Below are 51,164 nucleotides of genomic sequence, written 5' to 3' on the forward strand. Positions count from 1 at the left end.
TGTGTGTTGTAAATGCCTTTCACTCTCTTTTGTATTTTTGGTTGAACAAAATATTTCAGTTTTACTATTGCTAAACTAATTAGTCTCTTCATTGTAAGTTTGTACTTTTGATATCTTGTTTAAGGAATTCTTCCTGACCTTGTGGTAGTGTCTATTGCAATTTCTGTATATATCGGATTTCCATATTTGCTATTTTACTTTGTCATTGCTCTATTGGACTGTCTCTGTGCCAAAACCATCTTAACCACGGCAACTTTATAATATTGTCACGAGGGCAAATTCCTTCTGCTTACTTGTCACCGTTGTCGTTGTTACTGTTGTCTGCTTCTCCTTCTCCTCCTCTTTCTTGTATTATCTCTTCCTCTGGAATATCTTAGGTATTTTTGCCTAATGTTCCCTATACATTTTATAAACATCTTGTTAATTCCCAGGGAAACCCTGTTCAGATTTTGATTTAAATTATATCTATTAAATATGTTGGAAAGATTTCACATCTTTATGACACAGAATCTTTCAGGATTGAATATGGTATGTCTCTCTCATTTATTTAGAACTTCTTTGATATCTTTCTATGAAATTTTATCATTTTCCACATAAAGGTCTTGCACATCTTTTGTTAGATTTATCTGTTGGTTTCTGTTTTTCTGAAAATAGTATCTATTTTGGAAATTATCCTTTATAATTCCAGACCCCTCTGATGTAACACCCAGTATAGCACAAGGTCTCAGGACTTGTCCACTGGAAAGGCCAGTAACTGATCTGATGTTTTAATTCCCATGCCTGTGAATTGTTAAATATTTTGAACATTACCTTTTAGGATCATATGTTGGTGCTAATATAAACAAACACTAAAGGTGAAATATTAGTCTGAGTGGTTTCTCAACCAGAGGTGCAGACAGCTCAGAAAGAGCTAATCAGCTTTGGGCTTCAAGGAGGGAGTCGGGAGATCTGAGCTGCAATTGCAGAGATTCTGTTCAGCACCTGACTCTGATGGCCACTGAAATCCCCACAGCCTCACCACACTTCCCCAGTGGAAGTTCCTGCAGGCACTTCAAATGCAACATGTTTCAGTCTGAACACATCATCTCTATCTGCAAAATCTATTGTCTTCTTGTCTTCCCTAATTAGTGGAAAAGCATCTTCAACCGTCTTGCCCCTGCAATAGAAAATTCAGAATCATCCTAGACTCTGTCTCACCCTTATTTCCTCTCTTTTATTGCTTACCGAGATTTGTCAATTCTGTGCCATTAAAAAAAAAAAAAACTTGAATATAACCTCTTCTCCACACCCAGTGCTGCTGTCTCCTAAATTTGTGTGTGTGTGTGGGTTTCTGTTGCCCTGGGTAGAATGCTGTGGCATCATAGCTCACAGCAACATCAAACTCCTGGGCTCAAGCAATCCTCTTGACTCAGCCTCCTGAGTTGCTAGGAATACAGGCACCCACCACCATGCCCAGCTAGTTTTCTCATTTTTAGTAGAGATAAGGGTTTTTTGTTCAGGCTGGTCTGAAATTCCTGAGTTCAAGCAATCAGGCTGGGCATGGTGGCTCACGCCTGTATGCTAGCACTTTGGGAGCCCAAGGCTGATGTCTCCTAACTTTTTGAACCATTTCCTTACCTGGCCTCCAACCTCTTTGGTTCCTCCAGTCCCTCCCCCATACCACTCCTGGCACCCAGTTCCCATGTACTTCAGCCTACTGTGTTCCTTATCTGTGAAAGGGAGGACAGTGGGAGCTTCCGGCCTTGGCAGGGAAGAGTGTTTTATCACTACACTGGTTAGAATGATGCTAATACGAATCATGTCAACTTTAAGCTGGTTTATTATTGGGTTTAAATTCTCTACAATGCACTCCTTTTGCCTACACATGCTGGAGATGATATGATCTGCTTCGCAGAGGTTCTATGACAGTTACAAGAAACACTGCTTGCTGAGAACTCAGCCCAAGCCCCTGCACATGGTGAGCCCTGTGTTAATGTAACAATCATCAGTAACATCATTATTATTTGTCCACTGGCCCTGAAAAGCCTTTCAGGCCTGGCCTGGGTTACTCCCTTCCTGAATCCTATTCTTCAGCTATGCTAAACTGTGTACTCTGCCCTAGACATGCCAAGTTCTGCCATGTTCCCTTTGCAAATGCCCTTTACCATGCCCAGAATGGTTTTCCTTCTCCTCTGTTAATTCATCATTTAAGATCCAGCTCACAGTCATGCTTTCTGTGACGTCTTCCTCAAATTATCCACACTTAAAAGGAGTACCTCCTCCCCTGTGCTCTCATATTCATCTATTCGTATCTTCTCTGTAAGGCCTGCTTTGACTGGGGCTCCCGGAAGGAAGAGCTTGTATAATGCTCATCTTTGTATCCACAGTCACCAAAATTGTCTCTGCCCCCGAATAATGGCTCACTACTTGCTGGGATTTTGCTTGTTGCTTGTTTTGTTGGAATGAATAAATGAATAATTGGGAATGGTTTTGATTTCACCCTTAGTCTAGCAAAAAGTTTGGGTGGTTACTTCACGTAACCTGATACTGGATTCTTCTTTCCTTGGCTCCAAGAAGAATATTCCCCAATATTAGGATACCTGTTTTCCTAGGGAATTGACTTCAACAACTAAAGGAGAGACAATTTCAAAGCAGGGAGAGAGATGAGTAGGTCAACTCTGTCTTCGCGGCCGTCCCTGAGAGGGCGCTGTTCCCAAATCAAGCCCCAGGGGCGATAACCCAGCTTTCCCTCTGGGCGCAAAGCCGCATCCCTTTGCTGGCAGCCGCCGTAGGTCCCTAGCGGAGCGCCTGCCCCAAAATATGGCGGCGCCCTGCGCGGCTTCTCGTCACCGGAATCGTGGGGCCCGCCCGGCCTTGCCAGTACTACGGGACTTCCCCCAAGCGCCGCTGTCTGCCCAGCTTGCATTTAAATCAGAGCCCGAGGCTGCAGGATGCTGCTGCGGATGCGGAGCTGTCCGCGGGCTGGGCAACGCCGCCGCCTGGACTGAGCCGCCTCGGCCCGACAGGAGCGGAGCTTGAAGCATCCCTTAGCTGCACGCTGAGCAGAGCAAGCGAGGACAGCTTGCGGGGAGATCAGGACCCCGGCATCTGGTAGTTTCATTGCAGGTTCGACTTTAATTTCCAAGATCGCCCCCCCCCCCCCCCCCCAGCGCAGATCATTTTTTCCTCTCTCCGGCCTGGGCTGCTGATGCGGCAGGGGCTGGACTTGGGTCCCAGGGGCAGGGAGAGAGTGCGCGCCCAGCTCCCGAGCCGCGCGCCCAGGCCATGGTGCGGCTGAGCCCCGCGCTCCGGTGAGGCGGCGGTGCGGCTCGGAGCCCGGTGGGCCGGACCTTCCCGAGGCGCCTTCCTCGCGGCTGAGCGCAGGCGGCAAGCGGCGGCCACGATGTTCAGCTGGCTGAGTAACGATGACCGCCGGAGGAAGGACCCCGAGGTCTTCCAGACGGTGAGCGAGGGTCTCAAGAAACTCTACAAGACCAAGCTGTTGCCTCTGGAAGAGCATTACCGCTTCCACGAGTTTCACTCGCCCGCCCTGGAGGATGCCGATTTTGACAACAAGCCCATGGTCCTGCTGGTGGGCCAGTACTCCACTGGGAAGACCACCTTCATCAGGTGAGTGGGCCCAGGGTCCTGGCCGCCCACCCCGCCGTCCAGCGCCCCAAACCCCGGGCCACTCCCGCTGCTACACTCCTGCCTGGGGACAAATGGGAAGAAATCTGTGTGTGCCGGCATTAAAAGCTACCCCACGATTTTTTCTGGCCCCACTCCCCATCCAGTCCGGTGCTTCTCCACTCTACTTAGCACTGGGCTCAAGTGGTCAATATGAAGTGTTCACGTTCAAAGCGATCCCTGGTCTCCCCATTTTATGGATGATGAAACCGAGGCCCAGGAGGGCTTGTGGGAGGGCTCAAGGGAGGTGCTCTCCGGAGCACCTGATTTATGCTGTGGGGTTGTTTCATATCCTCACTTTTCAGGAACATGTCTTAACTACTTCCCTTGTTTTTAAGGGGTTTAAGGTATTCAAATGGGGGCCTTCCATTTGCAGCTGAGTTCTGAAGGGAGCAGGCCTGAGAAGGGAGGTTGTGTGTGGGGTGGGGCTGGGCGGCTGTGGCTGTGGCCTCCTGCCTTGTGGTGCCACCTGTCCCTCTCATCATTTTGCTTCGCTGAAGTAGATCTCCTATGTGTTGTGTCTTGGAGACTTGACAAAAATGGAATGCTTTTTCTCTTTTCTCTTACTTGATCTTAATGGCTCAATAATAATATTACAGACTTTTAGAGGTGGAAGGGATATTGGATAGTCTCATCCAGCCACTTGACTTTGTAGGCGAGAGATGGGGAAGTTAAATAAATTGTCCAAAGCCATGTAATGGCTGGGCACACACCTGAAATGCACGTCCTAGATGCGTGTGAGGAGATGGTTGGCAACATGCCTGTAATTTTGAGGGTGATTCATCCATTCCCTTGAATTACAGAATCCTTGGGCTGCAGCTTGTCCGCCTGCATTCATAGAGGGCCTCATACTGTCCGCCAGAGTGATGAGAATCCTTCCTATCTTTAGAGGACAGGCTCCTCTCCATTCCTCAGTCCACCCAAACTTCAAGGCCAGGCTATTTTCACTGGCACCATTATGACCATTCCAAACTGTTAAGGGTACTATGACCCCTCTGAGTTAAGAGTTAGGCTCCTACAGCATGAGAATGGGGTTTGGTGGCCCTCCTAAGTCAAGGGTGCGCATCTCCTGCAGCGGGTTTGAGAGGAGGGCTCCTCTTGTTTCCTTTCATTGGCTATTTGAACATTTGGGACATGCAAAGCCCTGTGCTTTGATGAGGATAGCAGAAAAGTCAATAGTCTGTTTACTGATTTGCTAGGTACTAATTTTCTCTAACTCTAAGCTTATAATACAGACCTTCTGGGAGTAGGAGGCGTACCATGCTCACATGTCATGTCTGAACAGAAACCCAGGTTGAGTTTATCCCTTGTGGAGTGGACAGCCTTGGGCTCAGCAGCTTTGAGAGGTCAAGTGATTTCTGAAGAAGTTCAGGACCTAAGGGTGATAGGTCTGTTGGCTCTTGCCTTTTTGGTAGAATGGCAAGGGCCCTTGGAAATTAATCTAATCCATAGCTTCTTAACATTTCGAAAAGTCAGCACCTCCTTTGAAAATCTGACAAAAACTGTGGACTTAAAATTAGAAAAATGTACATACATCCCAACTTTGCATACGTGGGTATGATGTTGAAAGTCCAAGAGGTATCCTTGGACCTTAGGGTAAGAACCCCTGATCTAATTCATGCCCATTGTATTAAACACCCATTTCTACCAAAGGCACTTCAGAGCTACCTGGGTTCTGTACAAGATTTCCTTTGTGATTTCTGTCCTTCACCAATTTACATTTCACAGGAAGCTCAGGCCATTTGCAGATGGCTTCTACCCTGGTACATCCTTCCTCTCTGGATAGATCTTGGTTGTAACTCTTGCTATATTATTTGGAGCTTCTCCTTCCTGGAGATGAGCACTTTTATAAGGCAGCATCCATGCCTTAGCATCTCTGGGGCCTTGCCAAGGGTCTTAGCTATGGGAGGTCCCCAGCAGACATTTTGCAGAATGGGAGGGAAGATGGGAAGAGACAGGAGTCTCCCGGGGCAGGGTCCCCAAGCAGCAGAAAGGTTTAAGTGCCTTTTGTCTGAAAGTCTTCTGGGTTTGCCTGAGTCATTGCTGGCTGTTAACTGGGTCTAAGAAAGTGGCAGAATTCAGTTGCCACAGATGATTCCTTATCTGTGAGAGACAGGAAGGCTGGGAGAAGCAGATCTCTCCTCTTTTATCCTCCAAGTGCAAGAGGTCCTCCTCCCCACTCATGTCTGTATCTGAATTTAGCTCAAGCACCAAAAACTGTGTCCCTTCGTAGGAGTCTTAACCAGTGGGGTAGGAGGAACTGTAATGCAAGGAACCCTTCAGAACAAATCACATATTTTCCAGTTAATTTTTATTAGAAAGTGCAAAAAAGAATAAATTTGAGTAAGAAAAAAAAAATCACACGTTACCCATAATCCCATGCCCTAGGGGAAACCACTTTAAATTTTTATATATATAGTGTGTATATGTGTATAAACATATACAGGGTGGATATAACGTTCATGTGCAATTTAAATTAGTTTATTATTTAAATTGCACATGAACTCTATGTCCATCCTGTGTATATATGTATATCTATATTTCCAATATTTATATAAAACACACATATATATATTTCCACTATTTGTATATATATTTTCAACTATTTTATAACATAGTTGAAATCATGCTACAAATAATTTTTAGTTTTTTACAAATAATTTTATATGCTGGCTTGTTCTTTTTTTTACTAACATCATGAGTATTTTCCATATAATTAAAAAAATCTCTGTAAGCATTGTTTATTTATTTTTTTTTTGTAGAGACAGAGTCTCACTTTATGGCCCTGGGTAGAGTGCCATGGCCTCACACAGCTCACAGCAACCTCCAACTCCTGGGCTTAAGCGATTCTCTTGCCTCAGCCTCCCAAGTAGCTGGGACTACAGGCACCCACCACAACGCCCGGCTATTTTTTTTTTTTGGTTTTCAGTTTGGCCTGGGCTGGGCTTGAACCTGCCACCCTCGGTATATGGGGCCGGCGCCCTACCAACTGAGTAAGCATTATTTTTAACAGCTGCATAAACATAAACATTTCACCGTATGTGTATGCAATTATTCATTTAACTAATCTACTTCTTTTGGAAGTTTTAGATTATTTTCTAATTTCTTGCTATTGCAAAATCGCTCTGAATATCTGTCTGCTATTTTTCCATATATTGGAATCCCAGAGATTCTTAGAAATGGAATGACTAGGTCAAAGGTTGGGCAGAGTTTTATGTTTAAAAAAAAAAATTATACTTTAATTTTTATATTAAGAGTCATATTTCACAGTTGCTTTCCAAGAGGATAAGTTGGTACCACCTCCCTTTCCCAAATCAAGTAAGGCCCCCCCCGGAGTAGAATCTCAGCGGAGTGAAGTGCCTGCATCTCAGATTCTCCTCTCCTCTCTGCCTTTCCGCATCCCTGCCTCTCCTCTTGATTCTTGTCTCTGTCCCAGGCCTGAACATGTGAGGGGCCTTTCCCATGGAAACAAAGACTTGCCTCTTCTTTCCCCTGGTTCTTGGCCTATTGCCTTCCGAGTGTCCATCCACTTTCAGTTATATGTGCTTGCTACGGGGTCTATTTCTTGTCTCAGGAAGAACACACAGAAAAGGACATTCTTCTAATAACTAATTAATGTGCTATGATCTCTGCCTGAAATAACTTCCCTGGCCTACGGCCTGGCAACCCAGAGTAATAAAATAAACAATAAATTGGCTTGGCAGCCACTCTCTCCAACACAGACTGCCTCTTTGGAGTACAGTAGCTCTGTGTCCCTCTGGCCCTGGCAGCCATTCCTCCTGCCTCTGCTATTTTTCGCCCTTTGCTATTTCTCTTGCTGGCCTGCAGCCTCAAGTCTGTCCTCCCTTGGACCCTTTGGCCCCTGGTCACTCCTTGTTTTGCCCACTTTCTGTGATGGCTCTATCCTGTGGTTAGTGGAGGTGATCATCTAAGTGGGCTGGGGTAGGCCTCACTGGACAGGGCAGTGCTAAAAAAGAGCCCCAAGTGCTTGGCAGTGCTGAGCTGCCTGAGTCTCTCTGTAGGGAGGGCTGGGCTGGCCTTGAGGGCTATGTGGACCTTCTGTAGTGTGACATGGACCCTTGAGGCTTGAGCACATGATAGGCTGCTGGGGTGAGGAGCACTGCACCGTGAGGGGTACCCAGCTGGCCTTTTGCCTCTTCTACTTCATCAGGAGACTCTGCATCCCCTCCCCCCCCCCAAAGAGCCATCTTAGCTTTCTTCCCCACCCTGGCGTCCCTACCCCAGGCATTACAATGTCTCCACCCTGGAAAGACGGCTCTCTAGAGAGTCAAAGGGTTAGAGAAACAATCAGGGAGCCACCATCCTGAGTAGACCCACTGACCCCTGGAAAGGCCATCCTGCTGACCACAACCCCTGCAACACCCTAGTCCTTGTCCACTCTCTGAGGTCAGTGGGTATCCTTTGTCTATCAGGGCTCTGATATACTTGGTCTGTAAATGGGACTAAGAATTTACCCACTTCTTACAAGGGCTGAATGTTACCCAGCGGAGCGGAAGGCCCAAGGCCAGATGGTCTGCCTGCCTCGTGTCCAGCTTGGGCTATGACTTGAAAGTCAGGTGTCTGGAAGTCATCAGGAAAAACATTTACTGGGAAGAGAACGACCTTGGGGGAAAGGTCTGCATCCTATTCCCATTGACAGTGGGACCAAGGCCACGGAGCACAGTCTGAGTCAGCAGAATGCAGGCTCCACCACTTCCTAGCCAAGTGTTCTGGTCAGGAGGGTCTGGGTGAGGTCAGGCACCTGACCTTTCCAACTTCACTTCCCTTATCTAAGAGATGTGAATAATAATAACTTCCTCACAGCACCAGCTATGTTCCAGACCCCCAGTTTTGGGCTTTATCATTCTCTTTCCTCTTTCCTGCTTGATTCTCTAACATGCGACCTAGAGGCTGACCCTCAGGAGGGTAGGGGGAGCCCTTCTCCAGCACGAAGGGGAAAGGAATGCTGCCTTTCCATCCTTCTGAGGGCTGGAGAAGGAGCAGGCCACTAGTTCTGCGGACAGTGCCAGGTGGTGTCTTGGGCACTGTCCTGTCTCAGGGTAGGCTCAGGTAAGGGAGGTTAGCAAGAGGCTGGACAGTCTGACCACCAGATTCTCCTTCATGCTGGAATGTCTTCATCCCATGGGGAAGGGTACTATGCTCCAGGGACAATAGAGTTGACTCATACTTCAACTTGGCCATCAGAGCCTCCCAGCCATTTCCCCACCTGTGTCTGTGGGGTGCATTACAGTCTCCCTAGAGCCCAGTGAGGCCGACCAGGTAAGCTTTGCTATCTTGTGTTCAGCCAGTCCCTATCCCTCCTTAGGCTTGTGTGTTCCCATCTCAGCTGTTGCCACCTAGGCTTGAATTAACTTTTCTTTTTTTACATTGCTGTGGGAATGGTTTTGCCTGGCAACAGAGGCGATCGGTGTCGCTTCCCATAAAAGATCAGTGTATGAGATTCCTCAATAGATTTTCCTTTCTGGACACAGTGGTGGCTTTGTTACAGGGGCACCCAGTACTGCAAGTCGTGCCCACGTGTCCCTGAGAATCTACCCGGCCCTGGGTTCTCTGCTTGGCCCCACTGTGCTCCCTGGCCTTGCTGGTGGCCTCGTTCAACTCATTGTTTCCCCATGCACGTGTGTGGTCAGCAAGTTGAGTAATTTGGGCTTAGCAGGACAGCAGGCCCAGCCCAAAGCCCTGGATCAGACACCTCAGGCTGCAGCACCTTAACTTCCTGGGAAGCTGCCCTGTTAGGCCCAGAAGCCTTCGTTTCATCTGCTGAGTATGCCTCATCTCTCTCAGGTGTGGAATCTGAGACATCATTGTGAAGAGGATACCTCATCCCTGCTGTTTGGCCCCGTTCATTCTGGGCGTACTGAGGCTGCCTCAGAGTGGCTCTTCCTGCCCCTCTCTGTTTCCCCTGTCCCTAGAGCCTTTAATGGTTTCCTTCCCCTCCCCCTACTCCCTGTCCACACTTGGTGCCCTTTGCAGGGCCCTGCTTAGCACTTCTCATCCAAGCCCTCACTTGGTCAGGTGCTCAGGCAAGCAAGAAAGGACGGCATTTCCCAGTCCTGGAAACCTTGCTTCCCAGGGGAATCTGTCCCTACTGTTTTGAAAGCCCCAAAATGCTCCTTTAGAGCCCATGGTCCTGGGGGCTGCCCTGGTCACCTGATAGCAATAGCTTTTGCATGCCACACCCCAGTCCAGAGGCCACGCTGGGAACCCAAGGGCCCTGTTTATGGAGATGAGTACATTCCTGGGTTTTTGGTTGCTGAAACCTAACCCCATCCCCAACACCTTGTTCTGGCCAGCCTCCTGCCCAAACTGTATTCCTCTGTGACCTTCTGGTCCCATTCCTCATTCTAGTTTCATGTGAGGCTTTTGTCCTGTTCCCAGAGACAACTGCATTACCTGGACAAGGGGGAGGCCTCAGGCAGGAAATATAGGGATCAGGAGCCTGAATCTTCAAATCCAAGTGCCAAGTTCAAATCCTAGCCCTGCTATCTGTGGATTGCATAAAATGGGGCAAAGTGTTTTATTTTTATCTCCTCCTTAAAATGGAATGATAATCTAGGTGTCAGGTACTTGTTGAACATCTGTAATTAATTGAATCCTCAGAATACCCTATAAGAGGGGTTTCTTATCAGGCCCTTTTGATGATGAGAATCCTAGTGCTCACATCAGAGTACAAGTGAAGATGAAATTGGATAACCCACGGAAAGTTTCCAATAATGCCTGGCACACCACAGGTGCTCAGTAATTCGGAACTGTTATCCTCTGTGTTATGGAGAGAGGTACTGAGGTTTGCTGAGTTAAGTACCCTCGCAGTGGAGAAGCCAGGTTGGCTGGTCCCAGGCTACTAGAGGCTCAGCCTCTTCCAGGAGGCCCTGAAGGAGCAGGTGCTCTGAAAAAGCAGGATGTGCTATCCACATGTGCAGCTGTTGTGGTTTATTTCATCACAACCCCAGTGCCAGCTTTCACAATGATCCTCTGACTGAAATCCTGCCCTCACACCCTATTTGTTGGGCTGCAATCAGAGGACGGGGGCTTCCCAGGGCAACCTGAAACCTGCCCAAGGCCTGTGTGGTGGGTTGCCTACCGGGCAGCATGCTCCAAGCTCTCAGCAGGACAGCAGCTTCCTTCCTCTGCAGCTCCGTGCCGTGCCGTGCCGTGCCGTGCTGTGGCTCTCCACCCCCAAATCCATCATATGCTATTACATTTGTTAACAAAATTGTCTAGTAACCCAAGGGCAAAGGGAGAGGACTAATTAGTTGGATATATCTGGGTAGGTGCTATCCAAGGCTTTTTGAATATAGTCTCTTCTTTGAACATTTAAATTAAACGGATAATGACCAGAGAGGGAGTAAACAAAAGGTGCACAGCCAGCTTCTATGCTCCCCAAATTAGATGTATGTGTAAATATGTGTGAGCACATGATAACAGCGCTTGTATGCGTGGAACATTTCTGGAAAGATGAGGATATAAAATATAGATACTGGAGAGTGGGATCCAAGGTCTGGGATGGGACGGAGATTGACTTTTCCTACTGCACCTTTACACTGTTTGTATTTGCTCACATGTATTTGCATGTGAGCTATTTTTATATTAAATAACTAACTGGATAAATGGACAGCCTGTACAAAGCCAGCAGAGTCGATGGATGGTCTAATTCTAACTATGCTTCAGTAGTTACCTTCAGTTACAAAGGACTCTGCGTAGGAACCAGTTTCAATCTGTGCTTTATTTCTGAGCCCAAACCTTGCTCTTTTTTTCTTACTGACTTAAAAAGAGAAGGCAACAAGGACCAAGAAGAACAGGTGGAGATTTTGAGTTCAGCCGAAATGCCCTCACATATCGTACGCCTTCTAGTAGCCTGCCTTAAGACTGCGTTCCTTCCCACCAGGTACCTGCTGGAGCAGGATTTCCCAGGCATGAGGATTGGGCCCGAGCCTACCACAGACTCCTTTATCGCAGTGATGCAAGGAGACACCGAGGGGATCATCCCGGGGAATGCCCTGGTGGTGGATCCTAAGAAACCTTTCAGGAAACTCAATGTCTTTGGCAATGCCTTCCTGAACAGGTGAGTGTGGAGGTGAACACAAGGCCTTGGAGTGTTCTCCTTTTTCTTAGTTGTGGGAAGTAAAAGGACAGGAGGCAGGTCTTGGGAGGCCTGGAGCTTTATCCATACTTAAAGTCTCTTCATTGTCCCTTATTCCCTGGGAATGTAACTGGACACAGGAGCTGCCAAAGCTAGGCTGATTCCTCCTGATTAAAGAGCAGGGAAGGTACAGCAATGACTTAGATCACATTCTCCTACCTTGGATCTCTCCCCACCCAGTAAAAGGGGAGAGGACACCCTATATGGTTCCCAGCATTTGCCTAAACATACAGAGATTTGCATCCAACTGTCTGTGTTCCTGACATTGTTTTTACTTAGTGGAAAGAACCCTGGACTTAAAAGGGAAGCTTAACATTCTGGTTGAGGCTTATCCCCTGCTCACGCTTGTTATACTTATGAATCCAGTTTTATACATGCATTGCCCTTAATAATCTTAAAGCTACTTTTTCTAGTTGGAAGTATTTAGCATAAAGGTAAAGAATATAGGTTTTGGCTTCAGATAGACCTGGGTTAAAAAGCTGCCTAGAACTGTGAATCTTGATCAAGTAACAAAACTTCATTGTATCTAAATTTTCCCATCTGTAAAATAGCTTAATAATAATATTTCTTTCAAGGAATTGAAGGAGAAATAAGGGATAATGAACAGGAAACACTTCATGTCTGGCACACAGTAACCATAGGTTGTGATAGTATTTTATGCATTTCTTCACTGAGTCCGTCCCTAGTCATTCAGGGAAGGAAATAGGCCCTGTGGCCACTTTTCATTTGTAGGTATCAAGGATCTTTGCCCAAAGGATTCTCACCATCTCTGATCCTGAGTAATGTCCTTTATAAACCTGTGAGCTTTGCCTCTCACCTTTCCTATAGTGACATGGAGTCAGTAACTTCTGAGACAGGACCAGGGAGGGACTACAGTGAGCAGAGGAAGGGTCATGCTGAGAAACCTTGTGACCTTGGCCTGGCAAGCATGAAGCCCAGGAATTTGGCTTGGTTTATGTAGGGAACAAAACTGCAAACTCAGTGTACATGGAAGATGAAGGTGGTAGTGGTGACAAGGTGCAATGGGACAGGTGTCTGGAGTTCAGTAGTGTCTGTAGTACCTGGAGCTGAGGAAGGAGATCTGGATGCCCCAGGTGCTGAAGTGCAGAAATGAATGGGGGCAGGAACAAGCATGATCCAGTAGAATGAGTCAGCAGGGCTGGATGGAGGCAGGGCCATCTGAGGGAAGGGGCCCAGAATTTGATTTTGGACATGTTGAGTTTGCAGTGCCTGTGAGTTTGCCAAGGAGCATTGCCCTGAGATGGAGAGGAGGAGCTGGATCCCAGGTGGGAGAAGAGAAAAGCCTGGGGTAGATAAGAGATAACCGGGCTCATCAGAAGAGAGACACACAAGCTTAGTGGTCAATGCCATTTGGGGTTAATTGTACTTCTAGTGATGGTAGTACAGTGTACAGTATATAATAGCATGTCATCTGTTACTATAACAGATTGTATGTAATTGCCATCACACACTGGGTGCATTCCTGAAAGCTGAGAGCCTTTATGTCATAAATCAAACCCAGCAAGTCTGCTGACCATTGTTAAACATACCATGTGTGGTGGGGTGGGGGTAGTTTACACTGACTAAAGACACTCAACCTCTTACAGTGTTACTGTGTTCATCTAGAAGATGATAAGATGTAAATTTTCCTAATCTCTTCCTGAAAATAATCAGAGAAAGAAAAAATATACACAGGGTGGCCATAAAGTTTGTGTGCAATTTATTTTAAATGTTATGGCCACCCTGTGATTGTTTATAGGAGTTACATTTAGGAAGAGGAACTGAGAAGGGAAGACGGGTAGAGGGCCATCCCTTCTATTTCATCTTATGTCTTGCTGAATCATTTATTTTTTTAACCATCTGCATTTCTTCTACAAACAACAATTTATAAAGAAGAAAATGTCATTGTAGAAGGGACTGTTTCCTGTCTCCCTCCTGGGTGCCTTGCTGAGGATAGAATTCATGTTTTATTTCAACAGACATTAGTCCCCCAGCAGCCTTGGGCTTGACTCTGTATGGAAATATGAGGGTGAATCCAGGTCAGGGGGCACAGGCATGTGGAGAGAGCCCTGGATACCAGGCAAGAGGAATAACAGGGCTGATGAGGCCTTTGTGGAAAAGCTGGCATTTGATATGGGCATTAAATGACGAACAAAATGACACCAAAAGAGTAAAAAAAAGACATTCCAGACAGAAAACTGAAGAGAGAGGGAAATACTGCAAGCAGGGAAGAATGGACAAATGAGACTTAATGTAGGTACCCTATGAGCAGAGGACAGATGGCAGCATGAGGTTCTGTGATTTTCTCTAGGAGTGCTCACCAACTGGATGTTTAGGTGGGCTGGGGGTCTGCCAGGCATGAAAGATTTCTGGGTTCCCGTTTACATGCTGCAGAGTGATCCTATTTCATGGCCCTCATCAGCTTTTCCTCCCTTGCTCCTCTGGAATAAGGCTTGACTGCTATCCTAACAGTGATGTTTGGCCTTTAGCTGCCCAAATAAACATTCCTGGGTGATGGGACCCATCCTTCAAGACCAGTTCCAGTGCCAACTCCTCCAGGAAGCCCTCCCAGGAAGCCATCTCTCTGCCTTGGATCTTCTAAACTCTTCATCTCACTTCCCGGGGGTGCTGGTCCCATTGCACTTTGTATTACAGTTGCCTAGCTATAGGCTTCCTCTATACTGGGCTCCTTGGGGACAGGGATTGAGACATCTTGGTGTCCCTAACAGCAGAGGTTTATGATTATGAACAATGGCCACTTTGGGATCACTCAAGGAGCTTGCTCAAAGTACAGATCCTGAGGCCCATTGCTGGGGCTCTGAGTCTGGTCTGGTGCCTGGCAGTCTGCACTTTAAGCCAGAGAAACTGGCTCAAAATGCAAATTCCCACATACTATTATCTTGCACAGAATAAGGTTTCTATAACTACTCAGTGACACCCCGTTTACAAATGGGGACACATACAGAGAAGCACAATGACTTTGCCCAGAGGATTGGGTCAGAAGGGTCCTCAGTTCCTGACTTTGTATGCAGTGATGGTTTGGGACAGACCCTCACAGTTCCTCCTGCCCCCAGTCCTTAAAGGTCTTTATAAAGAGGAGGTAAAGGGATCTTTTCATGGACTGTCTGCAGAAGCAGAGTGTCCAAGAGAGAGGCCAGCTAAATGCAGTCACTCAAGGCAGGGAGGTAGCTGACCAAAGCCAGCAAAGAACTTGAGGCCATAAGAATCAGACCGAAGATTTGGTTACACATAGGGACAGGGTGTCACTATGGAGTAGCCCTACTGGTCAGGCAGCATTTTAGCAAACACGCCTGGGTGCCTGGCACTCTAAGACAGATCTTGGGGACAGACAAGAGGACTGGAGTTCAGCCTCAGGTTGGGTATCAACCACAGCCAGGACTCAGCAGGCCCACAGTGAGCTGAACCCTTCAGCATACATCTGTGGCTCACCAGGGAGAGAGACAGGCTGTTGGAGTCAAGGGGCTGAGTGCGGGAAGGTGGGCCAGCACTACCTGGGTTTCCTCTGTGCAGGTTCGTGTGTGCCCAGCTACCTAACCCCGTGTTGGAAAGCATTAGCGTCATCGACACTCCAGGGATCCTCTCCGGGGAGAAGCAGAGGATCAGCCGAGGTAAGCCCGACACCTGGGTCTGGTGTGTTCACTTTCTTCACTACCAGAAGAGAAGCACCCAGGGCCTTGCTGTCCCTTGGTGAGCCAGCATACCTCCTGTGCTATGTGGGGCCACAGTACTGGGGCAGTCCTAGGTAGAGGCCAACAGAGGAATTCAGGTCCACTTTAGCTCAGGAGCTAGCTGGATTCAGTCTTCTCATCTGTAAAATGGAGACATCAGTATCTGCCTTACCTCATTGGGTTTATTTATTCTCCAAGAGGCACCTTCCACGGGTCAACCCAGGCTTACTTTTGTAGTTCATGGGGACCTGGTGGCTCTGCAGGGCACCAAATACATACAGAGAGTTTCAGCTGAATGGAGTGAGTGCTCTGGGTCGTAAGAGGAGGAAATTGGGTATGTGAATACACTTTGGGGTAAACAAATATGGGGTAAGTGCTCATTAAAGGAGGCTTTCTGGCCTGGTGGCTGGGAGACAGAGCTCTAGAACCAGACTAGCAGGGTGCTGCACGTGGCCTCTGCCACTTCCTAGCAGGGTGCCCTGGGTGGGCTTCATTATTTCAGCTGCTTTTTAGCAAAACTGGGGGAGGGGAAAATTACATTATCTAGCTTATAGAGTTGAGGATTAAAAGAAATAATGTAGCAAGTGCCCAGCACATAGCAAGTGGCCAGTAAACATGAGGTATTGTATATCATTGTCATTACTGCCACAGTATTGGTTTTTTTCTAGCTCTGAATGGCTAGACTAGTGCTATAAAGAGCTAATATCAATTGCCCTGAGCTTCTCACGTGCAGCCTCTCCTACCACAATTTGCTGTGCCCAGGTGCCCCCCCCTTTCTTTGCCGGGTGTTGTATCTCTGATAAGAAAATCAGATGATACCACCTCTGCCCCTCCCCTGCAATATGGGAGCTGGTTGCTGGCGCTGGAGCCAAATCAGCACTCAGAAGTCAGCAACCGGGAAGGGAGGCTTTGGGCTGGTAGGGTTCTCTGGGAAGCAGCTAGGACTCTTGCCTTAGGTGTCTGCTCAGCAGCATTTGCCTGAGTCGTCTGTGATCTGTGGCTCCGGCCTTCTTATGGTCAGTCCTAGAACCCATGGTTCCAGTTTAAACCTCCATGCGTGAGTCTGTTTTGCCCATGTCTGTGCCACCACAGTGGGGGCCCAGGGATCCCTTCCCACAAGGGCATGTCCTGCCCAGGCTAGCACCTGCTCACCACCAAGTCCCTGAGAGGAGAGGCCACAGCCTCACAGGGTGACAGGCTAGTACCCTTATGGCTGCGTACTGACGGGATCTGAGGGGTGCAGGCCACTAGTGCTTTTGCTCAGCACTCCTGTGAGCTGCCCGGGTGTCCTCTCTGGAAAGAGCAGCTCTCTCCTGGTGAGGGCAAGTGTGGTGCAGGGCCAGCCTTGGCCGTGGGGGGCATGTCCTGCCCAGGCTAGCACCTGCTCACCACCAAGTCCCTAAGAGGAGAGGCCACAGCCTCACAGGGTGACAGGCTAGTACCCTTATGGCTGCGTACTGACAGGTTCTGAGGAGTGCAGGCCACTAGTGCTTTTGCTCAGCACTCCTGTGAGCTGCCCGGGTGTCCTCTCTGGAAAGAGCAGCTCTCTCCTGGCGAGGGCAAGTGTGTGGTGCAGGGCCAGCCTTGGCCGTGGGGGCCATGCCCTGCTTAAGTGTGAGCTGCCAGTACACAGAGGGCGAGCTTAACCCCAGGCAGCACTAAGGGAAGACACATCATGGAGTTGTCATCCTGGAGTGACAAGAGGGAGTGGAGGCTGGGTGTCCTGAGCAGGGACCCTGGAGGAGGGAGGGGGACGGGACCCGTCAGGTGGGAGGGACATGTGAAACCATATTGTCAGCTTCTGTAATTGGTGGCCTGTGAGCCCTGGGATGTCATAGTGTCCCCTGGCTCCCTACCTCTGTGCTGTATGTTGGAGGTGAGGGGGAGCTGATCTGGAAAGACAAGGTATCTTATCCTCCTTCCTCCTGGCCTGCGTGTCCCCTGCAAGAGCCTGTCTCCCTGTTCAGGGCCCTGTGCAGGGGCGGCTTAGGTGATTCTCTTGTCTTGTTTGTGTTTGTTCCCCTGAACACCCCCTCCCTCCTAAACCCAACCTCCCAGGGGATTTGAGACCTAAAGGGGATTTACTGTGTCACTGAGGCAGCTCAGGTCTCCTTGAGAAAGTGGGGGAAAGCCAACACTTCTCAAGCTGAACTACCTGGGGGTATGGGAGTCGGAGTTCATGTGTGTACCTGCAAGGCCAGTGCAGCTTCTGGGATTTCCAAGGGCACTGGACAAGGAGTTCAGAGTTCCGGGCATTAGGACCTTTGTGTGTCTCAACAGGCCACATTTTCAGTGTCCCCATGTGTGACAAGGGGAAATGATAGGCATCACCTAGCCTTCTTGTGAGGTCCATAGACTACAATGGAAACACAACCACAGCTCTGGATCTAGCTCATGGCAAACTCCTTTATCTTCCAGACAGGGCTGCCCACTATACAACCCGAGGGTGATCTGTTTGAATGGCCTCCCTTGAAGTTGTGCAGTGCACAGACTGTGCAGCTGCACATTGCTGGCTTGCTCCCAGGGCCTCCTGCCTTCCTCAGTTTCTATTCCATTCCACTCTTTTCCTATGCCTCTACCTCTCTACTGCCTATACAGATTGGGTGCTTGGCATTCTTACCTGTGCTTCCTATCCCCACACTGAGCACCAGGTTCTACCCACCTCTGGGAGAACTGATGGCCCCATGATTTTTTCTCTGCCCTCTTGAGTGCAGACTCTAAATGCAGCTGCTGGCAAAAGCAGCCTGTGATAAAAGCAAGAGCTAGGAGCTGGGCCACCAGCGCTGTACTGCTATCTTGGCTCAGTGCTGACCTCAGCACAAGGAGAAGAGCAGGAAAGTTGGAGAGAGGGCATCAGACGCCCCCAGTTATCAGTGGACTCAAAATGAAGAATGTTTCCAGTGTGCAGAGGCCCTCCCCATCCTTCTTACGGTCAGTCCTTGAACCCATGGTTCCAGTTTAAACCTCCACAAATAGACCCTCCCTACCACACCCCTCCCTCCATGTACACACACACACACGCCTGCAACACACACACATCCTGTGGCTTCCTGCCTGGAGCTCACAGACCTCTGGGTTTGGCCACAGAGCAGACTGGTCACTTCTTCCCTTCATCAGGCTCCTCCCCAACCCTAGATAGCCTGCAGACTGTACCAGCACAAGGGTGTGTAGAGCCTGAATTTCCACTCACCAAGCCACATGCTGGCACAGGGTTGCAGTCTCTCCAGAAAATAAATAAATAAATAATAAAGACTTCATTAGCAAGTCAGCGTGGAGGCACCGACAGGCCACAGTAGACTGCCCATTCTGGGGAGTGAGCTCACAAGGCCTCAGGCTTTGCAGAAGGACCAGTCAGGCCCCAGAAAGTGTGGTCCTTGTTCAAGGTATAGCCCCTTTGCCAGGGTTGGGGTATATGTGTTTGTCTTGTGGGGGCAAACTGAGGCCAGAGGGTCCCAGACCAGCACTGCCTCTGGATGAGGATAGTGAGCAGGAGAGGCAGGCAGGGAGGTAGTTCCTGGAAGGGGCAGGATGTGCCCGGCCCAGGCTCATTACTGGGAAGAAGCGAGGATGCAGCAGAAGTGGGAGGCTCCGGAAGGCTGAGTATCCTCAGCTCGGGAACCACATTTCCTGGCTGCTTCCCAGCTAGAAATCCCCATAGGCCCCTCCCTAGAAAAGCCAGCCCAGGGGCTTTGTGCTCACATCACAGACTGCACAGCTGGAAGCTCCTCCCAGCAGACCTTTTCGTATATACAGGTGAGCTCAGCAGGCCAGAGCAGGTGACAACTTGGCCGGGTCACACATCTGGAGTGGGAAGGCTGGTCTCCCAGTTCCCAGTCCAGTGGCTTTTTAGCACATTGTCAACACTTGCCCAGGAAGACGCAGAGGGTAAGGAGGTCAAATCTCATGTCCCAGTTGCCTGTGGGGTTCTCAGGGCTCAGCCCTGGTGGGCCTGGGCTGATCCTCACAGCCTCACTTCTCCAGCCCATCCCAGGCACCCAGCCTGGAGCTGGGTCCAAACCTAGGGCTCTCTGGGACTCCCCAGACTATGCTGGCACACACGTGCTGGTATGGGCACTTGCTTGCCTGGGCAGAAGGGCAGAAGGGTCCTGACACCCTTCAAAAGTCCTTGCTAACAGCTCTGTGGTTGTCCGGAGGCCTGTGACAAGTCTGCTTCGGCCACTTCGCAGTTACTTCAGAGAGGCATCTAATGTAGCATTTGTTCCCAATTGCCAGCCAAACTCTTTCCACATTTTGGAAATTGATGGTTTTTTATTTCTTTTTGGCTAAGTCTTTAAGTCTTGACAGAGAGTCTGGGGGGAAGGATAAGATTTTTTGTGTACCCACTGCAAGTAAGTGCCAGGTTAAGAGGCAAGGACTACAGGCAGGGCTGTAACCTGAGCTTGGGCAAGCCCCTCTGTCCCCACTCCCTCCCTGGTAAGGTGGGCGTGTCCTATTTACCTTATGCAATCTGAGGTTACAAGGATCAGATGAGGTCATCAGGCTGCAAATGCAAAGAAATGCCCTGCCTATCCCCGACCCACCGGGGAAAGTGGGGCTGACAAAGGAGTGGCCTTGCTTATTGCGTTTGTGTGATTGATTTCCTCCTGCCTGGCGTCACTTAGAAATGTGCTCTTTCCAGTCTTCTGGTACCCACACCTGGGGGGAGGGAGCCTGCCCACCAGTTCTCTCAGAGCCTTCAGGCTTGCTCTGAGGAGTCCAGGAGGCCTCATTCTCTGCTTTGTCTGCTGAGGTTCAAAGTTCCTCCACTTTCTAGTCCACAGTTCGTGAACCCTGGGGCTGCTGTGGGTCTCAGAGCCAGGGAGGGGAGCAGGCCCGTCTCTGGGCATGCCGTCCACTTCAGACCTTGGGGCCAGGTCTGCAGACTGAGGCCAGTCCCTCCCTCTGCTGTCAGATGTTGTTGCCATGGCTCTACCACAGACCCCTCATTCAGTCCATTGTTATGCCCATTTTAAAGCTGAGAAAATTGAGGTTCAGACTTGCCCAAGTTCATATAGAAAGTAAATGGAAGAGCTAATCCTATGTCCTTTTCCTTGTTGGGTCTGGTCTGTACCTTTGAGATGTCCCTGTTCCTAGCTATGCACATAAGTCCAAACCAAAGAAGCTGTAGCCACCCTACAGGTTACTCAGACTCTGTGGTAGCCAGGAGCAGGGAGGCTGAGCTTTGGAGGCCCGTAGAGTTCTTGCAGGGGAGTGATGGCCTACACAGCCATATCTGGAGAGAAAGCTCCGGGAATCATTCAGTTCATAATTTGATAGTGGCTTCCCTGGGCATGCAGAATTTGCAAATACGAGAGGATGAGTAGGTGGCCTCTTTGCTTATAGAATCATAGAAAGGGTTCCTGGAAGTCATCAGCCTTCCCATAGGCATCCCTGGGATGGGGAGAGAGTGCTCCAGCCTTCTTTTCTTGTGCCTATTCTCCATCCCTCCTGCTGTACTCCCCACACGCACATCTCCTGACTCAGAAGAAGCAAATTGTGAACTGAGAAAGGAAGCTCAGAGATTGATGCATCCAGCCCAGCCCCCAGGTTTGACAAGCAAAGAAACTAAGGACCAGAGAGGGGAGGCTGCTTGCCTAAGGACACACAGCAAGTTAGTGGCTGAGCCGGGACTGGCAGTGGGCTCATGTCAGCTGGTGCTCCTCTGGTGACCCCTTTAGATCACATCCCATCTCATAGAAACTGGCCCTGAGATGGAATACTTTATAAAGGGTCTGAGGTGATAAGGACAGCCAGGGCCACAGCCCAACAGTCCCATCTGCACCCTCTGCTTTGTCTCAGCCACAGCCCTATGATGGTGCTACTGGTGGGTTCCAATTCAAAGACCAGAAAACCGCAGCTCAGAGATGACATATTTTCTGTCTCCCAGATGTAAAATGTGGGACAGGGCTCCTGTTGCAGTTCTGCTCAGCAAACACTGAAAGAGCACCTGCTGTATGCAGGGGAGGCCAAGGAGAATGAGCTGCCCTGCTTGTGGGGATTCCATGGGACCAGCGGCAGATGTATGAATACTACCAGACCACAGAGGGCTGGACAGGACGGGCAGGCGGATGTTTCTGTCCCTGCCCCATCTGTGCTTCACCCCTACCCTCGCAGACACAGCTTCCTCTTGCATTATTCATGTCATCAGGGATTGGCATGAGGTTGGAGGGACAGAGCCTCATCTCTTCTCTGCAGGCAGAGCGTCCTCTTTTCTCAGCAGCATCTCTGGTGCCTTTGCTATCACCAGCTCCATGGAGGGGCAGCTGCAGTGTTGGAGTTCCCTGCTGGTACCTGGCCTTTCTCTCACCCTCTATAACCTCCTTTTCCTTGTCAGCAGAAGCCAGCACTAGCTGCTCTGACTGCCTGAGCCTCTGAGCCACCTTGTGGGGGGTGAGACTTCTGGGGCAGGTGGGAGGGAGTGGCAGCTGCCACACAGCTAAGGTCACCATTAGGGGACTCCAGGTAGCAAGTCACTCCCGCCTGCTGTGGAGGGTAAAGCTTGGTGTCTGCAGGTCCCAGAGCATTAGAGTCATGACCTATTTTCAGATGTGGGGGTTGAGACTGGGGGCCCAGGCTGCCCTGATTTTTTGAGCCCTCTGGCCCTCTTGCCACCTACAGCTTTAAGGGACTACCTTGGGAGGTGACAGCAGCCCTGCCACAGACTGTGCTGAAGGAAAAATAAAAATGGGCTGGAGCCTCCCTGGGGAGGAGAGGAGTGAGGGCAGCCGGCTCCACCTGCAGAGGGAGTGCTCGGGCCTTCTGGGTTCTGGGGCGGAGCTGGCTGGGCCTGGTGCCAGGGGGAGGGAGGCAGGAATCACCTTGTAGCTTGGCTGCTGGCACAGTGCTCCTGAGCCCTGTGCCCCTGGAGCCACATCCAGTCCTGAACTCACCACTTGCCATTCTCCTTTCCTCCTCTAGAAATGAGAATGATCTTGGCACCGCCCACTTCAGGGGGTGTGTCACGAGGGTAAACCCAGGTAGTGACACAGCAAGCACTAGAGCTAGAGTGGAGAGCTAGAGGCTGTGTCACAACTGCTGCTGACAAACAGGGCAGTCCCGCTGGGTCACTCACCCTGCAGAGCCTGTGCAAACAACTCCAAGGCAGGACTGAAGACCCCTGCCTCCTGGCTGGGCCTTCCCACTGAGCCGAGAGGGCACTTTGCCTTAGAGGGAAGGCTTCATCTAGTTGACAACGGGCCTCAATTATGCACCAAGCAAGGACCTCCCTCAGGATGGTGCTCGTATGACACTACGCCAGTTCTGCCCCTTCCTGAGCCTCATTTTCCCTATTTGTAAATCAAGAAGTTGGGCAGCTGATCTCTAAGCTCCCCCTGGCTTCATGGGTTTACCCTACAGGAAGAGCAGAGAGCGAAAACCCATGTTAGCTGAGGTATATGTTAACTAAGCCGCTGGCAGATCTTGCAGAAAACCACATGGGAAGGACAATACCTGGAAACACTTCAATTACTGGGATCCAGAGGAAGGTTTACCTTCTTTTGTTGGTGGAATGCTCTTGCAGCCACTGGGAAAGCAGGGAAAGGGTCCTCTGGGAAGCTTTAAGGCTGTAGATTTCCCTGTTCATGCTGAGCCCCTGTGATAATGCCTTCACATGCCCTGAATGTACCCCACGCGGGGAGAGAGGAAATACTTTTAAAGCCTGGCTCCCTGGCCCCGTTCCACCCCATCTAAGGCTGTAGATTAGTCTGAAATGGCAGCCTTTCAAAGCCAGCTCAACATGGCAGTTAATAGTGTTGACTCTGGATTGGATTCCCAGCCTCACCACTTACCGGCTTGACCTTGGACAAATGCCTTTACCTCTTTGTATCTCTGGTTACTCATTGGAGAAATGAGACCAATGTTAGTCTCTACCACATAGAGTCATGGTGAGGGTTAAAGGAGTTAATGATCACAAAGTACTTAGAACCGTGCTAGGCACCTTGCAAATGCTATGTAAGTGTCAGCTAGTACTATCATTATTATGGTCAGTGGTTCTCAAGGTGTGGTTCTTGGCCCAGCAGCAGGAGCATCTCCTGGGAGCTTATTAGAAATACCCTACCTTAGACCTGCTTAGGTCTAAGAACTTAGGCAACTTTGGACGTAGAGTCCAGCCATCTAAGTTTCAAAAACCCCGTGGAAGATTCTGATGCAGATTCAAGTTGAAGACCCAGGTTACAGACTGTCAGAACTTCCCACTGACTCACTCACAGGTAGTTGCCTGATGACCATGCCTGGTCTCTAGCCTCCCTCTGTGAAGCAGGGCAGGAGCTGCTAACTTTTTCCTAATGGCTTGGTTTTTCTACTCAATAGTGGTAGTGAGCTTTGGGTTCCCAGGGTTTGTTCCTTGTAACCCTTGTGCTAGGAGGAGTCAGGGTTGTTGATCACATCAGAGTCCAAGGAAGGGCTCCCTCCCAGGTGTCAGAGGAAATGGCAGGAGGAGGGTCTGGCTCAGACCCAGGTTTGGAAAGCTTGACTCCTCCATTCACATCCCAATGCTGCCACTCATGAGCTGTGTACCTTTGAACAAGGCACTTGACTTGTCTGTCTTCCTTCTATTTTATGGTCTAGGAAACTGAGGCATAGAGAAGTAAGACCTCTTGCAGCTCTGAGTGTTAGTGAATGCACAGACCACCAGTGTGACCTCATCCTGCCCCTTGTAGACTGTAGCCACACAGGGTCAAGTACACCCTTTGGAGAGAATTTCTGAGTCTTTACATCAGATTCAGTGTCTGGATTTTTTTTCCTGGCAGGGCTCTTGGCTGCTAAATGCATAAGCAAGTCTGGAAGCCTGGATATTGCTGTGATTTGTGGGAATAATGATGTTGCTAATAACCATTGGCATTTACTGAACATCTAGTAAGTGCTGGGCTCTGAGTGTATTTAATCCTCATAATTTAAATAACTAGGCACTATTATTTATTATGCCCATTTTGTAGATGAAGAAATACTGGCTAAGAGACATTGGGCAACTTGCTCAATGTCATAATGTGGAGGGGCCAGAATTTGAACTCATATCTAGCTCCCGAGACTGTTATTTCTGCTACACCTGACTGCCTGTCCCCTAACTACTGCCCCATGCCCCAAAGGCCCCTGCCCTGACTGTCCCTCTGCCGGCAGGGTATGACTTTGCAGCCGTCCTCGAGTGGTTTGCCGAGAGGGTGGACCGCATCATTCTGCTCTTTGATGCCCACAAGCTGGACATCTCTGACGAGTTCTCAGAAGTCATCAAGGCCCTCAAAAACCATGAGGACAAGATGCGGGTGGTGCTGAACAAGGCCGACCAGATCCAGACGCAGCAGCTGATGCGGGTATACGGGGCCCTCATGTGGTCCCTGGGGAAGATTGTGAACACCCCCGAGGTGATCCGGGTCTACATTGGCTCCTTCTGGTCCCACCCACTCCTCATCCCTGACAACCGGAAGCTCTTCGAGGCTGAGGAGCAGGACCTATTCAGGGACATCCAGAGTCTGCCCCGAAACACAGCCCTGCGCAAGCTTAACGACCTCATCAAGAGAGCCCGGCTGGCCAAGGTAAGGCAGCCCAGGTCCGTGGGCAGCCTGGGCGGGCCGGGAGTTGGGGGTCAGCTGCGAGAGCAGGAGATTCTCGCCTGCAACAACTGGGCTGTTGCCTGCCCATGTGAGAGTGTTTGAGAGCCACTGCATCACAAACGGGCAGCAGTAGGGCGCAGAGACCCTGGTTATAGGCTCTGGGTCAGTCAGATGGCCAGACTGGATCCCAACTCTCCTGTTTCCTGCCCGCATGATCCCCAGCCCAAGCAAAACCTTTAGTCTCTGTGCTTCCTTCCACATCTGCAAAATGAAGGGCTCCAGGAGATAGTGTGGAATAAAGACTGTCAATGCCCTCATCACAGTGCGTGGCACCTTGGCAAACCTCACCTGCTGTGACTGTCTGCAGCAGCAGCAACATGGCCATCACCAAGCAACTGTGCCTTGACCTTAGCTTCCCCACAGCCTCACCTTGCCAGGTGATGTAGAGAAACAGCCCAGCACTGCAAGCAATGTGGAAGAGGTAGAGAAATAGGAGCAGAAGGAGAAGGGAGGGATGCCGGGGAGAGATGGGGTGAGCGTGACGCTGCACTGAAGGCATCATCAGGCGTCTGGATGTGAAGGCTTCTGCTTGGCTCCCTTAGGTCCACGCCTATATCATCAGCTCCCTGAAGAAGGAGATGCCTTCAGTGTTTGGCAAGGACAACAAGAAGAAGGAGCTGGTGAACAACCTGGCTGAGATTTATGGCCGAATAGAGCGGGAGCACCAGATCTCACCTGGGGACTTCCCCAACCTGAAGCGGATGCAGGTAATGAGGGTCGGGGCTCTAGAACCAGGGATGATGTCCCCACGCTGGTTGAGCAGCCTGAGTATGGAGGAGGCCACCCATGGGGTCCCCAGGAAAAGCTCAACCTAGAATCAGTAACCCTGGTTCTGTCCTCTCTGCTGGACTGTCACTGGCCCAACAGGTACCATGTAATGGCCTGGGGAGAGACACAGAGCCTGGTGCACACAGTGGGCATAGGTGTCTTCAGTGATGTTTGGGGCCTGATACTGCTAACTGATAACCTTCCCCAGTCACAGCCAGGCTTGACGTCCCACTGTCACCTGACTGAGGTTCTCCAGGCCCTTAAATGCTTGAGTTTACCTCTGAGCTCCCTTTGGGGAGTGATTTGGGACACAAGCCATGCAGAGGTGGAAGTGTGCATGGAGCTTGCCATCTTCGGGTCGCACTGCAAACCCCTTCTTCAGGTCAATGGCCATCTCATGCAGTTTCTCAATGGCTTACCCCAAAGCATTCCTTTGAGGGGGCATTTTCATCTGCCCCAGGTCTCAGCATTTTCCAGGTGTAACAGTCACATAGTTTGCAAGTGAAAAAGCCAGGAGCTACCCCCAAGGTCTGAATAAGAAACCATAACACCCCTGACTGGATCTTCTCTGAGCTTCTGTCTCCTCATCTGTAAACCGGAGCTACAAAAGCACCCCTCAATGCAGGTGTTATGAGCATCATTGAGACAATGTTTGCAAAGCTCTTAGCACAGAACTGGGCACGGATTGTGCTCTTTATATGCAGTGGCAGTCGCCAGGTGAGAGATGTCCCCAGTGGGGAATTTAGGTAGCCAGTACAAAGGACTTACCCTCTGTATAACTTTAGCAACTTCTTGGAATTCTATAATTGTTTCAAAATTTTTGAAGACTGATTTTTTTTTCTTTTTTTTTTATTGAGGGTACAATAAGCCAGGTTACACTGATGACAATTGTTAGGTAAAGTCCCTCTTGCAATCATGTCTTGCCCCCATAAAGTGTGACTGATGTTTTTTTAATTAGGGAAGAAGAAAAAAAGTAGCAGCTGCAGAAGTAGTTAATAGATACGTGAATTTGATCTTTAGCTAGCTTGGGAACCAGTTTCTCAAACTTAAGACTAAGATTTTCAGAACATCATTATAGTCTCCTATAGGCCTTTTTAGTTTCCTGTCTGGTAAAATAAAAAGAAAAAAAATACACATTCCCAGTATGTGTTTGTCCATTTACCCCTTTATTCATATAACCACCTGCCACAAGCCAGTCACTAATTTCGGGATTGCTTAAACATAATTTGTGTTTCTCAGTCAATCTGCCTTAGCTTGGAACACTTCACCTCTCATTTCTCCTTGTTAAGAATTTAATGATCTGTAAATAAACATTTGTGAAGATGACATTTGAAAGGGACCACACAGCCCCCTTTTATAGTGTGAGGAATGCTTTCATAACATACATCTGGTGTACCTTCTTATTGGTTTGCCAGTTCAATATTCTGTGCTGTAGTTAGTCATGCTGCACTAATAATGTAAGCAGCTGTCCTGTGGGAGTGTATGTGCAGGGAGATAGAAGCATCCCCTGTGCCCCCCTGGGAGATCTTGGCACCCCGCATGGGATCCCACCACCCACACCTAACCAGCCACCCACACCTAACCAGCTGCAGAACAGAATAGTGAACTGGCAAACTGATAAGAAGGTCAAAAGATTTGTGTTGTGAAAGGATTCATCACACTATAAAAGTTATATGGTCCCTTTCAGATCTTAGGCTGTTTGATGGTTATCGAACACCAGAGAGTGCCTTTACACCAAAGATGGCCCGGCCTGCTGCACGCCAGGGCTGTGCAGTGAAGCCCACTGCTGCCAGGCTGCACACCCGGACAGCGTGTTGCAAACTGAATACTGTCAGCAACTGTGATATGATGGTAGGGATTCGTGTATCTAAACACATCTAAAACAGAGAAAAGGTACAATAAAAATACAGTATAAAAGATAAAGCAGGGGGCTTGCAGGACTGAAAGTTGCTCTGGGTGAGTCAGGGAGAGCTGAGTAAATGTGAAGGCCCAGGATGTTACTGTCCCCTACCGTAGACTTTATAAACACCGTCCGCTCAGACTACACTAAATGTATAAAAAGTCGTTCGTTCTTCAATAATAAATTAACCTTTTTACTTTATGAACTTTTAATTTTTAAACTTTTTGACTCTTGTGATAACATTTAGCTTAAAAGTTTTGTATAAGTGTACAAAACTATCTTCCTTCTTTATGTCCTTGTTCTATAAGCTTTTTTTATTTTATTTTTTACTTTTTAAACTTTTTGCTAAAAACTAAGACCCAAACACACACACCTTAGCCTAGGCCTGCACAGTGTCGGGATCATCAATCTCGCTATCTGCCACCTCCACCTCCTGTCCCACTGGAAGGTCTGCAGGGGCATAACATGCATGGAGCTGTCATGTTCTATGATAACAACACTTTTTGGGGGAATGTTCCCCAAAGACCCTCCTGAGGTTGTTTTACAGTTAACTGGTTTTTTTGTAAGTAGGAGTATATTCTAAAATATATAATGCTACGTAGTATAGTAAACATGCCAGCAGCACAGTTGTATGTTATCATTATAAGTGTTATGCGCTGTAAGTCATCGTAAGGGCTAGGCCTGTGACAAGGTAGCTTTGTTAACTGGCATCACCACAAACATGTGAGTAATGTATTGTGCTACAAAGGCTCCAGTGTCAGTAGCCCACAGGAACTTTTCAGCTCCATTATTGTCTCACGAGTCTATCATCGTATATGTGCTCTGTCATTGACCAAAACATCATCATTTGGTTGATGACTGCACAGTAGAACCTCCATGGGGTTGGCCACCTCCCTACACCGACCACCTCCTAAGTTGACCTAATTTTCATACACCAACATGCACCACGTGTACATATCAGTGCAATAGGCCTAGGTCCTTATGTTGACCACCTCCACGTGTTGATCAGTTTGTTACAGTCCCTTGGGTTGGTCAGCTACCAGAGGCTCTACTGTACTTTGAAAACTCTCTTCAGTAAAGTCCAGTGAGCATCCTAATTGCAAACAGTAGGTTCAAAACAATGAGAGTATTTCATTATAAGGAATGACACAGCTTGGCACTGTCCTGTGTTGAAATGGAAATTTCTTCTGCTAAAATAAAGAACTGTATGTCTGAGGGTGATCGCTGGCCCCTATTATGATTGGGTTTTAGTAGTCTGTGCCTGTTTTTTCCTCACTAAGTGGGGATGGAAGGCAATTTTCCCACCTCAGACAGGCACTCGGGCAGTGAAGGCACGTGCGCCGCCTGACTCAGCTTCCAAGGGTACAGCATTCAAGAAGCACCAGTCACTAGCAAAACTAACACAAAGAAATGCAAAGATTTACTCTCTGGAATAACATTAAAGGGGATTTAAATAAATAGATCCAGCCAATACTTGTTAAAATTCCCTTTCTTCCCCAGTCCTTGCAATTCTTCTGCTCCCTTCTGAGAAATTTCCTAATCAGCCCAGTGGACCTTTTTTCTTCCACCTATCTCATATCTTTGGTTATTTTGTGATGTAGATCAGCTTAGCCTCTAGGCCAAATGTTTTCACTGGGAAAAGGAGCCAACTGTGAACATTCCAGTGTTGATAGGCATCTTCCTTCCCAACGTGTGGACAAACTGGATGTTTCTCCTTCCACGTGTTCTACCTTCTGTTCTTTCCCCTTTCCCAGGAGCAGCTGCAGGCCCAGGACTTTAGTAAATTCCAGCCGCTGAAGAGCAAGCTGCTGGAGGCGGTGGACGACATGCTGGCCAACGACATTGCCCAGCTCATGGTACTGGTGCGCCAGGAGGAGTCCCAGAGGCCCATCCAGATGGTGAAAGGAGGAGCATTCGAGGGCACCCAGCAAGGCCCCTTTGGGCATGGCTACGGGGAAGGGGCTGGGGAGGGCATCGATGATACTGAGTGGGTTGTGGCCAAGGACAAGCCCATGTACGATGAGATCTTCTACACCCTGTCACCGGTGGATGGCAAGATCACGGGTGCTAATGCCAAGAAGGAAATGGTACGCTCCAAGCTTCCCAACAGTGTGCTGGGCAAGATCTGGAAGTTGGCCGACATCGACAAGGATGGCATGTTGGATGACGAGGAGTTCGCGCTGGCCAACCACCTCATCAAGGTCAAGCTGGAAGGGCACGAGCTGCCCAATGAGCTGCCCGCCCACCTCCTGCCCCCATCCAAGAGGAAACTTGCTGAGTGATGGGGGTGGGGGGAGGTTCAGACAGGCAGGTGTTAGAGGAGGAGCTGGGAGAAGTGACCACACAAACACACACATGTGCACACATGCAAACATCTTGATAATTACAGCACTCCCCATGTTTCCAGGCTGATCCTTATTTGGACACATCTCCAAGTTCTTGGGGTTAGTGGAAAGAAAGAAGCACTCACACATCCCAGGGTTCAAGCCCCAGTCTCCATCCCTGTTTCCTTCCCATCTTCCACACCCTAATAGACCCAAGGCCTTTCACTGAGCACAGATGCCTACCCACCCCAAACTCCCCAGTGCTTCCACACCAGGCTCTGAGCACCTGGAAAAGACTTTGCATTTAAGAGGCATTTCACTTTTTTCCTATGTCTCCTCCCACTCTTTCACTTAGTAATCTACTCAGGGGCTAGGAGATAGGAAGACGGGGCGCTGCAGGGAGGTGGGGTGGGGAAAGACAACCCTCCAGAGATAGTGGCCCATGAGCTCTGCTCTTTGCCTAGTCTAACTAAGGCTCTGCTTTCCTCACCAAACCTGGCTTTGAACTCTGCCTGCACTTCATTTCACAGAATCCCAGAAGGTGACAGAGGAGAGAAAAAATTGTTAGGACAGAGCAAAGAAACTGTCGTAGACTACTCAACACCAGTCCCAGTGGTTTTAGTTTATACATTTTCCTCTGGCCTGTGATGTTTAGATGTTCATACTTGACTCATATTTCCTCAGCCCCTCCTGAGTGCCAGGAGCTGTTAGGCACTTTATACACGTTATTCCACATGGCCCTCACTATTGCCCCAGGAAAGTATGCATTAGTCTCCCCATTTTGCAGATGAGGAGGCTGAGAATCCTCAGAAGAGTTTAGGTGACTTTCCCAAACTCACAGAGGTTATGGGTGCTGGAGAGAGTATTCAAAGCCAGGGCTTTAGACCGTCACGCCCTTCCCTGTGCTATGATGTGTGCAGATCCCAGCATTGCTACCAACGACAAGCACGTAGGCCCCCTCATAAGCCTCCCAGAGCTCGTTGGCAAAGGGGAAGCTGGCCAGAATTTGGTAGGGCATCGGTCTGGCCATCTGTCACAGCACAGAAGCAAGCCGTGCCTTCTGGCTAAGCACCCCATATTCCTGACATCACAGAAGTCCAGCAGGGCCAGCAGGAGAGTGGGATAGTCTGCTGGAGACGGTCCCTGCTCCGCCTCTCACGTGGCAGCCTGAATCATCCCAACTCACATGCAGCCACCAGCTCTTTTATCAAGTGGACTTCTCAGAAGGCATTGAGAAGTCTGGATCTAGCTTCCGCAGGGTCCCTGGGACACTCTTCAGGGTCCCTGGCAGATCCCCGCCATACTCTGTGCCCTTCTTCCCTCATGGTCCCCATCCACCCAGCTTGCTTCATCGCCACTGAATCAGTCACTTCGTATGCTATGCCGTGATGGCAAACAAAACAAGGATAAGTTATTTTATATCTATGTTCAGACTATATAGAAGACATTCTGTATATCTATGATGTGCTTACTACTGCAATGCATTTGTCATTAGAGTTCATGTTAATAAAGTACATTTATTCTTTGGTATATGCCTGGCGGCAGAGCATCATTCAATGGGAGGCTGAGGAACAGGGGTTCTTACTTGGAGTCTCTGGCAACATCTTTGGCAGAGTATGGCTCGCTGGGGCAACCCAAAAGCCATCCTCCTGAAATAGCCATTGACTGCTGCTCCTCTAGGCTTCCTTCTGAAAACACACTTTTCTCTTTTCATATGAAATGAAGGCTAAGGCAAAGAGGATACACTTGCTCTGCAGACAACCCCTGAGTGCCAGGCCCAGGGGAGGGGCCATTTCTCAGTTCTTCACCTTTCTTTGAGCTGAAGGAGAAATGGGGAAAAAGGCCAAGCACAGTGGCTCACTCCCATAATCCTAGCACTTTGGGAGGCTGAGGCAGGTGGACTGCTTGAGCTCACAAGTTCAAGACCAGCCTGAGCCACAGTGAGACCCCATCTCTAAAAAAATAGCTGGGCATTGTGGCGGGTGCCTGTAGCTCTAGCTACTCAGGAGGCTGAGGCAAGAGGATCACCTGAGTCCAAGAGTTTGAAGTTTCTGTGAGTTATGACACCACAGCACTCTACCCAGAGTGACAAAGTGAGACTCTATCTCAAAAAAAAAAAAAAAAAAAGGAGGGGGGAATAGACGAGGTAGGTGAAGTTCCTGGGCTTTATAAAAGAAGAGCTGCCTTATCCTTTCTCCCCAGCACCACATGGACACTGCACCATTCTATCTCACTTACATTGCTTCCCTTCTGCAATGCTGCCCCCGGGAGAGATCTGTGAAGCATGAAAACTCCACGTGTGCACTACTCCCATCTCTCCAGAAAGAGGAAGTGATGTTTGAGGGTCCTCTCCATGGGGTGGGGACAGGTGCAGGTCACTCTGGGGCAGCACCCTCCAGCCTCACTGCCTTGGTCTTCTGGCCCCTTCCAGGCTTAGGGGGTGGGAGAGATCTCATGCCTCAGCCTGGGAACATCTGCAATGGAAAGCAAAGACACGTGTGGCAGTCCTACAGACAAGGATTTCTAGGGCACCTGTCATATTTACTGCTCCTTCCCCCTCAATGCTCACCCTGGGCCGTGAAAATTATTCAATATAGAAACAGCAACACCCTATACTAAGGAGTCAGTGAAACTTGCCTCTGGCCCCAAAGAGCTGTATCAGGACCAAAGTATAGTTGTGTGGGTGTCCAGGTGGCTCCCACTCGATCCCCTCTCTTCCACAAGCCTGTGTTTATTAGTTAGCCCATCAGAATTAGCAGAACTATCTGGGGAGGAGAACAGGTTTGTTGCTTCTCCCTGTGGGATGCTGACTGATTTCTATGCATATTCATCAGCCCTTTGTTTTTTAACTTTTCCATCCATCCACCCACCCACCCACCCACCCACCCATCCTTTCCTCACTCAAAAAACAGTAAGCCCCTTTTACAGAAAACAACTGAGGGAAAACAGAGCTTCATTCCTTGAGCCATTCAAAAATAGGAAAATCTACCTTTGTGTAGGAACAATTCTGTATGGAACAGATCCAGTTCCTATTTGGGGTCCTCAAACTTTTTAAACGGGGGGCCAGTTCACTGTGCCTCAGACCGTTGGAGGGCCGGACTATAGTTTAAAAAAAACCAAAAACTATGAACAAATTCCTATGCACACTGCACATATCTTGTTTTGAAGTAAAAAAACAAAACAGGAACAAATACAATCACATCGCCTCATGTGGCCCGCAGGCCGTAGTTTGAGGACCCTGCGACCTAGAAGATCAAAGAGCTCACATCCTAGGAGGGGAAATGAGATGTTTCCGTAAACATCGATAATATGATGAGGGGACACAAAGAGGGGTGGGTACACACAAAGTAGGGGCTCAGGAGGTCAGAAATGGCTTCAACCTGGAGGGAAGGTGATTAAAGAAAGCCCTGGTGAGGGCAGAACCTGTGGCTCAAAGGAGTAGGGTGCCGGCTCCATATGCTGGAGGTGGTGGGTTCAAACCCAGCCAAACATTGCAAAAAAAAAAAAAGCCCCAGTGAGGGTAGACTCTTGGGCAGACCCTGAGAAACCCGGTGGGGCCAGCCCCCCAATCTGAGACAGACAGGCATCATTTTTATACAAAACTAAACACAGAGCATTCCCTGCCCATCACATCTGATGGGCTGAGAACTGCTGATGTATTTGAGAAAAAAACAGGATTAGAATCTTGCCTTTGGGGGCTGTGCTGGTTTTTCACAGGCCATTTTCAAGTGAAAATTTTATCAGCATCTTTAAAGTTGAAATTTTAAGTGCCTGAAGGAAAATAAAAATGGTGGGGGAGTGTCCGTTATCCCAGCTGAGCAGTGAGGGTGATGAGAGCGTGGAAGGGACACTTGCTTTCTCCTTCTTTCTGGCTCATGGGAGGCCAAACTTTCCACTCCTTCAAAGTTGGGGGAGCTGTGTGACTTGCTTTGGCATGAGAAATAGGGTAAGCAACGTGTCCTTTTTTGCAGAAACAAATGTGCCCTTTACCACGTTCCACTTTTCCTGCCTCACCAGGGGGCGTGTGGGAGCAAGTGTGAAGATGGACCCTCGGTTAGCCTAAGTCCTGGGTCACCCTAAAACTCCTCCCAACCCACCTTGGACGGGTGGCATGAACAAGACAAAATGACGAGCCATCAATAGCTGTGGGCTCCTCCCCAGCATGGCCGATCCCGTGCCCAGGAGACCTGGCGAGCTCTTCCAATAGTGCAGCCCCTTCAGCAAGTGAAGAGAAAGTTCATTGAGACTAAGTTCCTGATGACTTAAGAATGGAGGTCAGTGGACCAGTTGTAGTGGCTCATGCTGGTAATCCCAGCAATTTGGGTGGCTGAAGTGGGATGATTGCCTGAGGTCAGGGATTAGATCCCTGGACAATATAAGGAGCCTGCCCCCTACAGCCACCCATCTCTAAAAGAATGTTTGTTTTTTTTTAATTAGTCAGATGTGGAGGCACCTACCTGTGGCCTTAGCTACTTGGGGCTACTTGGGAGGCCAAGGCAGGAGGATTGCTGAGCCCAGAACTTCAAGGCTGCAGTGAGATGTGATCACACCACTGCTCTCCAGCCTGGGCAACAGAGCTAGATCCTGTCTCTTACAAAAAAAAAAAGAGCTGAGGTCACCTGAAGCTGAAGGGATGAGTGGGATTTACATAAAGTCTCAGCATTTGAGCCATATTCTGTCATATCTAAACCCTGTGAACTCTTAAGGACCCCTCACCAGGTGGCTCTGTGCAGGAGGCCATGTGACAGCCCAGCTGTAGTGCAGGCCACCTGATAACTTCAGAAGTGACAGCAGATCCTTGTGCATCCAATATGTTGAGTGCCCAACCCAAATGGCGGTCCTAAATGTCGGGGTCACACTATTTGGTAAGGTAAAGGTCTCCTTTTCTGCCAGCCAGTGCCTTTTCACAGCATTTCTTAAACCTCCCTGAAGACAAGGAGCTAAGGCAGTGGCAATGCCAGGTCAGTGTGAGGAGGAGGGACCCTCAATGCTTCCCAGTTCCGTGATAAGCTGGGACTGGGATTTGGTTTCCTTTGAGAGAATCTCAAGCTAGTGGCGTCATGACGGCCTTAGTGACATCTGACTTTGGTTCAGGTTTCCTTCCCTACAAGACCACTCCCTCTCCCCTGCCCAGTCCTGGGTGCCAGAGGTTGCCTCCCGTCTGACAGGGCATCCTGTCCTCTCTGGGCCACCATGGTGTGTGTGCACACCATTCCCATCATTCATATCTGCTCCATGCCGCAGAGTGGGTGTTGCTCCAACACCCTGGCTGTTGTGAGGAAACAAAAGACTGCATGTGTGGACCTGGCAAATGCTGCTGCCCTGACCTTGTCACACAGAAGCCTCCTGATCCCAGTAAGAGAGGTCCCTGCCACTCTGCAGGGAAGTTCGGAGTTCAGAGTGCTCCCCTGTGAGCACCTGCTTACAGGCCGAATTCCCCTTGGGGCTTCTCTGCTTCCTAAATGCCTCCACAGCTTTCTTGGCAGCAGAAGGCAATTACCCTCATCCCAGAAAATTCTAGTCTTAAGGAGCAGGTGCTGGAGAGAAAAGACAGAACTCACTGCAGGGAAGTCAGCTGGTGCTTCTTGCCCTGAGAGGACTAACCGGGCCAGCCCCAGAGCAGCTGCAGCTTGTCCTCTTGATACCCCGGCATGTCCAAGAGCTGCAGGAACTGAGGCCTGAGATAAGGATAGCCCTGAACTCTTCAGCAAGGCTTCCTGGAACTTCTTGAGATGAAGAGAAAATACGCAAACTGACTCTTAGTGTAGCACCTAACCCAGTGTCTGGGATTCACTTTACGTAACCCTGGTCTAGGGGTCTGTGTAAAAGAAGCCCCACTTTGGCTCGGTGCCTGTATCTCAGTGGTTAGGGCACTGGCCACATACACTGAGGCAGGTAGGTTTGAACCTGGCCTGGCCCTACTAAACAACAATGACAACTGCAATAAAAAATAGCCAGGCGTTGTGGTGGGCGCCTGTAGTCCCAGCTACTTGTGAGGCTGAGGCAAGAGAATTGCTTAAGTCCAAGAATTTGAGGTTGCTGTGAGCTGTGATGCCACGGCACTCTACCGAGGGTGACATAGTGAGACCTTGTCTCAAAAAAAAAAAGAGAAGCCCCACTTCATGCACCTAGGGTTTCAATCAAGCTACCCTGACTAGACAATAACGTGATAACATAAACCTTCAAGTTAGGATTTTCCAAGACCTAGTGCAAATATTATCCCTAAAAAAATATGGCAGCCTCATCCCCATCTTTCCCACCACCTGTAAACCCCCAGAGCTTCGAGAGCACCATGTGCCTGATGCCATCTTAAGTATTATTTGCTATAGCATTGCCCATCCAGATAACAAGGTTAATAAAGGCACAGAATATGCTTTGCAAAGAACAGTGGATACCTTGCTGTGCCACCAGGCCCCCCTTCAAGGACTTATTTCCTCAATTGCTGGTAATGCTGCCAGCTACCAGCCCTCCACTGCAAGCTATCTCTAAAAGTTGCTCTCAGATGCAAAGATCTGCCTCCCCAAATATCACATCCTCTTCCCAGGGGCAGCTTTGTCCAGTGACTGATCAATGATCATATATGACAACCTGCCTCCCTGCTCCTAACTGGAGCAGCCCACTTCAGAATTCCCCGTGGGGTTAGCAAGACCTTGTGACTGCATTGCAGCCCTGTGCCTCCCTCTGCCAATCCTGCTTCCCTCCTTCCCCTTTCTAATTGCAAAACATAGGTACACTCTCTAGTAACCTTCCTGCCTGTGAAACTCCACCTGAGTCTGCTTTCCAGGGAATACTATCGGCAACGGCCTCCAGCAAATAGGAGCTGCTCGGTAAAGGTGTATTGGCATAATACAATACACCTTTGTATATGTATTATATATACAATACATATACAAAGTTGATTGCTCAGTAACAGATCTCATCAGAGGATGACCTCATGGGGACTAGTTAGCTGACCATGCAAATAGGTCCAGTGACCTTGCTAAAATAAGTGCCAGATGCCACCAGACTCTCCTCACTGGGCAGGCCACTTTGAGTCATTGGAAGAAGATGACACCTTAGAGCTTGTAGGAGAAGGTGAGCAGGGCCCCAGAGTTACAAACAGGTGGCTCCAGGCAGAGAGTTGTTATTGGGAAATAACGAGAAGGGCCACAGGACTCACATTCTGTACAGAATGAGACTATTTCCCAAATCTCTCCATCTGTAGTTTCTTCTTTTGTAAACTGAACCAAATGAGATGTCTACAGTTGTTGGTTACTGGTTCTGCTGTTAACTGCTGGTCCCCTTCAATTAGAGCACAAAAAAGATGAATTTTTCCTCTCAAGTTGACATAGACGATGTGCCGCTGCTGGCTTCATCTTGAACATCATCTCATGCCTTCTTAAAATGAGGTATCCATTTTTTTTGTAATATGCTTATTTCTTTGGGGCAAATCCCTTTTGCTCAGAGAGAGATGGAGGCCAGCACTTGAGGCAGAGGGTGCCACACCAGCCCCAGGTTTTTAGACAAGCAAGCATTAGAGGGAAGGAGGCCTCCTTAGGAATGAAACTGATAGATACTGAGACTTTCTGACACTTGACATAAAAACCCCAATGATAAGAATAAGATATTTTAATTCTTTTTTTTTTTTTTGCAGTTTTTGGCCAGGGCCGGGTTTGAACCCACCACCTCCAGCATATGGCGCCAGCACCCTACTCCTTCGAGCCACAAACACCGCCCAGAATGAGATATTTTAAGTTGTAGATCTGTAGGATGTAACAGATCAGTGGATGACAAAAAACTGGAACCACGAAAGCTCTGTGGGGGTTCAAGATACCCACAGCTGGTTTTAAAATCCACGTTACCACAGACTGCTAGCAAACGCCTGGAGACCCTTCTCCTGGAAGGGTTGCTGAAAGCAACTTGCAACAAGACAGATTATTAAGGGAAAGTGATTTATTTACTGTGGAAAAGAAGAGAATCACAGAGTGATTACCCAATATACCAGTGGGGTCCAGAAATTCATATACTTTCATTTTAGAGGGAAGAAGGAGATGAGAAATACAGGTAATTCTCAAAGGGCCTTTTATTCAAAACACTCTTTATACCAAGGAGTCATATTTTCGGGTGAAATTTCCTGAGCTGCTTCATTGATTTACATGATTAGTTGGCGACTTTTTTTTTTTTTTCTGGCACAGACCTGAGAACTGTAGCTCATTCATCCTAGATTGAAGTTTCACCAATTTCTCAGTGAAGACAATTCAAATTTAATATCAGTGCCATATTATATATTATGAAGGGGCTTCAAAAAGTTTATAGAAAATGCATATTATGAAAAAACTATGCATGGATTTAAATTTTTTGGCACCAAAGGAATCTCATACTAACTTATTGTAATATGTCTGAACAGAATCTAGTTTGAGGCCCTAAGAAGGCTAAGACATCAGTTTGGAAAGAGCCCCTGTCAGCAACATGAATTCTGCTAAAATTGAAGCAAGAACAAACATCAAATTGATGGTGGGGTTCGGGTGGAAGAATAAGTAAAATTGGTAATACTTGATGAAAAGTGTATGGGGACAATACTCCAAAGAAATCATCAGTTTACAAATGGACAACTCGTTTTAAGAGAGGTTGAGACAATGTTGAAGGTGAAGCCTGCAGCAGCACACCATCCACGTCAATTTGCGACAAAATAATTCATCTTGTTTGTGTCCTGATTGAAGATGACCAACAATTAACATAAGAAACAATGGCCAGCACCACAGACATCTCAGCTGGCTCACTTGGATGATTTTTTTTTTGAACATGGGGTCTCTCTGTGTTGCTCTGGCCTTGACCAGTCCTCCTGCCTCTGCCTCACAAAGTGCTGGGATTACCAGCGTGAGCCATTGCGCCCGCCACCTTACACAATTCTGACTGAACAATTAAAGTGAAGCAAACTTTCCACAAAAGCATTGTGCCTAGATCAGCTGCAGACAAGATAGAGCTTTCAATGGAAATTTTAAATAAGTGGGATCAAGATCCCAAAGCATGTCTTTGAAGAATTGTGACAGGAGACTAATCGGAGCTTTGCCAGTGTGATCCTGGAGACAAAGCACTTTGAAGCAGTGGCCACCAAGGAGTGGGCATGGTCCAATCAAAGCAAATGCAGAGCAGTCAAGAGCAAAGGTCATGGCAACAGTGTTTGGCAATGCTCAAGGCATTTTTTTTTTTTATCACTTTCTGGAGAACCAAAGATTAATAACATCTGCTTACTAGAAGACTGTTTTGAGAAAGCCCAAGCTTTAGTAGAAAAACACCCAGGAAAGCTTCACCAGAAAGTCCTCCTCCACTCAACAAAGTCCCTCTCCATTCTTTTCATCAGACAAGAGAGTTTCAATGGGAAATCATTAGGCATCCACCTTACAGTCTTGGTTTGGCTCCTTCTGACTTCTTTTTGTTTCCTAATCTTAGAAAAAAGTCTGTAAAGAGCACCCATTTCTCTTTTGTTAATAATGTAAAAAAAGACAGCATTGACATGGTTAAATTCCCAGATGCCTCAGCTCTTTAGGAATGGACCAAATGGCCAGTATCATCACTTATAAAAGTTTCTTTCCTTTAATGGAGCTTATATTGAGAAAGTAAGTTTATGTTTTTTTATTTTTAAATTTCATTTTCCATGAATCTTTTCAAGTCTCTTTGCATAGTTCGTCATACACATAAATAATTATGCTCTATACACAGTTAATAGTTTGATAAACTATACAACGCTTATTCAATATTCTCAATCACTTTGCCATCTTTGAAAAGTTGAGAGAAAGAATCTTCTTCAGGTACCTTTACATAAATAGCAACCTGGCCCTCATGGATTCCAGCTGATCTTAGTGGTGAAGATGTGAGTGGTGGGTAAGCAACAGTCCTTGTAGAATATAGCTTTAGAAAGTCTGTTTGTCAATCTTGGGGCTGGACTGGACCTTGGATATCCCTGTGTCCGCCTGGTCGTGGGCACTCACTGCTGGAGTTCTGTCTCCTCATCGCTGTCCCTGGCCACTCCCTAGGACTTCTGCATGTGATGTCTTTTAGCAATGACTATCTGGTCATTGCAATGCTTTGCCTTTGACATATGCACGTAGAACTATGTCTGAAAAGGAATTAGGGTCTTTATACATTTGTCAAAATCCATAGAATGTAGGAGTGAACCTTAATGTAAACTCTCAACTCTGGCTGAAAGTTGTGAATCAATGTAGGTTCACTAATTATAACAAAGGTACGCACTGGTACAGGATGTTGATAATGGGCAAGTTGTGTATGTGTGGGAACAAGGGTGTATGGGAACTCGCTGTACTTTCTGTTCCACTTTGCTGTGAAACGCAAACCTCCCTAAAAAAGAATATCTATTAATTTTTTTAAATGATAGAAATGAGGGCGCTTTCTGCAGAGGTGGACCCCAGTGTCAGGATGTAGCCGTAACATACTGTTCAGCATGCACTCTGGGGTCATGGAATTGGGTCCTCTGGCCTCTTCTTTCCTATCAAAAAAAAAATATATATATATTTTTAAAATCAATGATTGAAGGGTTTTTTTTGTTGTTTTGTTTTGTTTTTTGAGACAGAGTCTCCCTTGGTCACACTTGTTAGAGTGCCATGGTGTTATAACTCACAGCAACCTCAAACTCTTGGGTTCAAGTTGATTGAAGGTTATTAAAGGAGTTGTTCTATCTTGAGTTATGGTTTGGAACCTGTTCCTTTAATCAGTTACCTGCAATGTGCTCATCTTTACAATCCTATCTTATCTGAGAGCACTTGGTTCCCTTGTCCCTGTAATCTCCTTCCCTGCACCCATTTCAGTTCCCTGGGCGGGAGGCTGCCCTCTGTCATGGCCTAGCTTTGAGATTATCGTGTCCTATAATTTTCCTTTGTTGTTGGTCTCACTTGATCCATGCATGGAAAAAAATAACCTAGGATGACTTATTGTTGAAAGAAAAAGAGATAAGTCACGAGAAGGGAAAGATAGTGTTTTTTTTTTTTTTTTCTTTGCAGCTCAGGAAATGCAACTCTCTAGATAAGTTTTTTTTTAAAAAAAAAACTCTTTAATTTTTTTGCAAAGTAAAAATAAATTTTCCCTTCAAAATAAAATGTATCATTCATGTGTCCAAAGCCACCATTGCTTTTTCTATTTCTTTCTTTTCTTTTCTTTTTTTTTTTAGATAAAAAAGTCAGGTTTTGGGAGGAAAACTGATCAGTTCATCCCCCCTTCTCTACGAGCATTAATTAAATAAGGATGAAAAGTAAAATAATCCTTCCAATGCCCTTCCTTTGACTCTTCCCCATGCCTGCAATGGTTTCAAACAAAGTTATTTCAGCTATTGTAGTTTCTGGTTCTAATCCAACATTTTTTGGCCAAAGTATTAGCAGCACTGCAGTGTCCACAGGGCTTCAGTATCCACAAGCACGTGTGAGAGAGACAAGAGGACGGAGAGAGTGGGAGGCCGTGTGCACTTGCGCGTGTGCTTTCTGCAGGTGTGTATTTATGCATGTGCCAGTGTATATGTTGAAAACTGTTTTGCCTATTTCTTTAGTGGTGCAGCAGTATTGATGAGGCCCTGAAAAGCCCTTTACCAGGATCTACCTACCCTATTTCTATTAAACAATTCCAGATTTAGAAAGAAAGAGGACATTGAAAAGTCCCTCCAGTTGAGCAATTGCGGGATTCAGGACAAAGTTTGCATGTTATTAAACGTTTTCTCTCAAGACCAAGCCCATTACCAGAGCCTCTGCAGCATATCTCCTGGGCAAGGTACTGAACCCTTGTTTGAACCACATCAGTAAGATACTGTTGATTCAACTCACTGCCACAGGGTTTTCATGAGGATGAAATGAGACAATGTCTGTAATGGACATGCAAAGGCATGGCTCTGTCCTCTTTCCTCCTGAGGTTGCCTGCCAGCAATGTCCTGCAGAAGGCAGGTAGGGAAAAAGCCCATCTACTTGTTCCCACCTTCCTCATCTACTCTGCCCTGGCCCAGGTCCACAGCAACCGCTCCCTTTACAGATCTTGATAGTATCCACAAATTCAGCACCTATCAACTTATGGCTGAGCTGCTTATTAAGGGTTTCAAGTGTTTTCTTTCTGTCTGCCAGCCAGGCTGTAAGCTAACCCTAATATTATTGCAAGCATCCTGAATCTTCAAATCGCTCAGCTGGAGGCAGAAAGATGAAAGTTGCATTCTCACCTTCCAAGGTTTATCCTTATCACTATTTGCCTGACTCAACTTCCCAGGACAGAGGGGCAGAAGCTTTGGTTGACCCAATATCACTTTTCTTTGCCTGTAAAATAAACATAATATCACTGGAACTTTTGTGAATATTCAAGCGGTTAGTGATTGCTAACATTTCTTAAGTGCTTTGTGTGTGCCAGGCTTGGTTCTTTACATGCATTTCATTTGGACCCCTGAACAACTCTCTAAGATAAACCCTGTCATTATGTACAACCCCTGTTTTACAGATGAGAAACTTGAAGGTTCAGGCTCAGATGAGGCTCAGTGAGAGACAAAGTTACTTGTCCATGAAGTGCAGACCGAGGATTAGCAACAGGAGGTCTTGTCAAGAGTTGCCAACCGTGTGTTTGTTCTGCCTTCTCATCTCTAATGAAGACTTTTTCAGGATAGAGATATACGTTTACTGACTTTATACCCCCAAGAAATGTTAAAGAAAGGAATGAAGGAAATTTTCTTTAAAAAAAAAAAAAAAGGAAATCAAGAGCTCAAACTGCATAGGAAAATAATACTATTGAGCTATTTTAAAAAATGGAGATTTTGCAGCATTTGTATTAACCTGGATGGAGGTGGAACACATTATTCTTAGTGAAGCATGACAGGAATGGAGAAGCACGAATCCTATGTATTCAACTTTGATATGAGGACAATTAATGACAATTAATGAGATAGTGTGGGGTGGGGGAAGGGGAGAGCAGAGAGAGAAAGACGGAGGGAGAGGTGAGGGAAAGGAAAAAAAAGAAAAGGAAAGAGTGATTAATTCTCACATAAATTAGATTTAATTTTGACCAAAGTACATTATTTGAACAATAATTTTTAATTCAACTTGTTAATATGTTGTTTAGGATATTGCATCCTCATTTATAAGTGAAATATGTTTGTAATTTCCCTTTATAATAATATATGTTTTCCAATTTTAATATCAGGTATATCCAGATGAAGTAGAATGATTTTCAAGTATTTCTTCTTTTTCTACTGTCTATAAGATTTGGCAAGATCTGTTTTTGAAATTATCTTCTATTTTTATTTATAAAAATAAATATTCTCTATTTTTTGAGACTTTGGGGAAAAAAAGAAGAAGTTAACTGATGACTCCATACTGAACCTCAGAGTCAAAGCATTCTATGAGAGACATACTTTTATCTGAAAATGTGAAGGTTACTTTTTTTGTATTATGATTATTATTATTACTCAATATTTCATTGCAGCAATCATCTGATTTCTTTTCCAAATGTATTTATCTTCGTTCGTTCTTTACGAGGTTTTTGTTTCTAGTCCTTATCTTAAACGTTGTTATTGTTATTAAATTTTAAGCCTCTTTAATTTTGTGAAGGCAAAAAGTGGAAACCAAATAAACACATGTATATGTATAGAGAAAATTTTAAAAAAGGAAAATAATAAAAACTAGAATATAGGAGATATTAGATTATTTATGTACAGCCCCACAAGAGACCAGAAGAATAAACAAATTATTCTTCAAAATTCTAGACTTGTGACATTGAAAATCATGTAAGTATCCCAACGCTGACTTTGTTCATGTCCGAAATTACTCGTGAGCTACCTGTTCATTAGCTGCTTATCAGCGTGGGCTCACTGTCCTGCCACACTCTGCCCCTTAATTGCCAATGGAAGGATGAATGAAGTCGTGATGAGTGAAAAGACTTTCATCAGCTAGGAAGACTTTTTTTCACATTATTAATGCTCCCAGAACTTCGCTAGCTGGTCCTTACCTGTTCCCTTTAAGGTCGTGACTGCCCTGTGATGACCTGTGTGATCAGGAACTTGTTGATCACATACTGGGGGAGGTGGGGGCATGTGCAAAGTCAGGCGAGGAGGAGAAGAGCCTTCCTAACCCTGTGCAAACCCAAGAACATTTCTCCCAAGTCAGAAATGGGCTATTCTCAAAAGCTTTGAGAAACGAATTCTTTCATAAGATAGATGTGTGTCTATCCACTGTCCCTTAGGGTGGAAATACTCCATTCCCAGGCTGAATCACGTGACTCCCTGTGAGTTTTGCTTTTGTGAGTTTTTTTTTGTCAGTTGAACTCAAAAGTTTGTCACTCAAACTAAATATGGCCAACTCTTTTGAAAACCTGCTAACATGTAAAGCTCTTTAGATGGAGCACATACTCTCTCTGTCTCTACTCAGACGGCCTAACTTACTAAGTTGCCCGTGACTCTTGCAGGCTTTTCTGCAAATCAGTGAGAGCACAGGATCAGGACCTGAGTTTGAGGGATGTCCCACATGGACAGAGAGAGCAGAGGGAGGGCTCACTCTCCAGAGATGGAGAAGTAGCAGCTTCAGAGCTGGGAGGAGAAAACACGCCCCCTGTATCCAGTGGTGCTAATTGGGATGAAGCAGTTATCAAGAGTGAGGGCTGGTGAAGTTTGATAGGAGAAGGTTCAAGAGTCATCCAGAAGAAATTTATTAATGAAATTTGCTGAAAGAGAAAGAACGGAACAGGAGCTCAAGGAAAGAAGAAGAATTTAGCAAAGAGGAGACCTGGCTACGTCCACAGATTGAGAAAGAGTCAGTAGAGAAAAAGAAATTTAAGGCTCCAGTTTGCTTATAACTTAGGGGATTCCTGGGATGTGGGACTTTTGTTGCTAAAATCAGTAAAGTGCCAGGCAAACTGGAAAGAGTCATCCCACAAAACATAAAGGGGACAGGGTGAGGATGGAGAGAGACAACTACTAGATCCTGAAGAAGGTAGAAAGGTTAACCTGGGAAAGAAAGACAGGTATTTTTACACATCAATATTTATTATACTGAGAAGTGTCTTGGCACACAAAGGACAGGGTTTATAAAATGTAGAAACCCACTCTCAATCACTAAATTACCTTGGCGAAGGCCTAAAGTGTTGGTTTCTCTCTGCTACTCCTTATTTCATGCTCATGGTCAGCTCAGCTCTAAGCTCCAGCTCAAGGTCAAGTTATTACTCTGTTAGTCCTCATCCCTGATAACAAAAAGCTCCTTAAGCTGGCAGTCAGGGCTGGCTGGTCCTCTGCTTCAGATCAAAATGCTCTTCCCGGGTGCCACTGTCACCTAACCTCTACCCACAGAAATTCCCAGAACTTGCCTCTTCTCCAAGGGCCTCCCAAGTACCTTCCTACTGAGTTCCTTGCCCTTCCCAACAGGAAATGTGGTTAGCACATCCATTGCCACCGATTCATACTTGGCTACCAGCTCCTCATATGGCCCTCTTCTGAAAACCTCAAGCTTTCCATAGGGGTTCCCAGGACCTCAGGAGGACACGCCCAGGCCTATGGCATGCACACTGGCTTGCTGTGGTGTCCTCTGTCTTTCTCTTCCTCCCACCCACCCACATCCCTGCAGAACCACATTGCTAAATCCCTTTGCTGCTGGATCTTACTCTGCCTCACTCCTCCCAGACCCGCTTCTTCTAACAGTGATTTCACAGCAGAAGGGTAGGGGCCCACCATTCCTTTTTAGCACATCTTTTCTCAGAGTTCAGGAAATTCCCTCAACCTCTCGCCTTCTGTCTGTCAGGAGTTAGAAGCAAACAGGGAGTCCTGAAATGATACAGCCAGAAGACCAGGGAACAGCTGCTGCCCTGCAACTCTCAGCCATGTGACTTTGAGTAGGTCATTGGTAAGTCTCCACTGTCTCATCTGTAAAATGGGCATTGCTAAGATCTGAATGCTTGTGTTCCTTCCAAAATTCATATTTTGAAACCTAATTCCAAATGTGTTGGTATTAGGAGGTGGGGCCTTTGAAGGGTGATTAAGCTATGAAGGTGGAGCCCTCATGAATGGAATTATTACCTTTGTAATAGAAGCTCAGAGCAAGAAGCTCAGCCTTGCCTCTTCTCTCACATGAAAGCTATCAGCCAGGAAATGAGATCTCACCTGACACCAAATATACCAGTGCTTTGACTTAGAATTTTTTAGGTCCCAGAACTGTGAGAACTAAGTTTCTGTTGTTTATAAACCATCCAGTCTATGGTATTTTGCCATAGCAACCCAAATGAAGTGACAGGCATACCAAGCCTACCTCCAAGTGTTAGCTTACTGATTAAACTAGAAGAGATAAATAGAAACAGATTGTAAATTCCTGTGCCCACCATAAGTAAACTAGGAGCACCAAAAGTAACAGAGAGTTAAAAAGACATAATGGCAGCTAGCAATAAATATCTGCTGGATGGTGAATGAATGAATATAGGATCACTCAGGTCAGTCAGACCTGTGAAGAGCCTAAAAAACAATCAGTGCTAAAGTTAGTGCAAACACCAGGGCAAGCAGCCACAAGCTCCAGAGCCAGTGGTGGTGGAAGTTTGACGTGACTCAGTGGGCATGAAGACAGGCAAAGTGTCGGACTCCAGCCACAGATGGGGCCTTGCCATAGAGGGGACACCAATGCTGGTGCAAAAATTCTTGAATAGCAGCCAAGTCCAGGATGAGGGAGCAAGGGAAGTCATCCTAGAATCACACACACAAGGGCAATTGGCCCCAGAAGAGGCCAGGTGAGCCATCTAGTCTGAAGGTTCAAACTTAAATGTAAACCAGTAAAGCAGACAGGTGCAAATCAATAAGGAGGGCTGAACTTGTACTTGTTGGGGGTCGGAAACCAATACCGCAGAATATGATGCTTTGACATGTGGCACTGAAGAAGAGGCTCACGGTCTCTCTGACCTTCCCCAACTCCTGTCTCAATCCTCTGTCTCTCCCAAAGCACAGGATGAAGTTGTTTGTTCTCTGAAGTTCCTTTATCTGCCTAAAGTCCAAACCAGCCAAAGAAGAAAACTATCAGCTTACTTCTGCTCGCTTCCTGGGTTTTCATTAAGTGAACTCATATCACAGGAGGAAAGACTGAAGTCAACACACCTGGACAGACTTATCACAAACCATTATCTGCTCTGCAAGCCCAACAGACATTGTCCCAGGCCATTGTGTGGTCTTCAAGCCCTTTGAGTTCCTCTAATAGTCATTTACTAACCCCCTAAAATCATCGACACTTCCCCACCTCTCTTTCCCCTGAGCAGAAGGGCACAGAACCATCTGTACGCACCCCACTGCGTGGTGGAGTGATCTGTGTTTTTCCCTCCTGTGCGCTAACAAATTTGTATGCCTTTTCTCTAATTAATCTGCCTTTGGTGAGTTGATTTTTCGGCAAACCTTCAGGGGGCAAAGAGAAAGTTTTAGCTTAATCTCTACATGGTGAACAGGAGATTGCAGGCCCTTGTAGATAAAAACATTTTTAAAAAACTTAGTTAAAAACAAAATCTTTTACCAGCCAAACAAAATACAGATGAAGAAACCAGCTCAGAAAGTGGAAGTGTCTGCCAGCAAAAGACAGTCCTGTTACTGGAATCTAGATCTGCTGCCTCCTAAGCAGTTTGTGGTCAAGACAGTGGGGCAGAGAGAAGGTCTGTGCACAGGTAGGCTCCAACACAGCCCGGCTGGGATCCTGGAGATGGGCCACTCTCCACCATCAGCACTGGCTTTGTTTTTGTTCTTATGCAGATTCTAATCATAGGACACTGCAGCAATCCTCCCCACACCCATACCCACACCTTAATTTTTGGATTTAAAGAAGATTTATTAAGTGCCTAACCTATTCCAGGCACTCTGCCAGGCACTGGGGATAAAGTAGTTAGCAGAGCCAGCCTGGCCTGGACCTCAGGGTCACTCAGGGTAAAGTGAAATGTATTTCTTCTGGTTCTATCCTTTAGTGTTTATGTGGCTCTGACCAGATTCTTAACCTCATTGCACCTCAGTTTCCACATCTGCAAGATGGAGAAATAATACCTGTCATCAAAGAATGTACCGTGGCATACAAAAAGGGCCTATCACAATGTATGGGTCTCATGGGCCCTCAATAAATATAAATCTTCTCCTCTAAGTCCTATTTCTTAGGGTTGCACATAAAATTATACATATTAAAGAATGAAACTTTTCAAACCTGAAATGAGACATCTTTATTTCTCCTGAATTGTGTTCTTCCATTCCAGGGCAAGACAAAAATAGGACCATAACTTATTAGTGGAGACAAAGACTGTGTTATCAACAGAGACATCCATTTGGAGATAATGCAGAAATGTACCTTTCCCAGGGTCCAGCTCTTCCCCCCTACTCATACCCCAAGGCTGGAGGAAGGCCTGGGCCATCCGTCCTGGATCATAAATCCTTTCCCAACAGTTCCTGGAGGGCACAAACCCCCAGGGCAGTACCTTCCACACAGCTAAAGAATTTCCTGCCAAAACGGATAAGAATTTCCTGTTTTGTTTTTCATTATTACTTTAAATAATCATAGTCAGAGTCTCGAAGGAGGATGTAAGCAGCAGGGGCCAGGAGGGCTTGTCAACATCTCTTCTAGATTAATTCAGGGCGACAATAGCAGCTTTAGAAATGGTACATTGAGATCTGGTCAAAAGGTACAAAATGACCAATGGGAACTGAGTCCTTTCCAGAAGGAACTGTCAGATGCCAGTGTGCCATTCTGTAAGCCCTGAGCCCTGGGGTCGGGGCACTTCTATCTCCACCCAGGGAGACAGGGCCTCTTTCAGTCACCAGGGCAGGGGCACAGAATCAGAGTTGATTAGGTTGCCGACTCTGAGAAGCCATCAGCCTCTAATGATGAGTAAATAATCCCCTAAGGAGATGAACAGCAGATGCCCCAGTTCTCCCTTTGGTGCTAGACTTAGCCCATGCCTTTGACTGTGACTCCAGGACAGAATGTCCTCCCTTCTTGGCCCGATTCTGCTCCATAACCCTGCAGGCCACAGAGAGGCAGCTCTAACTCCTTCCTTCCCATAAAGGTCCCCTTAGAAAGACACACCTGTTGGGACAGCCCGTGGCCAACACCCAACGAGAACAGCTCGAGGAGCCTCGCATAGCCCCCCTAGCAGTTCTAGGGACCCTGGCTTGAAATTTAACATCCAGAACTAGATCAGCCCAGCCTCACACTCCAGCTAGCAGTTCTCCTTGATACTCCCACACCCAGAAGAGGGAACAAAGACACTCACTCATCACCTCTAGAACTGAGCACTCCTCCCTACACCTCTCCCCCAAACCAGGTCCCCACCACACCCCCCTGCTTTCTGCAGGTGGCAGCCCTTCCTTCCTGGCATGAGAACCCAAATCGTCCTGCTTGTATTCATTCTTCCCTCTTCCTACTTAGATGCCATCAACTGGTCACCAAATTCAAGCCATGCGTTGAAGGTGCCACAACCTGTGTCTTCCCCAGGAAATCTCTCTTGCATTTGTTCTATTTCTCTTGTGGCTCCTGCCCTAAAATAAAGCTCAGGGCCTTAGGACCTTATCACCTCTCCTTAGAGGACAGCGGCGTCTGGCTTGCCCACTCTTTTATACACTTAGCACCTCTTCTCTAGAGCTGCTCATGCTGTCCATACACTGCTTGATACACTCACAAACCTGCTCCATAATCCCAGGGTCTGAATAATAAGGCACACGCCCTTCAAGGCCCTGAAAGTTCTGATCTCAGGTTTGCCCCTCCCCTGGCACACCTACAGACTAAGAGCTAGGCAGCTCCCTGACCTTAGCCTCACCTCTGCCCCTGCTCCCCCCAACCTCCTAGATTCAGTGCTTTTGAATCTTGGCCTCCCAGAATGCAACCTGTCCAAGAAGGCTCCCCACGGAGTCCACTCAGAGCAAGTGTTCTCCCCACTGCCCCCAGGGCTGTCTGCGCTGTTTCATCACAACATAGGCAGCGTATGGGCAGCAGGACTATTGGCAGATATCCCCGGTTTCTTTGTTGGAGTACACAGTAGATGATGACGTTGTGACTTGCTTTTGCCACCAAAATAAAATTGGAAGTGACATGTGTCATTTGGGGGTAATGCTGTGAAAGCCAGTAATTTTCTTCCCTATGAAACACGTGTCTTCCTGGGTCCCACCAACCTGCCATAACCATGTCACGTGAGAAATAAGCAATAAGCCTTTGTTTCTTTTTTGTCTTTTGTTTGTTTCTTTTTCTGAGACAGTCTCATTCTAGCACCCCGAGTAGTCTGCCGTGGCATCATAGCTCACAGCAACCTCAAGCTCTTAGGCTCAAGCAATTGTCTCACCTCAGTTTTTTGATTTTTAATAGAGACAGGGCCTTGCTCTTGCTCAGGCTGGTCTCAAACTCCTGAGCTCAAGCAATCCACCTACCATAGCCTCCCAGAGTGCTAGGATTACAGACATGAGCCACTGTGCCCCACCTAAGTTTTTGTTTCTTAATCCACTGAAGTTTGGGAGTTGTTTGTGGTCACAGCAGAATCTAGCTTATCCTGACTTCTGTAACATGAAACCTAAGAGACCACATAGTCCCATCCCCTGTTTTATAGATGGAATAAACTGAGGCTTCCAAGAGGTGAAATGACATGCCCAAGGTCACATGGTTAGTGGTTGACCCAAGTTGGGAAACAACTTCTCCTAACATCCAGCCCAATACGTCTTCCAGACCCCTTCCTGTGGTACCCTTGAGACAGGACATAACAACATTGCCCACCATTACTGAACTAGGTGAGCCCAAGTGAGCCTGGGCAAGCCACACATGCTCTCAGGCCTCAGTTTCCCCACTTTTAAAATGAGAAGGTGGGATAAATGTTTCTTCTAGGCCAGGCTTGATAAGTCCCCTGCTTGTGTGTCATCTTCTCGGCCCTGTCCACTCCAGGGCCTTGCACAGACAGTGTGGTGATGACCACCTAACAGTCTCACAGCTGCATCCCACCTTCCCAGGGTAATAAGCAATGCTGCCTTCTCCAGGGGAGGCTGACCCACTCTTGAACAAAATTTCACACCTCCCAGTTCCTCCTCCAGCCACCCAGGAGTATATGAGTGATACTTGAATCATGCCT

General features: G+C 47.4%; 1 protein-coding gene across 2 annotated transcripts; it reads left to right on the forward strand.

Moving 5' to 3' along the window:
- The first annotated feature begins 2,794 nt into the window (after window positions 1-2,794).
- EHD3 (EH domain containing 3) lies at window positions 2,795-31,641 on the forward strand. Of its 2 annotated transcripts, XM_053589047.1 has the most exons (6): window positions 2,795-3,609; window positions 11,573-11,749; window positions 15,359-15,456; window positions 24,631-25,043; window positions 25,664-25,828; window positions 29,544-31,641. In XM_053589047.1, exons 1-6 carry the CDS (start codon window positions 3,383-3,385, stop codon window positions 30,069-30,071), a joined length of 1,608 nt encoding a protein of 535 aa, XP_053445022.1. In that variant the 5' UTR covers window positions 2,795-3,382; the 3' UTR covers window positions 30,072-31,641. The 2 variants fall into 2 exon arrangements, with proteins under 2 accessions (XP_053445022.1, XP_053445023.1); XM_053589048.1 differs by lacking the exons at window positions 2,795-3,609; window positions 11,573-11,749; window positions 15,359-15,456 and adding an exon at window positions 18,760-19,401.
- Window positions 31,642-51,164: the final 19,523 nt, after the last annotated feature.

The sequence above is a fragment of the Nycticebus coucang genome, chromosome 4, assembly GCF_027406575.1.
Source record: "Nycticebus coucang isolate mNycCou1 chromosome 4, mNycCou1.pri, whole genome shotgun sequence".
Taxonomy (NCBI): Eukaryota; Metazoa; Chordata; class Mammalia; order Primates; family Lorisidae; genus Nycticebus; species Nycticebus coucang.

Bases quoted from the DNA above. Each gene is read 5' to 3' on its own strand.
- EHD3 (XM_053589047.1), top strand. From the start codon at position 3,383: ATGTTCAGCTGGCTGAGTAACGATGACCGCCGGAGGAAGGACCCCGAG. The intron at 3,610-11,572 runs GTGAGTGGGCCC...CCTTCCCACCAG, and splicing joins GGGAAGACCACCTTCATCAG to GTACCTGCTGGAGCAGGATT. The intron at 25,044-25,663 runs GTAAGGCAGCCC...TGGCTCCCTTAG, and splicing joins AGAGAGCCCGGCTGGCCAAG to GTCCACGCCTATATCATCAG.